The sequence below is a fragment of the Pleurodeles waltl genome, chromosome 3_1 (assembly GCF_031143425.1).
Source record: "Pleurodeles waltl isolate 20211129_DDA chromosome 3_1, aPleWal1.hap1.20221129, whole genome shotgun sequence".
In the NCBI taxonomy this organism is placed as follows: Eukaryota; Metazoa; Chordata; class Amphibia; order Caudata; family Salamandridae; genus Pleurodeles; species Pleurodeles waltl.
The window spans coordinates 755,699,153-755,771,241 of NC_090440.1; positions in this window are offsets into that span (position 1 = coordinate 755,699,153).

Genomic DNA, 72,089 nt, shown 5'->3' on the forward strand with positions numbered 1-72,089 from the left:
TTAGTGAATGAATGAATTATTAGTTAAATGAAATAAATAATGTAAACATTGTATTTAAATTAAATTAAATAAATGTAAAATAAATTAGTTAAATTAGTTCTATATTTACATTTAGATATTTAGTGATAAATACATTAAGCATAATTATTGATTGATTTAAATACCCACTTAATTTTAACACCAACAAATTGAAAGTATTATCTTAATATTTAAAATATACAAATATTTAGGCTAATTAAATATATAATTCTTTAACCAAGTTCACTAGAAATGAAATGAAAATACATTTTGGGTGACTCATATTGAAATAATTTTTCTTTAAATTATAAAAACAATATTTATGAAATGTATTCATATCAATTTCAATTCAATTCTCTTTATTCGGTCAAAATTTAGACCATTAGAGTGCAGTCAACCATACATCAATACATAAAAGAAAAAAGAAAATATAAAAATAAATGATAAAACTCTTAATAAATACTAAAAAGCAAGAACAACCATTGGCTTCTTTATAATCTGGAGAAAATAACAGAAGACCTTCTTGCCTGCTTAAAAAACGATCATCAATACATTTTGGCAAGCTCCTGCTATAGGCTATTGAATTTCCATTCACAACTATTTAAAATGGAATGTGCTTTTAACCATTAATATATATATAAATACATAATAGAGTCAGGGCTTCAATGTAAGAATAATTCCAGGACTGCTAGTCTAGGATTCAATATATCATTATCCTAAGGAAAGGCACATTTTATGGCCAGGACCACTCGTATTAAAATAGTTCTAGTACTAACAGTCTAAAATGCAATGTGCTGTCATACAGTAAGTAAATTTGTAAATAAATACCATATCTCAACCATGAATCATAAGAACTTTTCTGATACTAACAGTCTAAAGTGCAGTTACTGTTATATAGTAAATAGATTGATAAATAGATACTTTATCTCAACCATTGATCATAAAGGCTATACATAGAATAATAAAAGCAGATACTTTTGTTATCATAATATTATCAATGTAAATTATAATAAAATTTGGTATGAGAATATCATCTCTAAAACCATTGAATAAAAACAGGAAAAAGGGGAAGAGCCATTCAAAAGTCATAACCATCTAGCGTTCCCCACTGTTCCTACTATGTGGCTCAACATTAAAAATCTGCCACTAAGGTGCCCCTGTGAGGAATGGACCAAGCTGCTGTCAAAAATGTGGTGACCGCACTTGCAACCAGTGTAGACAAATCATATTTACAAATTCTATAGGCGTTAGCTCGATCATATAATAGCAAAGCTTTGCACAATGGGATAATCCATTTTTCCCCAGGACTCTTATATAGGGGACAAAAAAACAGAATATGTTCAATTGATTCCTCATATGTATTGCAGTTCAAGCACTTGTTGGCCTCAGAACTATTCTTCGACCATCGAGCAGTAAAACTAATAACTGGTAAGGTTCCATATCTAAACTGGAGGAATAAAACACGGGCATATGCAGGTATTGGGAGATCAAAAAATTGCTCAGGCCATGGTTCTTGTTTGGCAACCAGGAACTCAGATGTTATTCAGCCCACCCTGTTACTATGGAGGATCTCCTCATTGGCCTTCACCCAGTATCTTTGTTTAACTAGTGAGGTAGCATTGGTGGGGATCGACTCGGGTCTCCCAAAAGTGGGGGAAAGCCATTTCGTTCCAGGCCAATTTCATCTCCCTCAACCAGCTGACCTTTATCCAGCTACACTGGGTCTTTATAAGATCTTTAATAGCCTCTCGAAAGGGTTCCAGTTCTTCCACTTTCCATAGGCGGATCCAATATAAGAGAGGTCTCAGACCCACTACATCTTTGATGCTGTTTGTTCGGAGATCAAGTCTGAGAGGGATCATCAGTGTACCCTTCCCCAACCTAGTTATATACCTGAAAAAATGATTCTCTTTAATTTGGAGGACGTCCAACTGCCTTTGGGAACCCCATAACTCTGCCCCGTACAGTGCAGCACCTCAAATATGAACTTTGTATATTTCAAGGATAGGATTCAAAGGTAGACTAGCTCCAGTTCTCGCTTTGCGTCCTAGGGCCCCCCCCTCTTTGGCATATGATATGAGCCCCTTTTCTAATAGCTGCGACCCAGCAGCCTGAGTCCGTTAATCTGATCCCCAAGTAGTGGTACTCAGTGACCCTTTACAAAGGAATGGAATTGATTGAAATGGTCACTTTTGTTTTCTGTGAACTACATGTCATAAACTTGGTTTTCTTGACATTAACTTCCAAACCAAAGTCTCTACAGAACAAGCAGAATTGGTCAGCCAGATTTTGCAATCCCATGGGAGTTTTGGCTAAAAGGATGGTATCATCCGCATAAAGCAGACCTGAGATTTTCTTGCCTGCCAACTTGGGTGAATCATTATTGCAATTGGTTAGATATTTGGTACAGTTGTTTATGTATAAAAGAAAGAGGGTGGGTGCTTAGACACAGCCTGGCCTAGCTCCTCTTTCAATAGCAACTGGGTCAGATAATTCGCCATCCTTGCTGCTCCTAATTTGGGCAAAAGTACTTCCATGGAGTCGAACTATAAGGTTTAGAAGACCTTTGGGGACGCCCATGTTAGTTAGTGTCAACCAAAGTTTGTTCCTAGGTACCAGGTCAAAAGCCGCTCTAAGATCGACAAAGGCCACATATAGGTTCCCCCCTCCAACATCCACTGTCTTCCATTTAATTGCTAGGAACCTCAGGACCTGGTCTATTGTACTGACCGCGGGTCTGAGCCCTGCCTGTAGATCAGAGATGGCCCCATTCTCTGTGATCCACTCGTCTAAGTGGAACAAGATCTGCTTTGCAAAAAGTTTTTGGAGGTTATCGAGTAGGCATTTGGGCGATAGAGGGATTGCTAGGGTTGCCTTTTTTGAAAAGGGGAATTATTTCGGCTCCCCTTCATGTCCGGGGAATGGGTGCTCCTGCGGTGACTGCATTACAAACCAAATTCAGATAAGGGGCCCAGATTTCGGGGTTCGATCTGTAAAGATCACCAGGGGTTTTGTCGAGACCCGGGGCCTTTCCCCACTTCAAAGAGGTTATTGCTGCCTTAGTTTCTACTAGGTTGAATCTGATTGGGGGTACATCAGGTTTCCTAATTTTGACCATTTCCCTGAAGTTTGGTACACCTGCCCCTGTATAAAGAGACCCAAAATATTTTACCCATGTTACAGGGAGGATCGAGGTACCAGGCAGAGGCCGGGAGTCACCACTATCACTTGAAATCAGCTTCCAGAACTTGGAGGTGGCATTAGCTCTTGCGGAATCCAGAAGAGCAGCCCACCTTGCTTCCTCCCAGCTCCTACGGGCCTTGATGAGTTCCTGTTTATAACCCTCTCTTGATTGTCTTATAGGCTCTCTAACCACCCTTCTCAAGTCCCTCAATAGCTTGAGCTTAGCTTCCCTACACGAATGGTTGAACCACCTCTCACTGCACTTATTCCTTGTTTTGGCAGCCGTCTCTTTGATAAAGTGTTTTTTGAGGGATTTTAAGAATTCTAAGTGTGCTGCCAGAAGCCTATCCCCATCCTCAGGTAAACGGAGCATATGCTCCATTCATTCTGCTAAAAGGCTATATATCGATGTAAGGAAACCCAATGAGGAATTAACAGCGTTCCACTTAATATTACGTTTGTTATTTGTCATGACAAGCTGCTGTGCATAATCCTTAGAGTCAGAAGCTTCTAGTATAAGCAGCAGACCCCTGGTACATAAAACTAGTGGTTCATGGTTGCTTTCTTCGTGTTCCGTTACCACCATATCGACCATATGTCCCCACAAACAGATGTCCAGTAAAAGGTTGTCGATGTGGCTTCTATAAGTGCCTCGCCTAAAAGTGGGGCGGGGTTTGGGGTCTGAGCGGGAGCGGCCATTACAGGCATGAAGACCATATGCAAGTGTGATGTCAACAATTTGTTAGGCTGTTCTGCTCATTCTAAGACTTTTGTTCGATGTCAAATGCGGAATACCCCAGTAAATGTCCTGAATAGGGCTTGAAAGTTGCATTAAAATCCCCTGCAATTATAATATGGTGGGTGGTAGATTTACTGGATAAAACATTATCTAAAACAATCAAAGCATCAGACCCACAATTGCTGCCCACACTCCTGCTATATATGTTTACTAATAATAGGGGTTTTTCCTTATGGGTCGATAATATTAAACCTTGCAGATCAGCACTGCCCATGTCCATTTCTTCAACCCGGCACTTAAGGGAACAACTAACTCATAAAAGTAAACCACCCGAAGGTCTCCCAGAAGTCACCTTACAGGCTGGGACCCAATAGTTTTTGAAACCACATCTGTGCTTGGGCTCCAAAGCCCATGTCTCTTCAAATAAGCATATCTTGTGCTCATCTATGAAATGGCCCCAGTCAGAGATTCGCATTTTATGCTCAAGCCCGGCTATATTCCAGCAAAGGATTTTAGCTGAAGTATCATCCTGGACTTGTAGTGCATCAGTCAAAATTTGGGAAGTGATAAATGAGTTACTCATAGAGTTCATATTGCACATTAAAACTGTCGATGAACTACTCTCAATGAGTCCCCCAACTTCTTTGTCTCCAGTAATATCACTCACCCCAATAAGTTCAGGGTCGATCGTATTCTGTCTAATTACTGGGGTCCATATGTCGTTCTAGATTAACATTGTGGTTTGGATGGGGCCCCTAAAGTCCGCATTTAAGGTCGAAGTTCCGTCTGGGCTGCCTACTCTGTATCTTCCTTGCTCATTATCACTGATGATAATACGTTCACTGATAGTTAATCCGGAATCTCTGGGGTGCCCTGTGTAGTACTAGCTTTATGTCAATCCACATCTGTGATGGTGGATGATGGGTACCTACGTTCAGACTGGTAAGCATGTTGCATTTGGGGGTAAGAGGGGCATCTGGAGTCAGGTGCTGGTCCACTTGGGGCACATTTGGCTTCTGGGGGTAAAACCCTGCAAGTCTGCACAAGGAGGCACATCCTACTGAAGGGCCAGTTCTACATGAGTTTAGGGAAAGCTGTTGGACCAAGGGGAGTGAGTCAAAATTAACAATGATACAATCCCCCGTTCCAATCTTATTCAACGGGCCTCACCATTATTATAGAGGGTACCATGCAAAATACGAAGTTGGCATTAACATGCAACCAATGTGTAACCTTGTTTTTCAACTCAGTATAGATTTCCAGACTATTTAGTCGGAGCCTAGGAACATTAGAGATAACAAGGACATATGGGTAGGATTCCGGGGGCAGATATAAAACTCTTGGCTGATCCCCGTGATTGTCAAAATTGATTCTGCTGGGCTCCAAGTCCATCTCTATGGGGCCTTGTTGTTGGTGCTCACAAACATTGAGGGCTTTGGTGGATTTAGTTGCTGTATTAGTAATTGGGGCTGCTCCTCCAGTTCCCTTAGTAGTTGTGGCTGTTGCCTTAAGACAGTTGCCATCTGGGTTGATATGCGGCCTGCCATTCCGACCCATCTCTGGTTGACAAGAATAGTCGCAGCGGTCCTTAAATGACAGAGGGCCCTCAGCCAGATTTACGGGGTCCTATCATTAGTGCCGGAGAAGTGACCCGAAGTAAGGGAATGGTAGTGAGATTGTGTGTCAGCTTGCGGGGGAATATCAGGCGTATGAGGCTTAATAAGCCCTCCTAATTTCTCCTCAATAGCTTGAAGGCAGATTTCAATAGGATGCAGTCTTTTAATGAGCTCCTCCCTTATATGCTCCATTATACGTTCAAGCGCCAGTTGGCCAACTGCACTTTCTTGTAATATTGTAAACCTTTCATTCCCAGCTTCAAAACCCGGGTTGTTGGTACTCGTAGTACAGGCTCGTTTATTCCTCAGATTAGCCTCACCACACTTTCTTTTCCCTTTTGGGTTGGGCTCTGGGTCAAGTACAGATGCTCCAGCTGAGAGATCAGGAGCTGGGCAGGATATGCTATAATGGCCTTATCCAAAGTCGCAGAGGTAGTCTCTCGAGTATTTTTTTATATGGACAGCTGGAGGGGGAGTCAAAGCTGGGTGTGTGCCCTGGGGCTGCTGGAGGTACAGGGGCTGTGAGAGAGTTTGTAATAAAGGTGGGGATAGGGGGGTGGAGACTGGGGATGTTGAGATGGATAGGCGACGCTCAACCAACTCTATCTCTTTGTCCAAGGTGCCAACTGCCTTTTGTAAAAATCCATCTAAAGTTTTATTGGTTTTAAAATTGTCTGGTAGTGCCACCCCCTTCCACCTACCCATCTCTCGCCCTTGTATACTTTCTCTTCTCTTCTCACTTCTGTATACTTTCCTCACTGTATACTCTCCCCCTCCTCCACTTCCTTCTCTAAGGTACCTGCGAGGTGCCCACAGGGACACTTCAGACTCTCGCCACTCGTCTCACCTTCAGTGATCTCAGAACTTCAAGCTGCACTGCTTCGCTGTTTAACCCAAGTCGCTGGGGCCTCTGAACACGGATTAAAGGGGTAGTGGCCCAACCCACCCTCTTACGATAGCTGATGGGCGAAGGACAGGCCCGCCCTTGGCCTGGGCTTTGCCCAGGCACGTCCCGTACGGCGGGAAGAAGTTCAGCGCTTTGATGCGCTCTGAGGGGGGAGGGCTCCTCCCCCTTTCCTCCGCTCCACTCCCGACTGTTGCTGGGTGGAGTCACTTAGGTCAGTAGCCCACAATCAATGATCTTGCGATCAAGTAGCCAGGTGTCTGAAGATGAGTCACCCCACTAGAAAGAACCTTGCACTGTCTTCCCGACCAGGCAACCTTTCCTCCAATTTCATCCAATTGAAGTGAGCAACAATGACTCATTCCCTCCAAAACTCTCAGTTTCTCTGGTATGGTCAGAGGAACGTAGATTTGCTCTGGTGTGGTTCAGAGGGGTGGGGGAAGATGACCATGGCAATCCGGACGATCCCGATAATTCATAAGCAAAGTGCGGGGAGCAGCTGATCTGATGGCAGGTCACCACTGACCCCAGTAAGCTGCACCCACTACCTGCTTCTGTTAGAGAAGGGGGCCACCTGTGCCTGTCACTCGCAAAAGCTACCCCCTCACCCCTCCTTCACAACTCCTGCACACCAGCTTCTCCCTGGGCAGCATTTTGGGTGGGCTGGCAGGTGGTGTAGCGGGCGGTATAGCGGGCTGGAGCAAGCCACAGGGGAACACTGGAGGACGAAGGGCGAGGAGGGCTTCGGCGTCCCATTCAGTGCTTGGAGGCTGGTGCAGCAACTCAGTGCCAGGTGTTGCAGTGCGATACCGGAGAATGGGGCAGGCCGGTTGTTTGCCTCAGGATCACCACAGATCTTCTTCCCAACGTACGGCCATGTATTCATATACTTGAAGTGTACTTTTGAATACACATTTATTTTGAGAAGTACATTTGATCTAATATTTTCTTGTATTAGTTTCAGGTTATATTACATTAAAAGATATTTAAATATTTAAAAAAAACTTTATTCAATTTCCCTATACTTTCCTATATGGAGCGCCCCACCCTGGTTGGGGATATCTCCACCAAGAATTGGAAAGTTATTTGTATTAACTTTCTAAATGCTTCATAAATGCATTCATTTGAGGGTCTATGTAAATCTCCACTCCAAATTGGTGAATGAAAAAAATGGAGTGTTACACCTAGGTGTAGAAGTAGATCTACACAAGTATATATAGACATGTAAATTTACCCTTTCAACTCAGCTCCTCAGTGTAAGCACCTGGAGAAATTCAAAGAACAGATGGATCATAAAAAGGAAGATTAACAGTAAGAATGAATTTGATAGTTTAATGAGCTCTTAAAGTTCTTTCATTGGGTTCACTTCTTTTCATTAATTTATCAATTCTCAAATTGTTTTGTCATTATCAATTATCAGCTAATCTTCATAGACATACAAAGAAAAGGAAAACAATGAAATGTAAATACAATACTAAGGCCCTGATTATGACTTCAGCAGTCTTTGGACCGCTGTACTGTCTTTAGCAGTTCGACCACCCCCTCTTCAGTGGTCTGACTGCCCGATTATGACCTATGCAATCGGACCACCACAAAACTGCTGCCACCAGTGACATTAGAGCTACTGCAGTGGCGGTGGTGCAGACAGCGCCGGTCATTGGTGGTGGTGTCGGCATTGCTACTGCTATGTGTATTATGACCTGCCTTTCTGCTGATCTTTTCATGGTGTTGACACCACCATGAAAAGGCTGGTGAAAAGGCAGGTAAGGGGAAACCATAAAGGGCCTCAGGGTGAATAAGCCCATGTGGATTGTGGCCAGGGAGCATGTTGTTCCCCCCTATTCCTGCAATGTCGGTGTCCGCACTGTTTGCCATGCACAACATGGTGCATGGAAACAGTGCTCCTGACTTGCTGGAGGCATTGAAGTGTAGCCGGCATTTCCTTCAGGCTCCCTCCTAGAGCCGAAACATGCCCCCACCTTAACTTTGTTGCCAACACACCGTCAGCCCCATGGTAATGTTATGATGCAGTGCCGGCTTGGCTGCTGCGGGCTGGTGGTCCAACTGCCAAACTCACAATCTGGCCCTATGTTTTGCAAAATGCAACAGAGAATCTTTTCAAACATGCGAGTCAAAATATGGATATTGAATTTAAGACTACCTTTGAAAGGATTATAACTTGAAGGTTTGTTAACCTCTGGGTTTCCAGTATCTGTTGTGCTGTGAAAAGTAAGAGTTTTCAATTTATCTGCAGATTTACATTACAACACTAGTTAGTGGCGTTTCCATCAAAGAGCACTTCATAGCCTTACAGAATATCTACAATTTTTTCTGTGACACTGGATCAAATTAAATAGTACAATAGTTAATCAGATATGTAAATGTGTGTAATCATGACATGAACCTATTTCTGACATACTTGTCACAAATCACGCACAAAGAAGTGTTCATTTTAACTTATACATTTACCGTATTATGGATTTTGTGATTAAAGCTGCATACCGGAACATCATATCTTTGTGAGTTTCTTTCGAAAGTATTTTATTGAAAATTAGCCACCATTGTAATTTTATTTGGAATAAAAAAGTAGAATCAAAATGAGACACAAACATATTTTCCTGCAGACCAGAATAGAAAATGTTGTTACTGTGCTGTACTTTGCGTTTGAAATAGAAACAGCTTAAGATCTCCATTTAAATTTGTACATTTTATTAGAATGATACTATTAATTTTTGGCTTGTATTGAGTAGGCAGAAGTTAAATTAAAAATATTCCGGAGCAATTTGTGTAATTTTGTGTCACGCTAATCACTTGAGACTCCGAAAATTAGCCCATATTGCATAATTACACTGTGTTCACAGCAAAATCCTAGCATGGGAGCATGAACTACCAGAATGGGAGCAGTGTTTTTCATGCTATTCTATGTATAAAATGCATTTTCACTTCTAAAATGAACAGATGAATTTATTTTGAAAGACAGTATAGTATTACATTCTGTGTCAATATTTCTGGAATGATTTGCATCACTCTGGCACCAGGAAGCAAACCTCAAGTGAGATTTATGAAACCATACAAGGCCACCCTGCATGACCCTTCATGGCCTCATAAATCTTGAGAAATGTAACACAGCACAAATCGCTGTGTGCCATTACTCTGCACCAGGGAGGCATTTCCATGGATGTTGTGTGGGTGCTCCTACGCAACATCCATGGATTTTTATGCCATCCTGGATTACAAGAACTTGTAAAACTGTGAATGCACCAAAAAGATACACCTCCACAGAAGAGGTGAAATGAACAAAACTCTCAGGATTGCTTTTTGTGCAGGAGAGGATGTCCTGCTGCACAAAACAATCCTGCATGCAAAACAGGCACAGTTGCACCATGGTGTAAGAGTGTCTGTTCGACTCTAGGCTGCCAAAAGGACCCCAGAGCAGGGGAAAGGCCAGGGATGCACTGTATTGTATAAATATGGTGCATTACTGCCCTTTCCCTGTGACACAGGGCAGTGCAACAAGGTGACTTGCTGTGCTGCCCTGTGCCACAAAGCCCATAAATATGGGCATAAGTTTGAATTTCACATAATTACACTTAATTTTGCACACTCCTACTTTTAAGACACATGTTTCAGGCTTTATTCTCTGACGCAGGATCCATTCTGTTGTGTTTAAGTGGGAACACTCATTGACTTTAGCACACAATGTGCAACAGAACAGGGCCTTCCCCTTGGCCTCTCTGCCTATCTGAGTAAACTTAAAGGGGGGTGCATGATGACTTTAGGTACATTGTAAGACAGTAATCTGAATTACAAAAAGTATGAATGTCCCACCAGAGTCATGTGTCCACACATGTCCTCATTCAAATAAGTGTTCTGTGATGTGAATGATAGATCCATTTTATATTTCCAGCGGTGGCCCGTAGGGTAGATGTCTTACAATTCCAAAGGTTCAGGCAGTAAGAGTCAGTCAATCTTATCCTCTTCTAAGAGGATCTGGAGATATTAGGATACTCTACCTAAAATTCTGATCAAATCTCTATGGGCTACTCTATGAATATGCCTTTCAGATTGACTAAATACACAGGACTGCTTTGAAAGATTTGAGGATGGGCTTTGTCCTCTGTGTTTAACAGAAAAATAATTGTTCATAAAAAGGGGCTTCTATACTCCAAGCCTTCAAACTAAATTTATTGAAGATGCCAATAGACTGATCATTCTTCTTGCCTCGGGCCATCCAAATATCAAATGCTGTTGCCAGCCTGATCTCCATCGGAGGAATTATGTGTGGCTATCCTTTGAAAGTAAGGATGGGTAGTTTCAAAGACCAGGCAGGACCAGAGATTGCTGTGGAAGGCTAGCTAGTTCTCTCAAGAATGGACTACTTCAGAAACAATTGTCTGTGCCCAAATCTTTTCAAAGACAGTTCCTTTATCTAGCAAAAAAACAGAGGGAAAGTCACTTGGTAAACAACAACAAAAACACATGCCAATCATTGGAATTCCTTTACAACACATGAGCAACCACATTAAAGAACTCTCTACGCCTTCAAGACACGTGCATACATTTAGATAAGTCATGGTTGAATGTGCAACATACTTTTGGGATGCCTTCCACTGAGAAATATTACTGTACACCTTATGGTTAATGCTATAATTTAGATTGTTTCCAAGAAGGATTCCTCAAAGAACTATTAACCAAAATACCAAAGTAGCACATTTGTTTATAAGTTCATGAAGCAGGTGTGGCAGGAAGTATTAATCACTTAGTTGTGCACAACTGTTTATAAACCCCAAATGGATAGGTTAATGGAGTGATATAATGCTACTGTTAAGGCCTTCCTCAAGAAATTGATGGATTAAAAAGTATAGAAGAATTAAAGGATGGATGAAAAAGGAAACGTGGGATAAAATGTTACCCCTTGCTCTGTTTTCAATAAGAGTTAATAAACAAGCCTCTATGGAGTATTTTCATTTCAAATACTGTTTGAGAGAAAACGCAGAACTCTCTCAGATATGGAGAAGACATAATGAGAGGAAGTGAATATAATGTCAAATCCTTTGCTGGTTTATATTCTCCAGTTAAAAATCATAGGCCAAAGGTGAGAAAAATGGTTCAAAACAACATGAGCAAAGTTCAAGTGAGGTGACAACAGTACTATAATAAAGGGAGAAACTCAGGATTTTTCAGCTGGGACCTCAAGTACTATTGATGTTGCCCATCCCCCCACATGAGACTATATTAGTAACTAAATGAAAAGGATCCTATATACTTACTAATTGAGTGAATGATGTTACAAGAAAGATTCAACCTGATTATTTAACAGATTTGAATGTGTGTGATCATATAAGCCTGGATAAAAGATGGGAATTAAATCAAATAGTTGGCAAATTGCCTATGTTAATGAAAGAAGAACCAGGGCACACTACCTTGATTCATCATTAAAGCTGTGACTGTGCCAAACAAAATTGTTAGACAATATGAATAACAAAGTTCAAAAGGAATACTAAAAAGCACTGCAAGATAAAGTAGAAATGTGTTATTATTAATCAGAATTATAAAACAATCTTATAGTCAATGGAATTAGTCTGGGTTTCTGTTCTTAAAACTAATGGAAGCTTCAAATTCTGGATAGAAAAGTTAATCAAATAGCACAAGTTACTGTGTATCCCTTGCCCTCTATAGACGAGATGGCTGAGCAGTTGGGGACACCTAAGTATGCAAATACACCTGATCTCATTGAAGAGGACTGACAGATCCCTCTTAATCCTGAAGACAATGCAAACCCCCCACGGCCCTGTATAATTTCATTGAGGTTTTGCAGGATACATAAAACTTTGCAATGTATCACAAACCACCTGTAGCTATAGCTACAGTTGGCCAGAACATATTAAGTATGTACAATTTGTACAGCGGTAAACATAATAATACAAAACAAATGTGTTGGCTGTCACACATGTGAAATAATTGGGAAACATTCTAGGAGAAGAGTATAATAAACTCCAGGACACCAAGCAAGAGACAAAACAATAGTTTTCCAAGTAAAAAAAAAAAATTACAGTCCCAAATATCATTTACACAACTTTCACCCCATTGGAGATAATGTTTTATAAAATATATATGCAATAGGGAAATAGTTTTGTTAATAATATTCTCATATGATACCATGCACCCCGATTTTTATGCTGAACTAAAATTAGTGCAATATTACAAATTATGCAAAGCATAGCATCAGTTTAGGAATTTGTCAGGTTTTTGTCTTTACCAAACAATGTTTTATTTTCTCTTTTAATGTTAAGATTCAGTTGTGTATACCAATGCATAACTTTGTGAAAAAAAACCTTATGAAGCATGGATTAATCATTAATAAGAGGATATAGCTCTTTGTCAAGCACAGTAGGATCCAGCACTTATTAGGGGAGTTATTTTTCTCATGAGAGTGAAGCCAACATCCAGAACCACATGTACACCCTGCTGTAGTACATTGTTAAAAAGTGGCATCACAATGTCATGGGCCCAAGGCCTCCATCAGCTTAACTTTTGAGAACTATCAATTCATAAAAAATGATCAAAAGAACAATGAATACTTCCACGTACTTCTTTGTTTAACTGCACAATTTATACAAGCAATTGCAATGCAATAGGTCTCGCATTTTCTTGAGTTAGAGATATTTGCATTGTAAATTCATAACTGGACTTTTCTTGCCACATAAATTGGTCAACCCTGTCTTATAATTTCGTCTTTTCCTGCCATATAATTCCAGTGGCCCAGCATTTAACTAAAGCACTTCCATTTACTTTCTTCCTCTTTTTTAACACGTATACAATTGTTACATAAACCATTTTCAGAAATAAACTTTTGGCATTAGAGCGCAATGCTCAAAACAGCATAACAAAAATATAATTTTGGAAAGATTGGAGGGTGAAAGGAAAGAGGGCGACGACAAGTGGCATAGTAATGGTGTCATGGGCCCTTGAGTAGAAAAGGAAAAGGGTTGACTGCAATTTTGGTAGGAAAATACAGAAGTTATTAGAGTTGAGTGAGGTCCATAGGTCTCTGGGCCCCGTGCCACTACACCTGTTGCTCCATTGATAACTAGGTGTCAGGAGAGAAGGTGGATGGGGCAGAAAAAGAGAAGTGAAAGGAATACAACAGACAAAAAGGAAGAAAGAGAAGGGGTTGCAAATAAATTTTAAAAAAGGGAAAGAAAGAACGACAAAATGAAAAAAACTAAGAAGAAATAGAGCAAATATGTGAGAGAAAGGAAAAAAGGGAAGGAAGCTAGCGAACAAAAGAAGGATGAAAAAATGAAAGAAGTGTGAAAAGAAAGAGAAAAATGAACATTAGAGAAAAAAATACAGATGGTGAGAAACAAGCAGCGAAAGAACCAGGGCCTGTATGTAATGACACGTTTCCCACAGACACAGAATGGGGAAACCATTTTGACATTTCGAGTCCCGACAAGTAACTTGTGGCTTCCAGATACAGATGAGAAAAGAGGGATTTATAGTAAAATGTGAATTGATAGCTAAAGATAGGAAAACCACCAGAGAAAGGAAGGAAGAAAGATATAAAAAGAATAGTGAAATGACAATAGTGGAGGAGTAGGAAAACAGTTGAAAGAGTGCGAAACTGTTAGCGTGTGGATTTTAAGAGATGGAAAGAGAAAAGAGGGGTGGGAGAAAACATTGAGTAAACAGTGTAAAGGAACGAACAGAGTGAGATAAGTGAAACAGACCCTCTCAAATAAAGATGACAGCTAATAATAGATTTAAGTGGCTCCCCGCGTCCTCAAACAGAGCACTCAGCAGGGGGCACTGCAGAACAACAGGAGGTGAATTAGCAGAGTTGTATGTGAGCCCCAATGCAGCAATATTGGGGTTCTTCAGATCAGGATTGGGGGTATAGACAGAGCTGTGCCCCGGCCTAGTCCTCGAATAACAGAAAGGCAGCAGGTGAGGAATGGAGCGCTGTGTAATTCCTGGTATTGGAATAATGGGGTGCTGCAGGTTAGGGTTGAGGTGCACTGACAGTTGTATGTGGGCTGTAGTACTGGAATAGTAACAGGCACCCAAGGTCAGAAGTAAGGTATGTTAATGGAGCTATGTGTGGAACCTAAAAGTGGCATGCCAGTGTTGCCAAGTGTTAGCCTGGAGGTGCCCTGGTGAAGCTGCGAGTGGGGCCCAGTTTGGGAGTGGCATTGCCTCTGAACCACAGAAGCGAGAAGTCCTGAGGGGCGTGTGTGTTAGCCTTATTACAAAGAAGAAACGTGCACTGAATGTTAGAATTTATGGATTCCGATAGAGCTGTGGTGGTTCCTATCAACAGTGGTGTTGGATGTTAGACTTGAGGTATACTGGCTGAGCTGTATTTTGCTCTTCTAGGTCCAATATTGGCTTAGCAGTGGGACTGAATCTTAGAATTGAGCTGCTGTATCGGAACTGTGTGTGAGCGGGGTCCAGGTATAGGAAAGGAAGCGACCTTGCCAGGGTAGAATTGATGTGCACTGATGGAGCTGCGCCCGAGGTCCCAGTATTGGAGCAGCAGAGTGCATTGACTGCGAGAACCGAGGTGCTCTGGCAGACACCGTGTGTGGGGTTCCTGCCACTGGCACAGCAGAGGGCTTGGAGTATGTGAGCTGAAGTGCAGTGAAGGAGCTGAGCTAAAGGTCCCAGTACTGGAGCAGCAAAGTGTACTGGCTGCGAGAACTGAGGTGCTCTGGCAGATAGCATGTGTTGTGTTCTTGGCACTGACACGGCTGAGGGCTTCGAGTGTGTGAGCTGAGGTGCACTGATGGAGTTGCGCCCGAGTTCCTAGGACTGGAGCAGCAGAGTGTACTGGCTGTGAGAACTGAAGTGCTCTGGCAGATAGCATGTGTGGGGTTCCTGGCACTGGTACGGCTGAGGTTTTCGCGTGTGTGAGATGAGGTGCACTGAAGGAGTTGCGCCCGAGGTCCAAGTTTTGGACAGCAGAGTGTACTGAGGTGCTCTGGCAGACAGAGTGTGTGCGGTTCTTGGCACTGGCACAGCTGATGGCTTGGAGTATGTGAACTGAGGTGCACTGATAGAGCTCCGAGCATGATCCCAGTATTGAGCAGAAGTGGACACTGCCTCTAAGGAGTGCAGAGCCCTGGTAGAGCTGGGTGCCTAGGCTATAAGCAATTACAAGCGATCGTCTGAACTTGCTCTCAGCACACAGACAGGCACATTTGGTAAAGAAAACCCAAGCAAGGAAGGGCAGGAGTCAGGCAGGTGAGAGAGGGTGAAGAAAGTTCACAACAACCTAATGTGACCAAGATAACAGCCTGATTTGTAGCCTTGTTTACAGTTAAGCTCAGAAGACAAATGCTCTGCAAATGAAAAGGGAAGCTTCCCTGCACAGGAGCAGAAAACAAAGTACAAAAAAAGTCCCCAACAGGCCAGATAAACAGGACAAAGCGTAATTATACAGTAGTTGGTCCCTGCTCCTACACAGAAGAAGGAGGGACAAAGAGGCATGTTTGACCACTAGCAAGCAAGGATTTTTAAGTGACACTGAAACTAACAAATGAAATAGCTGGAAACCCACAGAAGTAGTATGCAAGAGATTGTACACGTGACCTAAAAAGGATTTAAAACTGTTGTAAATTTTTGATATCATGCCATGTTTGGTGTAACTTTGTTCAGCCATTTGGGCTTTAGATGTGAGCATAATTTCCTAAATTTAGACACATTTCTTTTTCCAACCACTTGCCTTAACTGTTTTTCATGGATGAATCTGCACAAAAACTTGGCATGCTGAAATAGCTGAGTAAGTAGGATTTCAGGGTTTTGTGCAAATCTGTTCATTGGTGTCAAAAGATATAGGCAAATCAAAAAACGCCTTTTAATGTAAAAACATTGTCTGAACCATGAATACCACTGTGTAACACACACACACACATATATTATGACATGTTTAAGGGAAGGGGGAAAACGATGGAGAGAAGTAAGTATAGACACAGAAAGGAATCCCAGGGAAGGCAGGATGAGAAGAATAAGTGGCTACGTAAAAAAAACTGAATTATGCATCTAAAATACCCAGAGAGCCAACTACAGCAGAAGATCAGACAGGATGGAGAAGCACAGAGCAGGAGAAAGTGATCGACTGTTGACAGGATTCAAGAGAGGTAAGAGAAAGAGATGGAAAAGCAGAGAGAATGGAGGATTTTAGATTAGGAGAGGTAGGGAAAAGATGGAATGGCAGAAGGCATGGAACAGATGTCAGAACAAAGCTGGCAAGGGAAGCCAACTGGAATGGAAAGTAAGTATGTGATCGAAGGAAGGGTCACAAGGAGGAGATCAAGAATTCCACTGTGCAAGTTGTTAGGGAAGTGGCGGAATTTCCAAGAGTGATGAGAATAAATGGTATTCAAGGGAAGAAGATGGACATATTGATCTAGATTAAAAATAATGACAACATAAGTTAAATCAGTAGAACCTAGTGTAATCACCATCCTTAACAGCAAACAACTACCAGTGTGTTCAAAACACTCTCAGGAAATGTATGATCCATCCCACAGTTTTCTGAAATCTATATGTGCCCCGGTGACCTGTAATGCTTAGCCGAAATGCTGCCCACTTCAATCTATGAAGTTGAAGAAAGTTCCATGTGCTCTCTCACACACACACACACACACACACACAGCAATAACACTTTAATGTTGCCATGAAAAAGGCAATTCATTTATACCGTTGGATAGCATACTCCAAAATGAATAGTCAGTTCTACATGTTAGAAGCACACGGGTGCAAATGGGAAACTCCAGTACAAACATGAACACTGACGCTCAAAGAAGCCCTGGTATACAACTATATTACTGCTGTAAGAAAATGGCATATAATTCTATATTCAGGAAATTATTCTTTTACATAGCGAGCACAACCCACCTACACAATGCGGTACTTGGAAAGTGTTGGCATACCAACCTAGAAGATGACTGCATGCCAGCTGGATATACCACAAAATATGATGGTGGTTTAGTAGAATCAGGAGCGCAGAGGAAATATTATTTCCAAACAACAAAACAAAATCACCCATTAATTATGCTTTGGGCTCAGAGTGTTTTTTATTTTTATTTTTTTTACAACCCATCTCTTTTCGCAAGATACAGACTAACACCTTTTCTTTTAAAGCACCTGGTATTTACTCATCCTTACAACAACCACAGCATTCACCAACGTTGAAGCATTTAATGGCAAATACTCAATCAAGGCCCTGAAGCCAGCTCTTCGACCTGCTGCTGTACCACCACAAACTGGGCGGCACAGCATTTCGTTCGCAACTAGGAAAGAAGAGTTCTTGATCTAATGAGCTATGTTAATTGCCTAAACAATATTTAACTAAATGCACAGGAAACAGATTGATTAAAGGCACAATAATAACGTTATCCCCTGGATGTGGCAGCCAATGCACACGTCTCTGTCCTACTTAATCAGCAATATGTAAATGTCTCAATTTCCATTATGAAATTGTTAAGACATTATTGGACCCTTTAAGGCCGGCAACGGGTACTCTTGTCAGAAGTGATTCTTCTAAGAAAGGTTAAACATATGGAGTGAATGACATAAAAAAGGTCAAGAAAAAATAAACAGAGGAACAAGTGTTGTAATTAACTAACTTCTCCTAACATCATCGTGAATAAACAGACCCGACAAACCCTAACTCAGTTACCTATTCCTATAAATGGCACAGTTCTTGATTTAGAAACAAGGTTGTCAGACAGGCATGTTAGGAATCCTGGTATGTTTCTCATAGTGTATGGATATGCTGGTTCAATAGATTTAAACAACCAAGAAGCTGTGCGGCGTAATATGAGAGAAATAGTCAGTGAAGATGTAACGCACTATCACGCAAAGTTTATGCAAAATGTGGCGAGGGGTGCACAGTTTTCACCATCCAAAAAATAAGTGCACTGCGCACCCCGTGGTTATGCAAATGCTTTTCCCTATCCCCCTCCTTCTGCACTCACAGACCGGTAGACCACTTCACCCCTAAACCCGCAGGTCCATGGTACAATCATGTAAAAACGGCGTGTCCATAGAGAAGCCCATGGGTGCTCTTTGCGAGTAACCTGCAGAGAGCGACCATAGCGTCATTTTTTGCAAGTTCTGTCTCGCTGTACGAAGTCTTGCCAACTCGATCTTTCAATGCTGAGAAGACTGGAATGGCACCCAATTCGGCATAGTCCCTGACAACCTTATCAACAACAGTCTGACTAGCAAACAGAAGACAAGAGCGGATATAGGAGTAGGGAGCGTCAATATGAGCCTTCAGAGGAAAGGGCAGAGATCAAGAAATGGAGCCAGCATTCGAAGATTCTTTTTTGTTAACCTGCACATTTGAAAGAAAAGTTTTGCAAAAAAAAAACTACAGGACGGAAAATGCGAAACCCGTAAGAGCTAGTTACATTTAAATGCCTTAAAACAACACCCTTAATTTCTTCACTCACACATATGCCCAAAAATGCCTTTGAAGTGGGGAAGACTTCAAAGAGTGGTTTTGAAGTGCACAAGATCCCCTTTCAGTGCAGGTCTGTCTGCCAGGGTCCCAGTAGGGGGTTAGGCAGTCCATTGTGTGAGGGTAGGCCACAAGCCTTTGAAATGTTATTGTCAGGCCCTCCACCCTTCCAGCCCAGGAAGACCCATTCAGTATGCAGATGAATGCAGATGTGTCTGAGTGTCCTGTGTTTATGGTTGTCTGGATGACATTCACAAGGGAGCCATCAACCAGCCCAGCCCAGATGTGGATTGAAGACAGGCTGTAAGGCACAGATACATTTTAAGTGCAGAGAAATGCTCAGTTTCTAAAAGTGGCATTTCTAAAATAGTAATATAAAATCCAACCTCACCAATAAGCAGGATTTTGTATTACCATTCTGGTCATTCTAAATATGACCTGGTTACTCCTTTCTGATTAGTATCTACCACTCAAACAGTATATCGAGGTAGCCCTAGAGCAGGCCTCACAGTAGTGGAAAACAATTTAGTTTGTTTTCCCCTCCAAGGACATATAAATCACACATGTGCATGTTCTGCCTTTTAACTATCCTATGCGTTACCTACGGCCTACCTTAGGGGTGACATAAGTAGAAAATGGGGAGTTTAGGACTTGGCAAGTACTTTTAAATGCCAAGTCAAAGTGGCAGTGAAACCACACACACTGGCTTTGCAGTGGCAGGCCTGAGACATGGTTAAGGGGCTACTTATGTGTGTGACGCAACCAGTGCTGCAGGCCCACTAGTAGCATTCAATTTACAGGCCCAGGTCATATGTAGTGCACTTTACTAAGGACTTACAAGTAAATGAAATATATTCTAATTGGGTATGAACCAATGTTACCATGTTTGTAGGGAGAGAGCCTATGCACTTTAGCACTGGTTAGCAGAGGTAAAGTGTGCAGAGTCCTAAAACCAGCAAAAACAGTGTCAGAAAAGTGGAGGGGAGGTAGGCAAAAAGTTGGGGGATGACCACCCTAAGGCTGTCAGGTCTAACACTTACATTGTTCATTCTGTGCCTCTGCCTGTCTCTGAATACACATCTGGGGTTGTTGACAGCTGGGCTTTAGACAGTCACACACAAAGGGACCTTGGTTATGACATTTGCATAATGATGGCCCATCACAAGGCTGATGGGTCTTCCTAGGCTAGATGGGAGGGAGGAGTTGACACTTACACCTGAATAGGGCCGTGCCTCTCTCTACACAAAGGGCTGCATAACCCCCTGCAGTGTTTCTGGAGCCAGGGATGGAAGGGCAGGCACCTTGTGAACTTCAAAGGAAGGCCTGGAGGTTTTTCCCACCTTCCAGAACCAGGGCACCAAAGTATACATATTGGACCCCAAACCCCAGCAAAACGGATCTCCACTGAAACCAAAGACTCTGCCAGAAAGAAGGTCTGCTGTGCTTCTGGGAGGTACTGCCACTCTACAACTGCATTGCTGTTTTGGCCTACTGCTTGCTGTGCTGTACAAGAGAATGCTACTTCGCTACTTGCTTTGATGTGTGGCCTGCTGCCTGCTGATTCTTGCCTGCAGTGAAAAGGACTGGACTTGTTCTCTAAATCCTTACACCCAAGAGTCTCCAAGAGCTTGCTGGATTGCCCTTTGTTCTTCTTATTCAGTCTCAGGAACATCAAAGACTGCTTGCAAGTCTTCTGGGGCTGCTGGACTCTGTAATTTTTTAATCCTACCCTTGCCTGAGGTGCCTCTGTTGGGGCTGCCCGAATGCTAATTTGAGAGTGTGCGGTTCCTTTAAATGGTGGAGCGCAAAGCCATTAAGGCTGCGCTCTGCACCACAGGAAGCCACTGACTGTTTGGCCTTCCTGTGTGGAAACTCACCTGACTTTCTGTTTCTCATCATCTTCGGATTCCTGAACTCTACCCGTTGTGCTTGTCCGCCTTGTCATCGGGTTGCATCGGTCTCCAGTGCTTCACAACATTTCTCATTAAGACCTTCTCATCAGCAATCTGTAAGTAAAAGGAGATAGAACATAGTAAGCTGGCAACCGTTATTGTGGGGTAATGCACTTAAAAGTGTAAAACGGTATACTTATCTGACATATTCTTTTGGATTTTCTTTTTGGAGGGTTTGTTTGTCTGAAACCTCAAAAGACAAAGGTTTACTTTGGTGTATACATTCTATTTCCTGAGTATAATGGTAACAGTTCTTTCTTTTGAAAATCAAGCCCTCACATGTTTGTTATTGTCAAAAGAGAATCATTTATTTATGTTCAAAAGCAATGCTTTGGGGGCATGAATAGAGTTAGATGGTATTTTCAGTCCAGTAGGCTATACAGAATGCCTTCTTACATAGTATTGGGGTACATATGTATGTATATATTTAGTTCCTGTGGATATCTGCAAGCTTCCTGGCGTTATTGTTGGAAGAAGTAGCAAAGGTAGGCTATTAATCATTCCACATAATATTCACATTAGCTTATTTTGGAATAGTCATAAGGATTTTGTCTTTTGTGGATTTAACAACTGTATGTCTTGAGTGACTGACTACACTAGGCATATGGAGAAGGGGACATAAGATATTTAATAGTATAATTCAACATTCTGAGGTAGCAGGTTCCTTCATAGTATTTCATTACTGATTTTTATTTTTTATTTTCTAGAAGGAGAAAGGTGCTAGAAATCAGATGACCAGATTAGTGACCCAGTGACGATACCAAACACCTTTGGTTCTCTCTTCCCGGGCAGTCAAATTTGACTTTCATTGTGTTGGGTGTTTTTGGCTTATGGGGAAATTGGGAACCTTTTTTGTGGTCCTTTTCACTTCTGCAAAAAGGTCTAGGTGAGAGTGTGACAGCCCCTCTCCAGTCCTGGGTCTGAGAAGTGAGTTTCGCAGCTAAAGTTTTCAAAAAGCAATGCACTGCCCCAAGTGTGACAGAAAAATCAGCATATCACGTCTCCAAATGGCAACGCAGCAGCTTCCCGACAACAGCAGAATCACAGACAGCAAGACCCAACAACGATGCTCTGTACAGCCCAACAACGACACATCTCATTCATTTCTACAGAGCCCGACAATGACGCATCCCGTCCTTGCCATCGTCCCATTGCTCAATCAAAGGTACAGTTCAGTGGATCCTGCATGGGTTCTGCAGCAGGTCTACCCTCGATCGTGGTTGTCCCTGGATTTTGGATTTGCACCGTTTCCCCACAAAGTCAACTAACCTTTTGACCACTATTGATTTTTAAGCACTGTTTTCACATTTAGGCCCTCATTACAACCCTGGTGGTCGGTGTTAAAGCGGCGGTAACACCGCCAACAGGCCGGTGGAAAACAAAATGGGATTACGACCACGGTGGAAACCGCCAACATAGACAGCCACCTTAACACTTCGACCGCCACGGCGGTAGCAACAAACACAGTGGCGGTCACCGCCAACAGACAGGCGGAAGGCAATGTACCACCCACCCTATCATGAGAGGCCAATCCGCCAGCTTTTCCGGGGTGGTGCCAACGACATCAAAAGCATGGAGGAAACAGTACATCGAAGGGGAGCCACTCACCTTCCGACACTCCACGAAGAACCAGGACGCCATGGAGCCCGAATTGCAGATCCTCCTCATGTTGGTGTATCTTCTCATACACCAGGAAGTAGAAAGAAGGCGGCGATGACGGTGAGTACTACACCTAGCACACATGGGAGGGGAGGAGGGAAAAGAGAGTGACACGCCACACGCAGAACCCCCACCCTCACCCACGCCCACACCATATACACTAACACAACCAACAACATTACTGATACACCCCGTCACCCTCTGGAAGAACTCAAGGACAAAAGGAAATTAGTTTTATCAGTCATATATTGGAACATTCAGATATAGCAATAGAATTTAAAATAATCAGTAAATACAAAATTTTACATTATGTACACAAGGTCGTACAGTGTCCCCTGTAAATGTCTATGGACCAGTGGTCCCAAAAAGCATGGGGGAAGCCCACACATCACACCTGCCTCAAAATGGAGAGAACACTGCAGGGGCATCAGGTAGAAAAAACACAGGCACCTCAGGGGGACGGGGAGGGGGCCACCTCAGTCGGAAGATGGTACGATGCCACTGCTCCTCGAGGGGGCTCCATGCCCACTGCCTGGTCCTGGGGAGTGCAAAGCCACAGTCTCTCAAGTGGGTGGGTTGCCCACTGCTTGGTCCTGGGGAGTGCAAAGCCACAGTCTCTCAAGTCTCTCAAGTGGGTGGTCTGCTCACTGCTTGGTCCTAGGGAGTGCAAAGCCACAGTCTCTTAAGTCTCTCAAGTGGGTGGTCTGCCCACTGCTTGGTCCTGGGGAGTGCAAAGCCACAGTCTCTCAAGTCTCTCAAGTGGGTGGTCTGCCCACTGCTTGGTCCTGGGCAGTGCAAAGCCACAGCCTATCAAGTGGGTGGGTTGCCCACTGCTTGGTACTGGGGAGTGCAAGGCCACAGTCTCTCACGTGGATGGCTTGTCCACTGGTTCTGGAGGGGGCATTGTGCCCAGAGTTCTTCATCCTGCCAAGGATAGGGTGAGTGGATGCATTTCTCCACTGGTTCTGGAGGGGGCATTGTGCCCAGTGATGCTGCACCTGGGGTGTGGCAGTTAACTTTCTCTCACCTGGGTGTCTGAGCCACGAGATGCACATGGAACAGGTAGCATGATACTCTATGGAGGCAGAGCCACACTCCATCCTGCGGCGACATAGGCTGTAAACTGCTGGAAATGCCAGTGCTGGTGGTAGTGCCTCATGTGGTGTGTCCAGGGTCCAGAACGTCACCTGCAGCCTCAGACGGCTGCCCACTGGGGATGCTGCTGACGTCTGATGTAAGTGGCACCGGCTGGGCACGTGGGGGTGCAGATGGTGGTGCAGGTGGCAGTGGCTGCGGTGGTGGCTGCAGCGGAGATGCTGCCGCTGCTGCCGATGGTGCAGGTGTCTGTAGTGGTGGAGGGAGACACCAGACTGTCTCCGGCAGCCTCGGATAGCTGATTGTTGGACTTTTTTTCCTATGCAGGGTCATCCCCAATCTTTTTGCCTCCTGTCTCCTATTTTGTCTGACCTGTTGCTGTTGTTTTTTTTTAACTCTGAGCACTTTACCAGTGCTAAGGTGCATATGCTTTCTGTGTAAATTGTATTGTTGATTGGTTTATCCATGATTGGCATATTTGATTTTCTAGTAAGTCCCTAGTAAAGTGCACTAGAGGTGCCAGGGCCTGTAAATCAAATGCTACTAGTGGGCCTGCAGCACTGGTTGTGCCACCCACATAAGTAGCTCTGTAATCATGTCTCAGCCCTGCCATTGCAGTGTCTGTGTGTGCAGTTTTAACTGTAAATTCGACGTGGCAAGTGTACCCACATGCCAGGCTTAAACCTTCCATTTTCTTACATGTCAGACACCCCTAAGGTAGGCCCTAGGTAGCCCCAAGGGCAGGGTGCAGTGTATGGTTAAGGTAGGACATATAAGCGGTCATTACAACCCTGGCGGTCGGTGTTAAAGCGTTGGTAAGACCGCCAACAGGCTGGCGGAAAAAAAAATGGAATTACGACCGTGGCGGAAACCGCCAACAAAGACAGCCACTTTAACACTCCGATCGCCACGTCGGTACAAACAAACAACATGGAGGTCACCGACAGGCGGGAGACAATGTACCGCCCACAGTATCACAACCTACCAATCCGCCACCTTTTCCGGGGCGGATTCACCACGAACAAAAACACGGTTTTCAAAGGGAAAACGCTCACCTCTACACACCCCACGAGGGACCAGGATGCCATGGAACCAGAGCCCCACATTTTACCAGCTTTTATCTTCTTGCTCCTCTACCAGGAGCACGAATGCCGGCGGCGAAGACCACGGTGAATACTGCACCTACGACACAGGGGCGGGGGGAGAGAAAAAACAGTGACACCCACACGCAACACGCAACATCCCACCCCCACCCTCACCCACGATAACACACACACTAATACATATTGATACATTACAGTTACACCCCCGGAAGAATGCAAAGACAAAAGGAAATGAGGTGAAGGATTGTAATATATTAAAATTCAGTAGTCAAATAATATACATACACTATTTACAAATATATAAACCAAGAATTTTAGTCCAAGGGATTCCACCCTTAAAGTCCGTGGACCACTGCTACCACACTGCATGGGTGAGGCCCACACAAGATAACCGAACATGACGGAGAGAACACTGTAGGGGCATCAGATAGAAATAAAACAGGCAGCTCAGGGGAAAGGGAAATGGTGGGCTCCTCAGCCGGTTGAGTGCACGATGCCAAATCCACGAGGGGGCCCCATGCCCACTGTTCAATCCTGGGGAGTGCAAAGCCACAGTCTCAAAAGTCTTTACAGTGGGTGGGTTGTCCACTGCTATATCCTGGGGAGTGCAAAGCCACAGTCTCACAAGTCTCTACAGTGGGTGGGTTGCCCACTGCTATATCCTGGGGAGTGCAAAGCCACAGTCTCTCAAGTCTCTACAGTGGGTGGTTTGCCCACCGCTATATCCTAGCGAGTGCAAAGCCACAGTCTCTCAAGTCTCTACAGTGGGCGGTTTGCCCACTGCTATATCCTGGGGAGTGCAAAGCCACAGTCTCTCAAGTGGATAACAGTCTCCACTGGTTCTGGAGAGGGCTTGGTGCCCAGAGTGCTTCATCTTGCCAAGGACAGAGGTAGTGGATGTAAATCTCCACTGGTTCTGGAGGGGGCTTTGTGCCCAGAGTGCTTCATCCTGCCAAGGACAGAGGTAGTGGATGCCTTTCTCCACTGGTTCTGGAGGGGGCTTGGTGCCCAGAGTGCTTCATCCTGCCAAGGACAGAGGTAGTGGATGCCTTTCTCCACTGGTTCTGGAGGGGGCTTGGTGCCCAGAGTGCTTCATCCTGCCAAGGACAGAGGTGGTGGATGTAAATCTCCACTAGTTCTGGAGGGGGCTTGGTGCCCAGAGTGCTTCATCCTGCCAAGGACAGAGGTAGTGGATGCCTTTCTCCACTGGTTCTGGAGGGGGCTTGGTGCCCAGAGTGCTTCATCCTGCCAAGGACAGAGGTAGTGGATGTAAATCTCCACTGGTCCTGGAGGGGGCTTTGTGCACAGAGTGCTTCATCCTGCTCGTGGCAGCCTCAGTAGTGTCAGTGCTTTTTGCACTTATGGGCCTGCGGTGCTTGTGGCGGCGGTGTCTTTGGCAGCGGTGCATGTGGCGGCGGTGTCTTTGGCAGCGGTGCTTGTGGCGGCGGTGTCTTTGGCAGTGGTGCTTGTGGCGGCAGTGCATGTGGCGGAGGTGTCTTTGGCAGCGGTGCTTGTGGTGGCGGTGTCTTGCAGCGGTGCTTGTGGCGGCGGTGTCCTTGGCAGCAGTGCTTGTGGCGGCGGTGTCTTTGGCAGCGGTGCTTGTGGCGGCAGTGTCTTTGGCAGCGGTGCTTGGGCGGCGGTGTCCTTGGCAGCGGTGCTTGTGGCAGCAGTGTCTTAGGCAGCGGTGCTTGTGGCGGCGGTGTCTTTGGCAGCGCTTCAGCTGCTGGCGGTCCTGTCTGGACCAGCGGGGCTGCTGCTGGTGGTCCTGTCTGGGCCAGCGGGGCTGCTGGCGGTCGCCTCCTGGGCAGCAGGGCTGATGCTGGCGGTCCTGTCTGGGCCAGCGGGGCTGCTGGCGGTTGCCTCCTGGGCAGCGGGGCTGCTGCTGGTGGTCCTGTCTGGGCCAGCAGCTGATCCTGGCGGTGTTGTCTGGGCCAGCGGGGCTGCTGGCGGTCGCCTCCTGGGCAGCGGGGCTGATGCTGGCGGTCCTGTCTGGGCCAGCGGGGCTGCTGGCGGTTGCCTCCTGGGCAGCGGGGCTGATTCTGGTGGTCCTGTCTGGGCCAGCAGCTGATGCTGGCCGGCTCCTGGGCAGCAGGGCTGATGGCGGTCTTCTCTGCCGTGCTGATCTTCCCAGACTTGCCAGGTTTCTTGTGCCCCTTCCCCACCTTGGAAGGTGTCCCAGCTGACTCCACACTCCCACCTGTACCCCTGGGAGCGGCTTTGGTGGCTGTTGTCTTCCCCCTCTCCCGCCGGGCACTAGCCAACTTTTGATGCTTGACAGGTGGGGGACTGTCCGTGCTGTGGGTCCTTGCCACACTGGCTGCCCTGCTGCCTGGTGCTCTCCAGAATCCGGTGACTACTGGCACCACTGGTCCCGCCGATGTTGTGGCTGAGGTGCTAGGTTGGGACCTGGAGAGTCGGGCCCTAGGAGACTGACGGGGTGGGGGAGGTGAAGGAAAGAGGTCAAGGGTGGACAGGAAAAGTTTCTTAGGAACACTGGGACGGGTAGCTGGAGGGGGCTTGGGAGTGGAGGAAGAGGTTGTGGTTGTAGGAGGTGTACGTTTGGTGACTTTGGGTGAAGGTGCATGCGCTGGAGGCTGTGGTGAGGTGGATGGCTGTTGGGTGGGTGTGTGCCTGCGTTTGTGTAGCTTGGGAGGTGGCATCACAGACACACTGGGAGAGGACACAGGGGATGTGTGAATGGTGGTGGGGGTGGTAACTGCACGTGAGCGGGGTGTGGTGGTGAGTGTGCTGGTGATGGAAGTAGTGCCTGTAGATGTAGTGCATGCAGGTGTGAGTGGAGATGAGACTGGGAGGGAGGAGGGAGACGAGGAGGAGGGGGACACAGTGGAGGCAGTGGATGTTGCTATGTCTGCATGTGTGTGATGCTTGCGTGAGTGCCTGTGGGATGTGTGGTGCTTATGTTTGCCTGAGCTTCCTTTGTGTGTTGAGGTGTGTGCATGCTGGTCTGATCGTGTGCTTGGGGTAGGCTGAGGTGCAGGGTAGTGGGTCTGGGTGGAGGAAGTTGGAGGGGGGAGGCTAGAGACACGGACAATGGCTGCCATCAGTGCTGAGGCCAGAGTCTGAAAAGCTCGCTGAAGGGCTGCCTGACCAGAATGAATGCCCTCCAGGAATGCATTGGTTTGTTGCAACTGCCTCCCTTCGAGGTCAATGGCCTCCTCACTCAGGGCAGCAGGGGTGACTGGGGCAGGGCCTGAGGTGCCTGGGGCGAAGGAGATGCCCACCTTCCTGGGTGAGCGGGAACAGGGCAAAGGCTGAGGGGCTGCTGGGAGGGCGGTGCTGGAGTGGGGGGTGGCAGCTGTACCTGTAGATGCGGGGGCACAGATGGGGCCGCCACCAAAAGGGAGCTCCCATCAGAGGACAAGTCCGTATCACTGGTGTCAGCTCCTGTCCCCACCGTGGAGCTCCCCTCCATCCCACTGATGAAATCAGACTCCGTAGTGTCGCCCTCCAGCGCCATGTGGGATGCAGCTCCCTCCTTCTCCGGTGCCACTGCTCCTCTGCCTGATGATTCTAATGCACACAAGAACAGGGAGACCACAAAAAGGGGGGGGGAGACAGAAGAAAGACATGTTGAGTGCATGCATTACCGCTACCGTTGGCGGACATGACAGACACAGAAGCCCCCTGCACTACGCCGTGCACTTGGGGTCCACTATTCAATCCCTGGGACATGGCTTACAAGTCTATGGCCGACATCTGCACACATGGATGTCACAGGACCCTGACTAGGTGTAGTTATCACTGTACCCAGGTTGGGTGGGGTGCCACAGGGTCTGCCTGAAAAAGGGGACCTAATTAGCACACTCGCCCTGGCCTAGGGAAACCCACAGCCCACCTCCCCCACCCAGACACCTCCACTGTGCGCTGCATCAGCAGAATGAGAGTGTACTCACCCCCTTGTTGCTGCTTTGATGCCCTCAAGCGCCCATACAACTTCGGGTACGCCACCGCCAGGATCCTGAACATCAGGGGGGTCATGGTGCGACCGGCACCCCTCCCACGTTGGGAGGCCATCCACAGCTGGGCCTCTGCCGTCTTCTTGCTCCAGCAGCGAATGTCCTCCCATCTTTTCCGGCAGTGGGTGCTCTGTCTGTGATAGACCCCCAGGGTCCAGACGTCCTTGGCGATGGCACGCCAGATGTCCTTCTTCTGGTGGGCGCTGACCTACATGAATTGTACAGGGGAAAAAGAGAAGTTATTACCAACTGCACGTCACAGTCATTGGCCCGCATCCCTATCCTTGCCATGTGGCACATGCAGTCATCATCGTTTCATGCACGCCTCATTCCCCCCCCTATCTTTCATCCACACCACTCCACGCAGGCATTGCCCATACAGCATGCTCCCAGTGTACTTACCTGTTTGTCTGGAGGACTGTAGAGTAGCGTGTACTGGGGGAGGACCCCATCCACGAGTTTCTCCAACTCCTCCGTGCTGAAGGCAGGGGCCCTTTCCCCAGATGCACAAGCCATTGTCTCTTCCAGACTGAGGTCACAGCAGCACTTGCAGTGTAGGCCCTCTCCTGTCGAAGATCAGGTATCGAGTGATTGAACATATAGAAAATGGCAGACACGTCCGCGGTGGTGCGTACCGTCACCGCCGGCGTACATCGTCATTGGCTCCGGGGACCCATAGGGTCCAATGTTAACCAATGCAGAATTGCGCCGCGGTCTCCGACCACCTACCGTGACGGTGTACAACGCCAGCGCAGTTACCTCACATCCCATTGTCCCACTTTACAGGTCAGGCAGCCGCCATTTCAGGGGCCCACATGGCTTTATTTTTAACTGTGTCACACATACCTAGGCCTTGCCTCAACACTCATACAGCCAAAATTTGGGTTATGAATGGTTTTCTGAGTAAGCTGTGTTTACGTACCTCTGAGTTGGTTGACTCTGTGCTCGCTGTTGTCCTTCATAGGCACCGTCCGCTGGGGCATGTGAGGAGGTGGCGGCATCCTCCGGTGTACAGACCTCTGGTGGACCTTTCGACAATGGAGGAAAGAGATGTAGTCATCACATACAGGCTTGATCGTGCAACAATCCAGGAACTGTGTGCCCAGTTGGAGCCAGACCTGATGTCAGCTATCCGCCATCCCACAGGAATCCCCCCTCAAGTGCAGGTGCTGTCAGTACTCCATTTCCTAGCAAGTGTGTCTTTTCAAACAACAGTGGCCGTAGCATCAGGGATCTCCCAGCCTATGTTTTCCAACGTGTTGTCCAGAGTGTTGTCTGCCCTGCTGAAACACATGCAGAGCTACATCGTTTTCCCTCGGTGGAGGATTTGCCTACAGTGAAAGGTGATTTCTATGCCCTGGGACATATCCCCAACATCATAGGTGCCATTGATGGGACACATGTGGCCTTGGTCCCTCCCACAGGAGTGAACAGGTGTACAGAAACCGGAAGAGTTACCATTCGATGAATGTGCAGTTGGTGTGTTTGGCAGACCAGTACATCTCCCATGTTAATGCAAAATTCCCTGGCTCAGTGCATGACGCTTACATCCTGCGGATTAGCAGCATCCCTTATGTGATGGGGCAACTCCAGAGGCACCATGTGTGGCTATTAGGTGAGTACATTAACCCTATACAGTGTGGATAGTTGTCTGGGTCTGGGGTTGTCCCTAAAGGTTAGTGTGTGTCTAACAGTTGTCCCTCGACATTTGCAGGTGACTCTGGCTACCCAACCTCTCATGGCTACTGACCCCAGTGAGGAATCCCAGGACAAGTGCAGAGGAACGCTCTAATGAGGCCCATGGGTGAACTAGGAGGATTATAGAGCGGACCTTCGGCCTCCTGAAGGCCAGGTTCCAGTGCCTCCATATGACAGGTGGTTCCCTATTCTACTCACCAAAGAAGGTGTGCCAGATCATCGTGGCCTGCTGTATGCTTCAAAACTTAGCTTTGCGACGACAGGTGCCTTTTCTGCAGGAAGATGGTCCAGATGGAGGTGTTGTGGCAGCTGTGGAGCCTGTGGACAGTGAAGACGAGGAAGCAGAAGAAGAGGACATCGACAACAGGAACTCTGTGATCCTGCAATACTTCCAGTGAGACACAGGTAAGAAGACAAACCTGCCTACTACATGTACTTTAACACTACTACTTCTCTACTGTCTGTCCTTTTCACCCAGTGTATGGTCACTGAGTTGTCACTTTCCCTTACGATTTCACAGATATGGGTCCCACTGTGTGACATCTGCTTTGTTTCCTCATGGACTAGAGCTGTGTGACATAGGTATGTTGACATTACAATTGAAAGAGCATTTTGTCACTGTAATTGCTAATACACTATTCCGAAATCACAGACTGACTCCAGATTGTTTTGTGCTTTAAGGGTGTTTATTTAAGTGCTCAATATTGGAGGGGGTTGTAAAATGGTGAGGGGTGATGGTGGAGGAATGTCCATGGCAGAGTCCAGTCTATTAGTCTCACAGGTGCATTGTCCAAAGGGGCATAGGAAGTGGAGCTGGGGCAGTTCGAGGATGGACAGGGTGACAAAGTGGGACAAAAGGATGACATTCAGGGCGGTCTCATTTCTTGGCGGGGTCTTGGCATTGTTCTCTGTCTTTGTTCTGGATCTCAGGGACCGCTTGCAGGGTGGTTTTCCCTCTGCAGGGGGTGGGGTGCTGGTGTGGTGGTCCTGTGGCGGTGCCTCCTGTCCATTAGCGCCGGCGGAGGTGGTGGGCAGTTCATCGTCCAGACTAGTGTCAGGGGCCCCTTGTTGTGCCACAGTGTCCCTCCTGGTGTTGAGGACTTCCTTCAGCACCCCTACGATGGTGCCCAGGGTGGAATTGATGGATCTGAGTTCCTCCCTGAAGCCCAAATACTGTTCACGCTCCCATGATGTTGGAGAGGGCCTCGTGGAGAGTGGGTTCCCTAGGCCTGTCCTCCCCCTGTCGCACAGCAGCCCTCCCAGTTCCCTTGTTTCCCTGGGCCTCTGACCCCTGAACAGTGTGCCCACTACCACTGGCCCCAGGTCCCTGTTGTTGTTGGCGTGGTGGGTTAGCCTGGGTTCCCTGTAGTGGTGGACACACTGCTGATTGATGTGTCCTGGGGACAGAGGTATGGGCCTGCTGGGTGGGTGCTGTGCTGGTGTTTCAAGAGGGGGCAAGCTCTGTAGTGGCCTGTGCCAGTGTGAGGGGAACTGTCTGTCCCGAGGTCCCAGATGGGCCAGGCTGGTCGTCTAGATCAAGTTGGACAGAGCTGCTGTCATCACTGTGGGCCTCTTCTGTTGGTGGTGTGGACATGTGTGGACCCTCCTGTGCGGTGACATTGGGTAGGGGTACTGCAGGGGTGTAAAGGCATGATTATTGCATCTGTATGTACCATGGTGTGCAATTGGTGGGTGACCGTGTACCCCAGTGCTTGCATTCCTGTGTGGGACCTTGTGTGATGATGGTTTAGGGGGGTGTATGGGTATGTGCAGTGGCCATGCATTGGTGATGGGTGTCCATGCTTTGTTGTTGCATGCAGGGCTTGGTGTTGGGATGTGTGGTTTGTGATATTGGGGCATGTGTGAGGAGGATGAGTGATGGGGTGAGGGTGAGGGTATGTGATGGCATGCAGGTAGGGTGGGGGATAAGGTAGTTAAGGTTTGACTTACCAGAGTCCATTCCTCCAGCTACTCCTTCGAGGCCCTCAGGATGCAGAATAGCCAAGACTTGCTCCTCCCATGTTGTTAGTTGTGGGGAGGAGGTGGGAGTCCGCCACCAGTCCTCTGAACCGCAAGGTGGTGTCTGGAGACCACGGAACGCACCTTCCCCCGTAGGTCTTTCCACCTCTTCCTGAGGTCATCCCTATTTCTTGGGTGCTGTCCCACTGCGTTGATCCTGTCCACTATTCTTCGCCATAGCTCAATCTTCCTAGCTATGGAGGTGTGCTACACCTGTTATCCGAATAGCTATGGCTCTACCCAAATGATTTCCTCCACCATGACCCTGAGCTCCTCCTCAGAGAACCTGGGGTGTCTTTGCCGTGCCATGGGGTGGTGTGGGTGATGTGTGGGGTGGTGTGTGTTATGATATGTGGGGTGATATTTAGTGGTGTGAGGTGTGTGGATGTTATGTGGGTGATGGTATTGTGTGCCTGTGGATGCTTGGTTGTAGATTGTAGTGTCTCTCTCTGGCCTTCCGTCGCAATTGTTGTCATAGGGGTTTGTGGGTGATGTTGGTGTGTGTTTTATATTGAATTTGGTGTGTGGGAGTGGTGTGTGTATGTGTATCAGGTGTGTGTATTTCGAATAGTCCAATGTGGTAGTGTTTTGTAAGTGTGTGTGTATTTTGAGCGCGGCGGTGTGTACCGCCAATAGAATACCGCGGTTGAAAGACCGCCACGTGGATTAGTGGGTCGTGATAGTGTGGGCGTATTCCTGTTGGCGTGACGGTGGAGGTTTTGTTATCGCTAGTTTATCACTGACCTTTGGTGTGGCGGACTTGTGTGGGTGTCTCAATTTTGGCGGATTCCGAGCTGTGGGTCATAATGACCGTGGCGGAATTCCGCGGCGTGTGTTGGCGGTCTTCTGCACGGCGGTAAGCGGCTTTTACCGCCAATGTTGTAATGACCCCCATAGTAATGTGTTTTATATGTCCTGACAACAAAATATTGCTAAATTCGTTTTTCACTGTTGCAAGGCCTGTCCCTCTCATAGGTTAACATAGGGGCTACCTTTAAATCTGATTAAAGTGTAGATTCCCTTTGGAAGCGGATGGACATGTGAAGTTTGGGGTCTCTGAGCTCAGAATTTAAAAATACATCTTTTAGTAAAGTTGATTTTGAGATTGTGTGTTTGAAAATGCCACTTTTAGAAAGTGAGCATGTTCTTGCTAATACCATTTCTGTGACTCTGCCTGTTTGTGGATTCCCTGTCTGGGTCAGTTTGATAGTTGGGCTGGTTGCACCTCACACTAGACAGTGACACAAAGGGAGCTGGGGTGTAGCCTGCACATCCTGATGAGCCATCTGTGCTAGAAGGAAGGGGAGGAGTGGTCACTCACACCTGAAAGGGCTGTGCCTGCCCTCACACAATGCAGTTTCCAACCCCCTGGTGAGTGTCTGGGGACCTGGCCTGGGCAAGACAGGATTTTACATTCAAAAGAGACTTTGCTTTGAAGTAGGCCTTCTACTCAAAGTTGTCTGCCCTGCTGAAACATATGCACAGCTACATCGTGTTCCCCCAGGTGGAGGATTTGGCCACAGTGAAAGGTGACTTCTATGCCATGGGACTTATCCACAACATCATTGGTGCCATTGATGGTACTCATGTAGCATTTGTCCCCCCCGGAGAAATGAACAAGTGTACAGAAATAGAAAAAGCTACCATTCGATGAATGTGCAAATGGTGTGTTTGATGGACCAGTACATCTCCCATGTGAATGCCAAGTATCCTGGCTCTGTGCATGACACCTATATCTTGCGAAATAGCAGCATCCTTTATGTGATGGGCCAACTCCAGAGGCACCGGGTGTGGCTAATAGATGAGCCCAAGGTCCCCACACAGCATGAGCAAGTGTCTGGGTATGGGGTTGTCCCTACGGGTTAGTGTGTGTCTCACAATTGTCCCTCGATATTTGCAGGTGACTCTGGTTACCCCAACCTGTCATGGCTACTGACCCCAGTAAGTAATTCCAGGACAAGGGCAGAGGAATGCTACAATGAGGCACATGGGCAAACTAGGTGGATTATTGAGAGGATATTCGACCTCCTGAAAGCCAGATTTTGGTGCCTCCATCTGACTGGTGGATCCCTGTTTTACTCACCCAAAAAGGTGTGCCAGATCATCGTGGCATGCTGTATGTTGCACAACCTGGCATTGAGACGCAAGGTGCCTTTTCTGCTGGAGGATGAGGCTGGTGATGGTCTTGTGGCAGTGGTGGAGCCTGTGGACAGTTCGGAAGAGGAGGAAGAGGCAGATGATGTTGACAACAGGACAAACATCATCCTGCAGTACTTCCAGTGACACACAGGTAAGAGACTGTAACTCCTCTTCACATATCAGTTTACTGTAGGACATTGTACATGGTAGCCTCTTAACCTCTCTCTATAGACACTGACTGTTCCATTTGGATTTCCTTTTTTCAGATCTGTGTCCCCCATTCTGGCTCCTGCTATGTGTACTGCTGCCCACCAACTGTCATACATTGGTATAATTCAATTAACATAGACGTTGCAATGCTTTGAGAATGTTGTAAGAATACATCTTTCCAATCATTACACTGACTCCAGTATGGGTTATGTTTAAATGGTGTTTATTTTTTGTGCTAAATAGGATGGGGGTACGGGCAAGGGGCTGGGGTGATGGTGGAGGAAGTTCCATGGTAGAGTCCAGTCTCTTGGTATCACAGGTGCATTGTCCAAGGGGGCATAGGAAGTGAAGCAATGTCAGTTCAAGGTGGACAGGGAAACAGAGTAGGACAGAGGGGTGACAATCAGGAGGGTCCTATTTCCTGGCGGGGGTCTTGGCAACGTTCTCTTTCTTCAACCTGGATCGCAGGGACCGTTTGCGGGGTGGTTCTCCTTCTACAGGGGGTGGGGTGCTGGTGGCCTGTTGGTCCTGTGGCGGTGCCTCCTGTCCACTAGCGACGGCGGAGGTGGAAGGCTGTTCCTTGTTTTGGCTAGTGTCATGGGCCCTTTGTTGAACCACTGCCTCCCTCATGGTCTTGCCCATATCAGCCAGCACCCCTGCTATGGTGACCAGGATGGTGTAGATTTTGGTGAGGTCATCCCTGATCCCCATGTACTGCTCCTCCTGCAGCTGCTGGGTCTCCTGAAACTTGGCCAGTACCGTGCCCATGGTCTCCTGGGAATGGTGATATTCTCCCATGATGTTGGATAGTGCCTCGTGGAGGGTCGGTTCCCTGGGCCTTTCCTCCCCCTGTCGCACAGCAGTCCTCCCAACTTCCCTGTTGTCCTGTGCCTCTGTCCCCTGAACCGTGTGCCCACTGCCACTGACCCCAGGTCCCTGATTGTCTTTGGTTTGTGGGGTTTCCTGGGGTCCCTGTAGTGGTGGACACACTGCTGATTGATGTGTCCTGGGGACAGCACCATGGGCCCGTTGGGTGGGTGTTGTGGTGTTGTTTCCTAAGGGGGAGACTCTGTGTTGGGTTGGGACTATGGCAGGGGAACCAACTGTCCAGAGGTCCCAGATGGGCTTGGCTGGTCATCATGATCCAGGCGTGCAGAGCTGCTGCCATCACTGTGGGCCTCTTCTGTAGGGGGACTGTATGTAGCTGGCACCTCCTGTCCGGTGACATTGGGTAGTGGTCCTGTTGGGATGCAAATGCATTGTTATTGTATCTGTGTGTGCCATCTTGTGCATTGAGTGTCTTTCCCTTATAGAATTGTGCTTTCCCTGTCTTCCGGCCTTGTGTGATTGCTGATTGTGTGGGGTGGGTGAGTCTCTCTAGTGTGCATGTTGTGATGATGGGTGTCCATGCAGGTCTGTGATGGGGGTCCATGCATTGGTGGAGCATCCAGGGCTTGGTATTGCAATGTGTGGGTTGTGATAGTGGGGTATATGTGAGGTAGTGGAATGATGGGGGTGAGGGTAGGGGTAGGAATTAGTGACGGCATGCAGGTAGGGTGGGAGTTACCAGAGTCCAGTCCTCCTGCTACTCCTGCGAGGCCCTCAGGATGCATGATCTCCAAGACTAGCTCCTCCCATGTTGTTAGTTGTGGGGGAGGAGGTGGGGGTCCACCGCCAGTCCTCTGTAAAGCAATCTGGTGTCTTGATACCACGTCACGCACCTTCCCCCGTAGGTCGTTCCACCTCTTCCTGATGTCATCCCAGGTTCTTGGATGCTGTCCCACGGCGTTGACCCTGTCGACGATTCTCTGCCATAGCTCCATCTTCCTTGCAATGGATGTCTGCTGCACCTGTGATCCGAATAGCTGTGGCTCTACCTGGATGATTTCCTCCACCATGACCCTTAGCTCCTCCTCAGAAAACCTGGAGTGTCTTTGAGGTGCCATGATGTGAGTGTTATGTGTGAGGTGATGTGTGGGGTGATGTGTTGTGATGTATTATGTTATGTGCGTGGATGGTGTATGAGTGATGGTGTTCTGTGCCTCTGATTGAAGGTGTGCTCTTTGCTTTTCTCTCTCTGCTTGTTCTAATTTGTTCGTTGAAAGGGTTGTGGGTGATGTGGGTGTGTGTTTTATAGTGGTATGAGTGTGAGGGTGTGGTGTGTGTATGTGTGTCAGGTGTGTGTATTTCGATTTGTCCAATGTGATGTGGTTTTATAAGTATGTGTGCATTTTGAGCGCAGCAGTGTGTACCGCCAATGGTTTAACGTGGTTGAAAGTCTGCCGCGTTGATTCGTGGGTCATGAGACTGTGGGCATGTTCCTGTTGGCGTGACGGTGTGGGTTTTGCTATCACTAGTTTATCACTGACCTTTGGTGAGGTGGACTTGTGTGGGTGTGGCGGTATTCTCTGTGTGGGTCATAATACCAGTGGTGGTATATGTTGGCACCCATCAGCATGGCGGTAGGCGGCATTTACTGCCAGGGTTGTAATGAGGGCCTTAATCTTTACAAATTTGTATCCCAATTTCTAGGGATTTGATTTCTGTTGTTTTGGCCTTGTTTTAACCCGTAAGGTGCCTTGGACGAGGTGATCTTGTCCAAGGCACTGGTTCCCGGGTGCCTTGGGCGACATCACCTCGTCCTGCACCCGGCCCACGGGGGGAGAGCTGGCGTTCCCCCCGTGGGCCCTCCACCCACACCCCCGGTCGTGGATGGAAGGGGAATCCCTTCCCCTTCCCCCCCCCTCAGCAATCTGATGACATCAGCGCGCTCACAGTGCGCTGACGTCATCAAGTATTGCCGAGGGACGCGCTGGAAGCCATTTGCTTCCAGTGCGTCAGCGAGAGAGGACTCTCAGGTGAGTCCTTCCCTCTTTGGGGATTTCGGGGGGGGGAACAGACACGGGGGGAAAGGAAAGGGTTTTTCCTTTCACCCGTGCCTGTTTTTAGTGGATTCCTGCTCCACGATCGCGGTGCAGGAATCCCCACTAGGCACCAGGGATTTCTTTTTATTGGTAGTTTTGGGAGCGACCCCTTGGGCAAGGGTCGCTCCCATTGGGGGCTATTATCTTCCTATTTCGGCCCCCCTGGGGGTAGATCGGCCAATTTTTTGGCCGATCAGCCCCCAGGGGGGGCCGAAAACCACTAGACACCAGGGAAATAATTTTGGGCAAGTTTTTTGGGAGCAACCCCTTGGGCAAGGGTCGCTCCCATTGGGGGCTACATTTTTTTCCTATTTCGGCCCCCCCCTGGGGGCAGATCGGCCGATCTGCCCCTGGGGGGGGGGGGCCGAAAACCACTAGACACCAGGGAAATTATTTTCTTTGCTTTTGGGCAGCGACCCCTTAGGTAAGGGTTGCTGCCCCGGGGGCAATAATTTTTGTTATATGTTTCGGCCATCCCTGGGGCTAGATTGGCCATGTGTTTGGCCTATCTGGCCCCAGGGGGGTCAAAACCCACTAGGCGCCAGGGATTGTGTGGTGTGTGTGTTTTGTGTGTTTGGGGGCACCCCTTGGGCAAGGGTAGCCCCCCCAAAGTGGGGAAATTTCCTATTGGCCATCTCTGCCCCCCTTGGGGCAGATGGGCCTATTTTTGTAGGCCCATCTGCCCCCAAGGAGGGCAGAAACCACCAATACAGCAGGGATTTTGTTTTTGTTCCCCTTTTTTTATTTAGTGCTGGGGGTGCTCCCTTTGGCAAGGGTCGCCCCCTAAAGGGGGCACAGAGCTGTTGGCCATTTCATCGGCCAATTGTTTTTACACCCATCTGCCCCTAAGGGGGGCAGAATCCACTTAGGCACCAGGGATCCTGTGTGTGTGTGTGTGTGTGTGTGTGTGTGTTTTTGTGTGGGGGGGCGGCACCTTTGGCAATGGTCGCCCCCCAAAGGGGGCATGTTAGTGATGGCCATTTCTGCCCACCTTGGAGGCAGATCAGCCTATTTTGTTTAGGCCCATCTGCCCCCAAGGAGTGCAGAAGGCACCAAGATGTCAGAGATTATTTGTTTTGGTTCCCTTTGTTTTTTTTGGTGCTGGGGGCACCCCGATTCGCCCCCTTTGGCAAGGGCCACCCCCCCCAAACAGGGTACAGAGCTGTTGGCCATTTCTGACCCATTTGGGGGCAGATCAGCCTATTTTATTTTAGGCCCATCTGCCTCCTAGTGGGGCAGAAGCCACTTAGGCACCAGGGACAATTTCTAAGTTCTTGGTGGAGGGGTGTTTGTCAACTGGCGAAGTATTTGTATTTGTGATTATAACAGTGTATTTCTTCTTTTTGTTCTAGTTCAAAGCTTTTGCTTCCTTTGCTGTGGATCCTTGCGGTTTTGGCAGTAGTTGTCCTGCGGTTTGCATACTTGCATTTGTTAGGCAAGTGAAAGCAATTTATTCCAAAGGAGTATTGTTTACATGCATGAATGACATGTTTGTAGGTGGTGTACTAAATGCAGTATTTTGTGTGAAATTGTCCTTAGATTTGAGCACAATGATATTTGTGTTGTCATATATCTAATTTGCTTTTTTTCTTTTTAGTGGGATATCATTGGTGACTGCTGTGTCTGTGCAGAGTAGTTGCTGGTGAGTAGCTTTTTCAGGCAAGTGAGTGGTATAGTTTTTTAGTACATAACTCTTTGTGATAAAGCTACACTTTGTTTATTACTTATTTTAGTGCCAGTTGTTGTTGGCAATCCATTTGTTGTTAGTGAGGATCATGGCTAGCCGCAGAGTGACCGCTCAGCAGGTTGTTGGCATGCTCTTTGAGTCATCTTCAGACAATGATTACAAGACTGACTCTGCATCTAAGGCAGAGGAGGAAGTGAGAGATTCTGGCAGTGAGTTTTCTGTCCGAGAGTATTCTCCTGATGAGGAAGCTACTCTCACTGCAGATGAAGGGCCTGGTTTTAGAGGAGGACATTGATGTGCCAAGAGTGCAGCAGCCTGGGGCTGAAGGGTTTCCCATTAGAAAACCTGACACCTGGATTGCCCCAAACATGGAGCAGCCACAGTTACCTGCATTTACTGGCCTCCCAGGGTGTAGAGTCAATATGGAAAACTTTTTGCCTGTCCATTTCTTTCACTTGCTTATGGACGATGTATTTTTGGAAGGGATTGTGGAGCAGACTAATTTGTATGCAGAGCAATATTTGAGGGACAACGCTGCCAGACTTAGGCCTCAGTATAGAGCTACTCAGTGGGTTCCCACATATCTGGAAGAGATGAAAAAGTTTTTAGGTTTGACTTTTTTGGTGGGGTTGATCAGGAAGCCGTCACTGGCTTCTTATTGGTCTACTAGTCCCTTGATGGCAACTGCTATATTTCCTGCAACTATGACACTTAGGGGGTGATTCCGCCCGCCAGACTTCCCCCACCAAAATACCGCTCCGCGGTCAAAAGACCGCTGAGGGTATTTTGGGATTTGCCCTGGGCTGGCGGGCGACCGCCAAAAGGCCGCCCGCCAGCCCAGGGCAAATCAACCTTCCCACGAGGACGCCGGCTCAGAATTGAGCCGGCGTAGTGGGAAGGTGCGACGGGTGCAGTGGCACCCGTCGCGTATTTCAGTGTCTGCAAAGCAGACACTGAAATACAAAGTGGGGCCCTCTTACGGGGGCCCCTGCAGTGCCCATGCGATTGGCATGGGCACTGCAGGGGCCCCCAGGGGCCCCACGGCACCTCCTACCGCCATCCTGTTCCTGGCGGGAGACCCGGCAGGAACAGGATGGCGGTAGGGGGTGTCACAACCGGCGGGAGACAGCCGGTTTTCCTAGTCTGACCGCGGCCGAACCGCCGCGGTCAGAATGCCCTGTGGGGCACCGCCGGTCTGTCGGCGGTGCTCCCGCCGACCCTGGCCCCGGCGGTCTGATACCGCCGGGGTCAGAATGACCCCCTTAATCGCTATTTGCTTCTTCATCGTATGCTGCATTTTGTAGATAATGCTTTAGCCTTGCCACGAGATCACCCTGATTGTGACCATCTTTTTAAGATTAGGCCTGTCCTTGATCATTTTGTAGATCGGTTTTCAGAGGTCTATGTTCCAGGAAAAGAGATAAGTGTGGACGAGTCTTTAGTCCTTTTCAAGGGGCGTTTAGTTTTTAAGCAGTATATTCATAGTAAGAGGGCATGGTATGGGATTAAATTGTATATGCTGTCAGAAAGCAGTACAGGATCCGTGTATAATTTCCGGGTCTACACTTGTAGGGATTCCAGTATTGACCCTCCTGGTTGTCCGGCCACTTTTGGAGTTAGCGAAAAAATTGTGTGGGAACTTGGTAGACGACTGTTTAACAAAGGTCACCATTTGTACGTAGATAATTTCTACACAGTTGTTCAAGGAGTTGTTTAGAGTGGACACTGTTGCTTGTGGCACAATCCGTTCTAACCGGAAAGGCTATCCAAGGGAGCTTGTCTGTAAAAAACTTGAGAGGGGACAGTGCAGTGCCTTGTGGAATAATGAGCTGCAGGCTCTGAAATTTTCAGACAGGAGGGATGTGTACATGCTATCTTCCATCCATGATGAGAGTAATTCCCCTGTGACTGTTTGTGGTCAGTATGCGGAAGTGCGCAAACCTGCGTGCATTTTGGACTACAATAGGCACATGGGTGGTGTTGATAGAGTAGATCAGAGGTTGGAACCTTACACTGCTCTTCGTAAGTCTTACGTGTGGTATAAAAAGTTGGCCCTACATTTATTTTATTTGGTAACTTTTAATGCTTTTATTGTGTTCAAGGATTGTTCACCTGAGTCAAGAATGACATTTGTTAAATTTCAGGAGTCAGTGATAGAGAACCTTATTGTGGTGGAACGGGCAAGAGTTCCTAGAGTAGAAATGGTGGAGGATGTGGCTAGATTGAAAGATCGCCACTTTTTAGATCACATTCCTCCCACTCCCAAAAAAGACTTGCCCACAAAGAAATGTAGAGTATGTGCCCGGAGAGCAATCCGGAGGGAGAACCGGATGTACTGCCCCTATTGTCCTTCAAAGCCTAGGCTGTGTGTGCCCGGCTGTTTTAGAAGTTACCACACCAGGAAAATGTTTGGGGAAATACTGTGAGAGTAAACTGCCTATTTTATATTTTCATATGTTCAGTTTCACGGTTGGCATTACTGTCATGTATTTAGTTAGAGCTTTTGTGTTTGTAGTTTTGTACTTATTTTATAATTAGTTAGTGGTTTCTTTGTTGTTTATAAACAAAACAAAGTGATGGCGGTGTGCGTGGGGTGGCGCTTGGTTGGCGGTGTGCTTGTGGTGGCGCTTGGGTGGCGGTGTGCGTGGGGTGGCGCTTGGCTGGCGGTATGGGTAGGGTGGCGCTTGGCTGGCGGTGTGTATGGGGTGGCGCTTGGCTGGCGGTATGGGTGGTGTGGCGCTTGGCTGCGGTGTGCTTGGGGTGGCGCTTGGCTGTCGGTGTGTGTGGGGTGGCGCTTGGCTGGCGGTATGGGTACGGTGGCGCTTGGCTGGCGGTGTGTTTGGGGTGGCGCTTGGCTGGCGGTATTGGTGGTGTGGCGCTTGGCTGGCGGTGTGCTTGGGGTGGCGCTTGGCTGTCGGTGTGTGTGGGGTGGCGCTTGGCTGGCGGTATGGGTGGGGTGGCACTTGGCTGGCGGTGTGGGTGGGGTGGCGCTTGGCTAGCGGTGCCAGCCAAACGCCAGTCCACACACTCATCAGCTGGTGTGATTGCTGTATCAGGCATGTGGGTATATGAAAGTGATGGGCCCTTGACTGGCGCTGTCTGTCGACGCGAGTGTTGTAATGTGCTGGGCCCGTGGCTGGCGACGTGAATCGTCTTGTGCATGTCAAGTATGAAAGGAGTGTGAATGGACTGTAAGCGGTTGGTGCCTTGCCACGGCTTTACAGCTCACGAGCTGTGAGTCATTGGTTCAGTTTTTTGGCCTGTCAGTTATTACCAGTGCATTTCACTTTTGTGAAATCTCTTGTTAATAAAATTTGATCTACTAAACCATCACTCATCCTCGTGCCAATTCCAACCAGTATGTGTGGTATAAATTAAAAAACCTGCTCCGCTGTAATCAGGCGTCGCAGCACACTTGTGACACGCTAGGTGTCTCAGGTAGGACCCCGATGATGAAGCATGCCACCAACTTGATTGGTGGGTGAGGGGTCTTTTTCACATAACCTAAGTGCGTTTCTGTTCACAATTTTAGTGTTTGGCACATCACAGGCGTATGTAGACACATCAAAATGATATATTACAAAACTACCTGTGTTTGGGGGGGAGGGGGCCCCTATGTTTTTGGTCCTGGGTGCGGCCTTCATCTAGGGAAACCTACCAAACCCAGACATTTTTTTAAACTAGACACCCCAAGGAGTGCAGGGAGGTGTGGCTTGCGTGGATCCCCAAAAAATGTCTTACCCAGACTACTCTGCAAACCTCAAAATTTGCTTAAAAAGCATATTTTCCTGACTTTCCTTTGTACGATCACCGCTCCAGCACAAAATTCCTACTCCCCAGTGGTTCCCCTCAGTCTCCCAAGTAAAATGACACCTCACTTGTGTGGGTCCCCAAAGCAGAGTCAGACTAAAGATGTATAAAAGAAGAATATGTGCTTATCAATTCGCTGTGCTATCCCCATAATCTCTACAAGTTTGTGGCCTTTTTCTGTTGCAGGCACCTGGCCCACCCACACAAGTAAGGTATCACTTTTATCGGGAGACTTGGGGGAACGCTGGGTGGAAGGAAATTTGTGGCTCCTCTCAGATTCCAGAACTTTCTGTCACCGATATGTGAGGAAACGTGTTTTTTTTGCCAAATTTTGGGGTTTGAAAAGGATTCTGGGTAACAGAACCTGGTGAGAGCCCCACAAGTCACCCCATCTTGGATTCCCCTAGGTCTCTAGTTTTCAAAAATGCACAGGTCGGGTAGGGTTCCCTAGGTGCCGGCTGAGCTAGAGGCCAAAATCTACAGGTAGGCACGTTGCAAAAAACACCTCTGTTTTCTGTAGAAAAATGGGATGTGTCCACGTTGTGTTTTGGGGCATTTCCTGTCACGGGCGCTAGGCCTACCCAAACAAGTGAGGTATCATTTTTATCGGAAGACGTGGGGGAACGCTGGGTGGAAGGAAATTTGTGGCTCTTCTCAGATTCCAGAACTTTCTGTCACCGAAATGTGAGGAAACATGTTTTTTTAGCCAAATTTTGGGGTTTGCAAAGGATTCTGGGTAACAGAACCTGGTGAGAGCCCCACAAGTCACCCCATCTTGGATTCCCCTAGGTCTCTAGTTTTCAAAAATGAACAGGTCTGGTAGGGTTCCCTAGGTGCTGGCTGAGCTAGAGGCCAAAATATACAGGTAGGCACTTTGCAAAAAACTCCTCTGTTTTCTGTAGAAAAATGGGATGTGTCCACCTTGTGTTTTGGGGCATTTCCTGTCACGGGCGCTAGGCCTACCCACACAAGTGAGGTATCATTTTTATCGGGAGACTTGGGGGAACGCTGGGTGGAAGGAAATTTGTGCCTCCTCTCAGATTCCAGAACTTGCTGTCACCGAAATGTGAGGAAAACTTGTTTTTTTAGCCATATTTTGAGGTTTGCAAAGTATTCTGGGTAACAGAACCTGGTCAGAGCCCCACAAGTCACCCCATTTTAGATTCCCCTAGGTCTCTAGTTTTCAAAAATGCACAGGTTTGGTAGATTTCACTAGGTGCCGGCTAAGCTAGAGGCCAAAATCTACGGGTAGGCACTTTGCAAAAAACACCTCTGCTTTCTGTAGAAAAAGGGGATGTGTCCATGTTGTGTTTTGGGGCATTTCCTGTCGCGGGCGCTAGGCCTACCCACACAAGTGAGGTACCATTTTTATCGGGAGACATAGGGGAACATGAAATATCAAAACAAGTGTTATTGCCCCTTGTCTTTCTCTACATTTTTTCCTTCCAAATATAAGAGAGTGTGTAAAAAATATATCTATTTGAGAAATGCCCTATAATTCACATGCTAGTATGGGCACCCTGGAATTCAGAGATGTGCAAATAACCACTGCTCCTCAACACCTTATCTTGTACCCATTTTGGAAATACAAAGGTTTTCTTGATAGCTATTGATAGCTATTTTTCACTCTTTATATTTCAGCAAATTAATTGCTGTATACCTGGTATAGAATGAAACCCGCACGGGTGAGTAGCGCGCTTTATAAATATTTATGATTTGATTTGATTTGATTTGAAAACCCACCGCAGGGTGCAGCTCATTTATTTGTTAGTTCAGTTGTTATTTTCTGTAGGAAACCCTTGTAGGATCTACACAAAGTACCCCTTGCTGAATTCAGAATGTTGTCTACTTTTTAGAAATGTTGAGGTTTCTGGGATCCAGCATTGGTTTCACGCCCATTTCTGTCACTTACTGGAAGGAGGCTGAAAGCACAAAAAATCTTAAAAATGGGGTATGTCCCAGTAAAATGCCAAAATTGTGTTGAAAAATTGGGTTTTCTGATTCAAGTCTGCCTGTTCCTGAAAGCTGGGAAGCTGGTGATTTTAGCACCACAAACCCTTTGTTGATGCCATATTCAGGGGAAAAACCACAAGCCTACTTCTGCTGCCCCTTTTTCCAATTTTTTTGAAAAAAACTCATTTTTCACTGTATTATGGCTAATTTCTTGGCCTCCTTCAGGGGGAACCCACAAAGTCTGGGTACCTCTGGAATCTCTAGGATGTTGGAAAAAAAGGACGCAAATTTGGCGTGGGTAGCTTATGTGGACAAAACGTTATGAGGGCCTAAGCGAGAACTATTCCAAATAGGCAAAAAAAGGCCTGGCACAGGAGGGGGAAAAGGCCTGGCAGCGAAGGGGTTAATCAGATACATATTGTTGTTTATTTTTTCAACTGATGGTGAGTCTTTTTGGTGGTGTTTCTTACTGTGTTACTGTACTGAAGTGTTGTACAACTACTTGACACTTTGCCTCTTAAGTTAAAGCCTGAGTGCTGTGTGCCAAACTACGAGCGGGTGAGCACATATTAATTTAGGGTGTGTATCTGACTTACCCTGACTAGGATTGTGGTCCCTTTTTGGGCAGGGCACTTACCTCTGTCAATTAGAGACCCAATTTCTAACAACCCCTACTAAAATGTGAGGTTATTCTGGTGCACAATGCCAGCCATGTTTTTATAGACTATGACAACAGGCATGGTACACTATATCTCAGGCACTAGAAAAGATGCCTTAAGATATTTACTCAGGAGAAGAATATACACTTTTTTTTGTTTGGGTAATCTGTACTCTGGATAGGATGAATGAGTGTATGCACCTTCCAATCAAGTTTGTACTCCTCAGTCAGCTTTTGTTTTTTACCTCATCCATTCTAGCAATTCCATCTATGGTGGGTCAAACTATGTATACCTTTGTCCCAGTTATATTATGGAATTTTCCAGCATATAGTCTATATGCATTTTTACTAAGTGCCTTCATCTCCAGTGATCTGACAGGCATTCTAAGGCACTGAGTGAAAGTAATGCTGGTGCTCATGTTGATTAAACCATGCATGGTTCTCTCCTCTGAAATAAGTATTGGTGTGTCACCCTCTTATCCATTTCAAGGCTTTGCCTCATTTTCCTCAACCATTTTTTCACTACCAACCTCCAGTCAAAATGTTTACTGTTTGTGTGCTATTGGCTGTATTACAATGCAAGAGATCACAGAAGACATTAGATAGGTGATTGGCCACAAGGTTCCAACCAGTGACGTAACAAAACTTGAGGGGGCCCCCTGCAAGGGGTATGGAGGCTCAGTCAGGATCTCTCTGTCCAGGACACTGTTCTGCGGTGGCCTCCTGGAGCCTGGGCCCCTCCCACATTGCGGGGGCTGCGAAGGCCTATGTTATGCCACAGGTTCCAACTGCTTCTGTTATACCGAGTTGACAGTAATTTTATAAATAACAGTACTATAAATTGCCTCCCTGTTTGCTTACATTCCTTTTTTGTATGGTATGAAATAAAAAACAATATGCGTTATGTATTGAGGGGTAAAGTGCAAAGAGTCCATGTTTAGGACCTCTTCCATCCATTTAGTAGAGTAAGATGGGCACTGCTTGAGATAGAAAGCTATTTTATGTGCCCACTGGATAATATCTTAAAATATTTAATTTTTCTCAGTGCCTGTGTTCTATGTATCAGTGCTAACCTGAGACAGATGCAATAGCATTCTATGTTCCAGTAATAGCATACTGTAGAGCGACTTCATAGTGTAAGTTATTGGAGTATTATTTAGAGTGGGCAGCTCCCCACCTCAAGGACTAATCACAACTCTTGTCCGGGTGAACTCTCTAAGTCACTAAATTATCTTGACCTCAAATCTCTGATAGCTGTAGCACAGGGCAGACAGGCTAAAACGGAGGCAATGTGTTAAGTAGTTAAGCTGTACCAAAAAAGTAATAACGTCAAAACACCAAACTATTAAAATCCCAAACCACACTAGAAAAATGGAGTAAAATGTAACAGACATAATGACACCACATCAACCAAAATAAGAGAAACAGGAGGTATGAATGTTTGAAGTTCTAAGTTGAAATAGTGCTGAAAAGCACATGCTGCCAATGGTAGCCAATAGTCACAATAGACAGAAACATAGGCACGATCTGAGGCTCAACACTATGGAGCACAAGTCAAAAACACCTACCAGGTTTGGTAACGTTATAGGTTTTATCTATTTTTCTGGAAGTCAAAAACCTTAAGTGTGGCAAGACATCAGTCTTCACAGCATCTGGCATTGAACGAGGTACTGCTGAAGCCATTGGTTTTGGTGGGAAAAGCTCTAAGCAGGAGAAATTCAAATTGTGAACCTGGTGAAGTCCACACACTTTCCCTTTTGGTGTTATCACTGTTCAAGATTGTTACTTTTAGGCTTAGGGCCTTCCTCCTCCAGGTTATTCTAGTAGCCCGGTGGAGGCTATATCAGATAAAGTTAGAAATGTCTGTCAGGCCGATGGATATTTATATTATTCACGGGAACCAGCATTAAGGCGGTTGCTGCAAATGTGTTGTAACACTGACACATGACTCTGTCAAACATGACATACATAGATACATACAGGGGTCCCTGGACCTCAGGAACCACACCTGGGGATCAAGATTCACACCAGCAGAGGAATTCAGTAGGGTCCAGATCAGGTCCACTTGGTACTGACCAGCTGGGAACTTTAGGAAGAGGCCTTTTACATCTTATGGTGTCCATGTAGCCAGACAGGAAGTCAGCAAAATGACCCTTAGGGTCCTTTCTTGTCCTAGGTAAAAGGGAGCTGCTTAAGTCCCTCAGAACTCCTCTCAGGTAACAGACAGCAGGTCCAGGTCTTCTGTTCTTCTGCAGGTCCAGAAGGTGTTCTGAAGTGTGTTCCTTGGAGTGCCACGTTTATGCCTGACACTAGCCTCTAATGGGGTGTCTCCTGCCCCCATCATATCCAATGGGCTAAATGTTTCCTGGGGTAACACTTCCCACTTTTGTAGCAGTTCCTGTTCGCACTACTGCAAAACATCCCACAGTGGCGTGCTGCACAATCCAAGATGGTGAAATCCTTTATTTCTTCAGAGCCTTTGTGCCAACCCAGAGGATGGCCAGGGTAACGAGAAGTCCTTCCCTCTTTGGTCATGCCAAACAGTTCTGGGGGCAGCTGTACCGTAACTGAGTTTGGTGTCTGACTGACAGGAAGGATAAAGTCTGGGACCTTTTTTAGATGTTACCTAAAATTTGCTTGTGAAACAGGAGGCACCTTTAGAAGAGACTAAATACCCTGGCACACTCCAATTGGTCTTCCTGCCAGGGAAACAGAAAATACCTTCCCTCATTCAAGCCATTGACTCTGTTCTAGGAGCTGTTTCCATACCTCTTCTGGGCCAACTACCCACTGGGCTACTGCTAAAGAGCTAATGCAAATAAGAGTCCAAGAGTTTCAGTAGGAGAAGGTAGCTTTCTAAAAGGTAATTTTCCTTATTAGTCATTATCAATCCAACTTCAACATTAAGATGTTTTTTACTAGATATTAAGAAGAGTGGTTTAATTATGTGTCCATCTGATTCCAATCCAGAGATAGCAGAAATGACATGTAATTTTGCTCAATTTTAATTCCTATGGGCCAGCCATTGCTCTCTTATGTAAAAATAGCTTTTGGGTGCTAGTCACTATAAGGACATGTTAACCTTACATTTCTACATGTCCTACCTTTAAATACTGTGGCCCGCAATTATACTTTTTTAGCGCTGCACTTGTGTCATTTTTTGATGCAAAAGCGGCGCAAACTTGCAAAATACAGTCATATTTTGTAAGTTTGCGATGCTTTTGCATCAAAAAGCGTCGCAAATGCGGCGCTAAAAAAGTATAAATATGGGCCTGTATACCCTTCCTTGTGGGCTGCAAGACCTCCGTGGGGAGAATAATTAAAATTTCAAAGGACGATTTCCGCCTGTCAAAAACACTTTAATGGAAACATCACCAGAATCTTCCCAAGACTGTTGTGACTGCTTTTTGACATCCCTAAACTTCATGCAATAGTTATCTGGACTGAGTGCAAACTGTGATTACAGGAGTCCTTCATGGGATTGTGCTAAAATATATTATTATTTACATTCACAAGAGGTCTTGTGGAAAGCAAGGACTTCACCGCACAGGTAAACGGATCATTGTAGGATGTAAGCGTTTCAGCATTAAGATCAAACCAAGATGACCCATCAGTTTGGTTAAAAAAAAATTCAGTACCTTTTTCTTTAGTCATCACAATTTTTTGAGCTTGCTCATTAGACTCCTTCACAAGACACCTCCTAATCCACCACCCTTAATCTTTTAAATGAATTGCTTCCTTAGACACTTTTACAATTCTCGAAGGATAGGTAAACTTAGATTCACCTTTCTTAGATCTGTATGGTTTCTTAACTATTGCCCAATCTCCAACTTCAAAATCTACACATTTAACTTTATGCTTTTTGTTAAAATAATCCTCCATTTTCTTTTGCTTTTGTGCAACAATGTCTCTCATATTCTTCCCATCTTCAAATGTCGCAAGCTCTTTTATCCAATCAGGATACAAATTACATCTTGAAATACGTTTGTGCAACAAATTAAATGATGACAACCTCTGTAGTATTATGAGGTGTTACTAACTAATTCCAAGTTTTCTTCCTTAAAAATTCAGCAACATTGTTTCCAGAATAAAGTGCAGTCTGAATACCTTCTTTCAAGAATTTATTGATGCGTTCAACTTGACCATTGTATGGATGAGAGTACAAGGCTACTTGAGGATGTCTAATATTAAAGCTTTCAATGAAGGATTTCTTCTGAACAGACTTTAAATGAGTCCCATTATCCGTAACAATTTCTTTAGGTGGACCCTCTACTTCAAAAATGCTGGGAAGAAACGCAATAGCAGTTTTGGTATCAGCTAGAGACACAAAATCATAATAATTCTACATTGAAAAATAATCAATCAATACAATCAATATCTCATCCCATTTGGTAAGAAATCAAAAGGTCCTGAAAAATCCAAAGAAACCTTCTCCCAAGAACCATCAGGTAAAGGTACAGCATGCAGACTGGATTCAACAGATTTCCAATTCTTAGCTGACATTATACACATATCACACCCATCAATCCATCTCTTTAAATGAGCATCTAAACCAGGTCACCAATAGAATTGAGTAATGTTGCTTACAGAGGCTGAAATACCTAGGTGGCCTTAATGTGAAAATTAAAAAAAAATTGTTTTCTAAGTTCTATAGGTGGTACCAACAGATCATGGGGGTCATTCCGACCCGCCGGGGACCACGGAAGCACCACCAACAGGCTGGCGGTGCTTCCCAGCCCATTCTGACCGCGGCGGTAAAGCTGCGGTCAGAAAAGGGGATCCGGCGGTTTCCCGCCGGATTTCCCCTGCATGGGCTGAATCTCCATGGCGGCGCTGCAAGCAGCGCCGCCATGGAGATTCCGACCCCCTTCCCGCCATCCTGTTTCTGGCGGTTTTTACCGCCAGGAACAGGATGGCAGGAACGGGTGTCGTGGGGCCCCCTAACAGGGCCCCATAAAGATTTTCACTGTCTGCTTAGCAGACAGTGAAAATCGCGACGGGTGCAACTGCACCCGTCGCACCCCTGCAATTCCGCCGGCTCCATTCGGAGCCGGCTTCCTTGTTGCAGGGCCTTTTCCGCTGGGCCGGCGGGCGCTCTTTTGGCGGTCGCCCGCCGCCCGCCAGGGTCAGAATGACCCTCCATATCTGGTTACAAATATGTGAATTATGGAAAATTAATCAGCCATCTAGGCATATTGCTTCATCTGTGAATCCAAATTCCTATCATCTGGCCAACCTTCCCTCACAAATTTCACAACTCCTTTCAATAGAACATCTCTCTCCAAAGCCTCCAACCATTCCTTTCTAGTTATGCCAACATGATGTCCTCACAACCATCACCAACAAGTGCCACTACACACTCCATGTCATCAGAGAGAATACTGCAACTGTCAACCTCTCTTGAAGGCATTCTTGATAAACAATCTGCTCTAGAATTTTTCCCCCTAGCAGATGTTTCACACTACAAAATATATTCATGGAACTTTGACAATACTCTCACCAATCAAGCAGAAGCTTTACTGGTACCATTTACACTAAGCATGTAAACCAAAGGCTTGTAATCAGTAAAGATGTCAAAACGCGCTCCCCATAGAAAAGTGTTAAACTTCTCCACAGCCCATACAGAGGCCAATGCTTCGCTCTCTATTGTGCTGTAATTTCTTTCTGTGGAATTAATAGATCATGAAGCAAAAACAATGGTGCACTCTTTATGATTGACCATTTAGAAAGTACAGCACCTAGACCCAACAGACTGGCATCAACACACAAAGTACATCACTCTCCCTAAGTAAAAGGCGACAAAATCCATTTAGAAGAAATCAATAATCTTATCTCCTCAAATGCTCTTTGTGCTTCCTCAGACATAATAATTGTTTTCCCTTTTTTCAAAACTATTCTCAGTGGCTGCACAATAATCGCCTACCCATCAATAAAACATGAATAATACTCACAAAGCCCTGAGAATGAGCGTAGGGTATCTTTGTTATTAGGAAGAGTTGCGTCATGTATAGCCAGCACTAAAAATAATTTGGGTTTAATGCCTTCCTCAGATACATTATGTCCCAAATAGTCTAAACAAGTCACCTGAAATGTACATTTATCCTTTCTTAAAGTAGTCCCAACATTTTCAAATTTCATCAAAACTTGAACCAGTACATCATCCTGGAAAGCTTGCACACCAGGAATACCTGCAATAATAGTGCCCATAAACTTTTGAAACACACTCGCAGCAGAGGCCAATCCAAAGGGCATTCTTAGAAACTTAAAAGCTCCAAACGGAGTAATTAAAGTGGTTAAATCTTGACTCTCTGCTGCAAAAGGGATCTGATGGTATGCTGATCTGAGATCGGGTAAAGAAAAGACTTTGGACCTTCCTAAATTAGCTAGTAACTCCTGTACCTTGGGTAAAGGATAGCAATCAACTTTAATATGATTGTTTAAATACGCAAATCAATGCACAAACTGTTTTTTTTCTTAACAATAACCACAGGACTAACACATTCTGAAGAATCAGAAGCCCTTATAACTTCTTCTGAACGAAGTTTCTCTAATAATTTCTTCAAATCCATTCTAACACTTAAAGAAACAGGTCCTACTTTGCGTACAATGGGAATAGCATTGCTCTTCAATTTTATACAATGTTCAAATTTACTGATGTTACCAATTTTCTCAGAAAATATTTTGGGAAAAGCAAAAATTACATTATCTACAGAAAATCATCTTGATCCTCAATAGAGCAAACTTTAGAATCAGAAAGTATATTTGGATTTTCTGAACCAGGCACCAATATGATCCCAAGACTTGCCTGATCCTTCCATCCAATAATATCCCTTCCCTTCTCTGCAACATATATTTTTGTGTAAGTAGACCTTCCTAAGCAAGAAAGTGTGTCACAGAAAACCCTAACATGTTAATGTCATATTCTCCAAATGCCTTCGGATTATCATCAGAATGCATTAAAGAGATCTTACTCCAAATCTTTTTGAACAAGAAATCTGAAATGATACTTATTGGAGCCTGTGAATCAACCATCATGGTTAATTGATATTCCCCAATTTTAGCTTGGCACAATGGACCTTTGATTTTATATGTATTTATTTCAGACAATACTATCAACACCACCTTTGAGAAATCATTTATGCCTAGTTCAGAATCCAGCTCAATACTATTAACTTTAGATTGAACCCTATAATTCCTGCAAACTGTATGGAAAAGACCAACTTTACTACATTTATTACACTTCTTATTAATCGCTGGACAAGCATGATTATTGGCAAAATGATTTTTTGAACCACAGCGATTACGTGTATTCGAACTCTTATTAACTTTCCGTTTCCCAAATGTATTTTTTTGATGTACATTAATAACTAACTATTTATTATGAGAAATGTCAATAGTGGATACACTGGACCATTTTGATTCACAGGATATCAACTTGCTAGAAATATTACTACGTTCTATGCCTCTTGCAATGTTAATAACTTCTTCAAGTGCAGGATCCCTGCAACTCAGCAAACGTACCTGGATCTTCTTGGACGCACACTTAAAAACAAATTGATCTCTTATGTAAGTATCCAGAGCAAAACCAAAATTGCATGAAGCAGCTAACTTCCTGAGTGCCAATAAGAACTCTTCAATTGATTCATCCTCTTCTTGTTTGCGCTTAAAGAAACTGAAACACACTAATAAAACACTTAGGGGGTCATTACAACATTGGCGGTAAAAGCCGTTTACCGCCGTGCAGAAGACCGCCAACACACTGCCGCGGCTGCGGAATTCCGCCACAGCTATTATGACCCACATCTCGACACCCACACAAGTCCGCTACACCAAAGGTCAGTGATAAACTGGCTAAATCAAAACCTCCACTGTCACGCCAACAGAAATACGCCCACACTATCACGACACACGAATCCACACGGCGGTCTTTCAACCGCGGTATTCCATTGGCGGTACACACCGCTGTGCTCAAAATACACACACATTTACAAAACACAACCACATTGGACAATTCGAAATACACACACCTGAGAGACATACAAACACCACTCCCACACACCCAATACAATATAAAACACACACCCACATCACCCACAAACCCCTATGACAAAAATTGAGAACGAAGCACAGAGAGAGACACCACCAGCAAGTACAACAGCATCCACAGACACATAACACCATCACCCACACAACTTCCACGCAACTCACACAACACACCACTACATATCACCACACTTATCACCACACACACCACCCCACACATCACCTACACCACCCCATGGCACGGCAAAGACACCCCAGGTTCTCGGAGGAGGAGCTCAGGGTCATGGTGGAGGAAGTTGTCCGGGCAGAGCCACAGCTATTTGGATCACAGGTGCAGCACACCTCAATTGCAAGGAAGATGGAGCTATGGCGAAGAATAGTGGACAGGGTCAACGCAGTGGGACAGCACCCAAGAAATCGGGAGGACATCAGGAAAAGGTGGAACGACCTACAGGGAAGGTGCCTTCCGTGGTCTCAAGACACCACCTGGCGGATCAGCGGACTGGCGGCGGACCCCCACCTCCTCCCCCACAACTAACAACATGGGAGGAGCAGGTTTTGGCGATTCTGCATCCTGAGGGCCTCGCAGGAGTAGGTGGAGGAATGGACTCTGGTAAGTCAAATCTTAACTATTACATCCCCCACCCTACCTGCATGCTATCACATACCCCCTCCTTCACCCCTATCACTCCAACTCCTCACTAATGTACCAATATCACAAACCAGCCATCCCAACAACAAGCCCTGCATGCAACAACAAAGCAAGGACACCCATCACCAAAGCATGCACACTGCACATAGCCATACACCCCCCTAAACCATCATCACACAAGGTCCCACACAGGAATGCCAGCACTGGGGTACACGGTCACCCACCCATTGCACACCATGCCACACACAGATGCAATAATCATGCCTTTCCACCCCTGCAGGACCTCTACCCAACGTCACCAGACAGGAGGGTCCAGACATGTCCACTCCACCCACAGAAGAGGCCCACAGTGATGACAGCACCTCTGTCCAACTGGATCTAGATGACCAGCCCGGCCCATCGGGGGCCTCGGGACAGTCGGTTCCCCTCACACAGGTACAGGCCACCACAGGCCTTCCCCCCTCTGGAAACACCAGCACAGCACCCACCCAGCGGGCCCATACCTCTGTCCCCAGGACACGTCAATCAGCTGTGTGTCCACCACTACAGGGAACCCAGGATAACCCACCACCCCAACAACAACAGGGACCTGGCAGCAGTGGCAGTGGGCACACAGTCCAGGGGATGGAGGCCCAGGAACACAGGGGAACTGGGAGGGCTGCTGTGCGACAGGGGGCGGACAGGCCAAGGGAACCCACTCTCCACGAGGCCCTCTCCTCCATCATGGGAGCATACCACCACTCCCAGGAGACGATGGCAACGGTACTGGCCAAGTTTCAGGAGACCCAGTGCATGCAGGAGGAACAGTATATGGGCTTCAGGGAGGAACTCAGAACCATCAGCTCCACCCTGGGCACCATCGTAGGGGTGCTGAAGGAAGTACTCAACACCAGGAGGGACACTGTGGCACTCCAAGGGGCCCCTGACACTAGCATGGACAATGAACTGCCCACCACCTCCGCCGGCGCTAGTGGACAGGACGCCCCGCCACAGGACCACCACACCAGCACCCCACCCCCTGCAGAGGGAGAACCACCCCACAAACGGTCCCTGAGATCCAGGAACAAGACAGACCACAATGCCAAGACCCCCACCAAGAAATGAGACCACCCTGATTGTCATCCCACTGTCCCACTTTGTCACCCTGTCCATAATTAAACTGCCCCAGCTCCACTTCCTATGCCCATATGGGCAATGCACCTGTGAGACTAATAGACTGGACTCCGCCATGGGCACTCCTCCGCCATCACCCCTCACCATTTAACTTCCCCCTCCAATAATTTGCATTTAAATAAACACACCTAAAGCACAAAATTATCTGGAGTCTGTGATTTTGAAATAGTGTATTTGCAATTACAGTGACAAAATGTTCTTGAAATAGTAATGTCAACATACCTATGTCACACAGCTCTAGTCCATGAGGAATGTAAGCAGATGACACGTTGGGACCCACATCTGTGAAACCATAAGGGAAAGTGTGAACTCAGTGACCATACACTGGGTGAAAATGACAGACAGGATAGAGGTAGTAGTGTAAAAGTACATGTAGTAGGCAGGAATGTATTCTAACCTGTGTTTCACAGGAAATATTGCTGGATCACTGAGTCCCTGTTCTGCATGACTTCTTCCTCTGCTTCATCCTCATCACTGTCCACAGGCTCCACAGCTGCCACAACACCGCCATTTGGACCATCCTCCTGCAGAAAAGGCACCTGTCGTCGCAAAGCCAAGTTGTGAAGCATACAGCAGGCCACGATGATCTGGCACACCTTCTTTGGTGAGTAGAATAGGGATCCACCTGTCATATGCAGGCACCCGAACCTGGCCTTCAGGAGACCGAAGGTCCGCTCGATCACCCTTCTAGTTCGCCTATGGGCCTCATTGTAGCGTTCCTCTGCCCTGGTCCTGGGATTCCTCACTGGGGTCAGTAGCCATGACAGGTTGGGGTACCCAGAGTCACCTGCAAATGGTGAGGGACAACTGTTAGACACACACTAACCTGTAGGAATAACCCCAGACAACCATTCCCACTGTCTTGCTTCCAGGGGCTCACCTAATAGCCACACACAGTGCCTCTGGAGTTGACCCATCACATAAGGGATGCTGCTATTCCGCAGGATGTAGACGTCATGCACTGAGCCAGGGAACATGGCATTCTCATGGGGGATGTACTGGTCTGCCAAGCATACCATCTGTACATTCATAGAATGATAACTCTTCCGGTTTCTGTACACCTGTGGGGGAGACCAAAGCCACATGGGTCCCATCAATGGCACCTATGATGTTGGGGATATGTCCCAGGGCATAGAAATCCCCTTTCACTGTAGGCAAATCCTCCACCTGAGGGAAAACGATGTAGCTCTGCATGTGTTTCAGAAGGGCAGACAACACTCTGGACAATACGTTGGAAAACATAGGCTGGGACATCCCTGATGCCATGGCCACAGTTGTTTGAAAAGACCCACTTGCAAGGAAATGGAGCACTGACAGCACCTGCACTTGAGGGTGGATTCCTGTGGGATGGCGGATTACTGACATCAGGTCTGGCTCCATCTGGGTACACAGTTCCTGGATTGTGGCACGGTCAACCCTGTAGGTGATTATCAAATGTCGCTCCTCCATTGTCGACAGGTCCACCAACGGTCGGTACACCGGAGGATGCCGCCATCTCCTCACATGTCCCAGCAGACGGTGCCTATGAAGGACAACAGAGACCACAGAGTCAAACAACTCAGAGGTACGTACCCACAGTTTACACAGAACACCAATCATACACAAAAGGTGGCCTGTATGTGTGTTGAGACTAGGCCTAGGTATGTGTGATGCAGTATAAAATGAGGCCATGTGGGCCCCTGGAATGGCGGCTGCCTGACCTCTAAAGTGGGACAATGGGATGTGAGGTAACTGCGCTGGCGTTGTACACCGTCGCGGTAGGCGGACGGAGACCGCAGCGCAATGCTGCATTGGTTAATATTGGACCCTATGGGTCCCAGGAGCCAATGACGATGTACGCCGGCGGTGATGGTATGCACCGCCGCGGACTAGACCTCCGCGGACGTGACCGCCATTTTCTATCTGTTCAATCACTCGATACCTGATCTTCGACAGGAAAGGACCTACACTGCAAGTGCTGCTGTGACCTCAGTCTGGAAGAGACAATGGCTCGTGCGTCTGGGGAAAGGGCCCCTGCCTTCCCATCGGAGGAGTTGGAGAAGCTCGTTGATGGGGTCCTCCCCCAGTACACGCTACTCTACGGTCCTAGACAAACAGGTAAGTACATAGGGAGCATGTTGTATGGGCTGTGCCTGTGTGGAGAGGGCTGGATGTAAGAAGGAAGGGGGCAGAGTGCTGCGTGCATGAAAGACGGTGGATGCATGTGCCACATGGCAAGGGTAGGGATGGGGGCCACTCACTTTGACGGTGCAGTTGGTAATGACTTCTCTTCTTCCCCTGTACATTTCATGTAGGTCAGCACCCACCAGAAGAAAGATATTTGGCGTGCCATCGCCAAGGACGTCCGGACCCTGGGGGTCTACCACAGATGGAGCACCCACTGCCGGAAAAGATGGTAGGACATTCGCCGCTGGAGCAAGAAGACGGCGGAGGCTCAGCTGGGGATGGTCGAACCATGACCCCCCTGATGTTCAGGATCCTGGCGGTGGCCTACCCGGAGATGGATGGGTGCTTGAGGGCATCACAGCAGACACAAGGGGGTGAGTGCACTCTCATTCAGCTGACTTTGCAGGCAGTGGAGTTGTCTGGGTGTGGGAGGAGGGCTGTGGGTTTCCCTAGGCCAGGGCGAGTTCCGTAGGCTAGGCCCCTCCGTAAGGCATGGCCCTGTGGCCCCCCACCCCACCTCTGTAGAGTGCCAAGTACGGCTATTCATGCCCCTGTGTCATCTATGTGTGCAGATGTCATCCATAGCCTTGTAGGCCATTTCCCAGGAATTGCACTGTAGAGCCCAAGAGTGCGGTGTAGTGCAGGGGGCTTCTGTGTCTGTCTTGTCCGCCAACGGTAGCGGTAATCCATGCACTCAACATGTCTTTATTCTGTCTCCCCCCCCTTTTTTGTGGTCTACCTGTTCTTGTGTGCATTAGCATCATCAGGCGGAGGAGCAGTGGCACCGGAGCAGGAGGGAGCTGTATCCCACATGGCCATGGAGGGCCACACTACGGACTCTGAATTCACCGGTGGGACGGAGGGCGAGGGGAGCTCCACGGCGGAGACAGGAGCTGCGACAAGCGACACGGACTTGTCTTCTGATGGGAGCTCCCTTGTGGTGGCGGCAACATCTGTGCCCCCCGCATCTACAGGTACAGCCGCCACCCCCCCCCTACCAGCACCGCCCTCCCAGCAGCCCCTCAGCCTTCGCCCCGTGCCCGCTCACCCAGGAGGGTGTCATCACCTTCGCCCCAGGCACCTCAGGCCCTGCCCCAGTTACCCCTGCTGCCCTCAGTGAGCAGGCCATTGACCTCCTCAGGTCACTCACTGTTGGGCAGTCTACCATTTTGAATGCCATCCAGGGTGTAGAAAGGCAGTTGCAACAAACTAATGCATTCCTGGAGGGCATTCATTCTGGTCAGGCGGCCCTTCACCGAGCTTTTCAAACTCTGGCCTCAGCACTGATGGCAGCCATTGTCCCTGTGTCTAGCCTCCCCCCTCCAACCTCCTCCACCCAGACCCAATCCCCTGTACCTCTGCCTATCCCAAACACACCATCAGACCAGCCTGCACGCACCTCACCACACAAGGGAAGCTCAGGCAAACATAAGCACCACACATCCCACAGGCACTCACACAAGCATCACACACATGCAGACACACCAACATCCACTGCCTCCACTGTGTCCCCCTCCTCGTCTCCCTCCTCCCTCCCAGTCTCATCTACACACACCTGCATGCACTACCTCTACAGCCACTACATCCCTCACCAGCACACCCACCACCACACCCCGCTCACGTGCAGTCACCACCCCCACTAAAATTCACACGTCCCCTATGTCCTCTCCCAGTGTGTATGTGACGCCCCCTCCGAAGATACACAAACGCAGGCACACACCCACCCAACAGCCATCCACATCACGACAGCCTCCAGCGCATGCACCTGCACCCAAAGTCACCAAACGTACACCTCCTACTACCACCACCTCTTCCTCCACTCCCAAACCCCCTCCAGCTACCCGTCCCAGTGTGTCCAAAATAATTTTCCTGTCCAGCCTTGACCTTTTTCCCACACCTCCCCCACCCCGCCCATCTCATAGGTCCTGAAGTAGCACCTCAGCCACAACATCTCCGGGACCAGTGGTGCCTGTAGTCACAGGTATGTGGAGTGCACCTGCCACCAGGACAGCCAGTGTGGCACGGAGCCACAGCACAGCCAGTCCCCCCCCCTGTGAAGCATCAGAAGTTGGCCAGTGCCCGGCGGGAGAGGGGGAAGACTCCAGCCACCAAAGCCGCTCCCAGGGGTGTGCAGTCAGCTGTTACACCTCCCAAGGTGGGGAAGGGCCACAAGAAACCCGGCAAGTCTGGGAAGAGAAGCACGGCGGAGAAGACCGCCATCATCCCCGCTGCCCAGGAGGCCCCCGCCAGCCCCATCCCAGCTGCCCAGGAGGGCCCCGCCAGCCCCAGCCCAGCTGCCCAGCTGCCCAGGAGGGCCCCGCCAGCCCCAGCACAGCTGCCCTGGAGGGCACCGCCAGCACAAGCCCAGCTGCCCAGGAGGGCCCCGTCAGCACAAGCCCAGCTGCCCAGGAGGCCACCGCCAGCACAAGCCCCGCTGGGCCATGAAGGACCGCCAGCACAAGCCCCGCTGAACAGGGCACCGCCAACTCAAGCACCGCTGAACAGGGCACCGCCAACTCAAGAACCGATGAACAGAGCACCGCCAAATCAAGCACCGCTGAACAGGGCACCACCAACTCAAGCCACGCTGGGCCATGAAGGACTGCTAGCACAAGCCCCGCTGGGCCATGAAGGACCGCCAGCACAAGCACAGCTGAACAGGGCACCGCCAAATCAAGCAACGATGAACAGGGCACCGCCAACTCAAGCACCGCTGAACAGGGCACCATCAAATCAAGCACCGCTGAACAGGGCACCGCCAACTCAAGCACCGCTGAACAGGGCACCACCAAATCAAGCACCGCTGAACAGGGCACCGCCAACTCAAGCACCGCTGAACAGGGCACCGCCAAATCAAGCACCGCTGAACAGGGCACCGCCAACTCAAGCCCCGCTGGGCCATGAAGGACTGCCAGCACAAGCCCTGCTGGGCCATGAAGGACAGCCAGCACAAGCTCCGCTGAACAGGGCACCGCCACCTCAAGCCCCGCTGGGCCATGAAGGACCGCCAGCACAAGCCCCGCTGGGCCATGAAGGACCGCCAGCACAAGCACCACTGAACAGGGCACCGCCAAATCAAGCACCGCTGAACAGGGCACCGCCAACTCAAGCACCGCTGAACAGGGCACCGCCAAATCAAGCACCGCTGAACAGGGCACCGCCAACTCAAGCACCGCTGAACAGGGCACCGCCAAATCAAGCACCGCTGAACAGGGCACCGCCAACTCAAGCACCGCTGAACAGGGCACCGCCAAATCAAGCACCGCTGAACAGGGCACCGCCAACTTAAGCACCGCTGAACAGTGCACCGCCAAATCAAGCACCGCTGAGCAGGGTACCGCCAACTGAAGCACCGCTGAACAGGGCACCGCCAAATCAAGCACAGCTGAACAGGGCACCGCCAACTCAAGCACCGCTAGCCCATGAGTGGCAGGGGCACCCTCGCAACTGGGTCCGTCACGGGGTGAGTGATGCACTCTGGGGACCAGTCCCCCTCCAGAACCAGTGGAGAGATCCATCCACTACCTCTGTCCTTCACAGGATGAAGCACTCTGGGCACCAGTCCCCCTCCAGAACCAGTGGAGAGATCCATCCACTACCTCTGTCCTTCACAGGATGAAGCACTCTGGGCACCAGTCCCCCTCCAGAACCAGTCGAGACTGTTATCCACTTGAGAGACTGTGGCTTTGCATTCCCCAGGATTGAACAGTGGGCAAACCACCCACTGTAGAGACTTGAGAGACTGTGGCTTTGCACTCCCCAGGATTGAACAGTGGGCAAACCACTCACTGTAGAGACTTGAGAGACTGTGGCTTTGCACTCCCCAGGATTGAACAGTGGGCATTGAGCCCCCTCGTGGATCTGGCGTCGTGCACTCATCCGGCTGAGGTGCCCCCCGTTCCCTTCCCCCTGAGGTGCCTGTTGTATTTCTATCTGATGCCCCTGCAGTGTTCTCTGTGTTTTGATCTGGTATCGAGTGTGGGCCTCGCCCATGCATTTTGGGCCCAGTGGTCCACGGACTATAAATGGTGCAATACCTGGACTTGTGTTATTGGTGTATAGATTTTTTTATAGTGTATATATATTTTGGAGTACTGTATTTTAATAGATTACAATGATTACAATTATTTCCTTTTGTCTTTGCATTCTTCCGGGGAGCTTGGGGGGTGTAACTGTTATGTATCAACATGTATTAGTGTGTGTGTTGTAGTGGGTGAGGGTGGGGGTGTTGCGTGTGTGTGTCCCTGTTTATTCCCTCCCCCCTCCCCTGTGTCGTAGGTGCAGTACTCACCGTGGTCTTTGCCGCCGGCGTTCGTGCTCTTGGTACAGGAGCAGGAAGACTATCGCAGGTAGAATTAGGAGTTCCGGGTCCATGGTGTCCTTCGAAATTCCTGTTTCCGCCGTGTTTTTATCCGCGGTGAATCCGCCCCGGAAAAGGTGGCGGATTGGCCTGTCATTATAGTGTGGGCGGTACATTGTCTCCCGCCTGTCTGTTGGCAGTGACCGCCGCGCTGTTTGTTTGTACCGCCGAGGCGGTCTGAGTGTTAAAGTGGCTGTCTTTGTTGGCGGTTTCCGCCACGGTCGTAATTGCAAATTTTTTACCGCCGGCCTGTTGGCGGTCTTACCGCTGATTTAACACCGTCCGCCAGGGTTGTAGTGAGGGCCTTAGTTTTTGTGAAAACTTGTTTGTGAGTCTCATAACTCCTTCTGTATATTAATTCCATGTGTCAAAGGAATACAATGGTGCTTCTATTTCAGTAAGATTGTTAACAATCAGTTGACTTTTTTGACCCAAATTGCTAAATAAAATTGCCATTTTCCATTTCGGAACAGACTTGGTGGCATCAATAACAATTGAATAATTATCAAAACTTCTGAAGCAATGTTTCCACTAAATAGTTGGTTTTCCTGGATTCTGTAAAAATGGTGTTAATTGTGACAGTTGTGCTATATTTGCAGAAGCCATAGTTTTTATTTTCTGCAAAATTGTTTATGATTTATATATATATATATATATATATATATATATATATATATATATATATATATAAAATCAATAGTAAAGCACCAATATCTTGAACAATGCCAAAGAAAATAATATTATTATATTGTTTTCTTTCCTCCTTTAAAAGCAAAAGAATTGCAAAAAGTGGACAAATGAGCTCTGTTAGTTGAAATACGTGCTCCGATTAACTTCCCTGTTGAACTTTTAAGTAGATCTGCATTATTTACACTGATATCCTAGCAGCGAAACAAAACCACAGAGCAAATGGTAATTCACGCAACAAATGCGCATGACGTAAATCAGGATGAGGCGTGCTTAACGTACAACAGTATCCAAACAGCAGCGTGCTTCACACAATAAACGTGTTAGAAGGAATCCAGACAGCAGCGTTCACCATGCAACTGAATGCGTATGGTACAAGCCCTCCAATAGTCCAACTATAATAATAAATAATAGTTAATAAAAGTGATGAAGCATATGACAAGACTGTCAAATGATGCACAGTTTCTTAGGAAGGCATATTTGTTGAAAGACAAACATGGGACTACGACGGGAATGATCTATCCGAAACACACAACCTGTTCCCATGGGCTGCGACAATCCTGAGCATAGGTTCAGCTCGTCGCCAATATATAGAAAGCAAGGACTTCACAGCACAGGTAAACGGATCGTCATAGGTTGTTTATTTTTAGCATAAGTAAAATGGAGCCCACGGCCAGGTCAGGAATACATCCACTGCCAACAATGTCCCTCTGTGAATATAAAACCGCCTGGAAAGCTGGCCCACAATTAAAACATAACTGGTGACACAACCGGCTCGTGTTCTGGTAAAAACAACAGGAGCGCGAGCCAACATCACATATAGAACACATCAAGTAAATAACAAAATTACAGGTCCCCAAGGGGCCACCAGTTTCAAAACTTGTGGTAAAGTATTACCGTTTTGCGACCGGAATTCGGTCGCAAAACAGTAATACATTGTTAGAAATTGGGTCTTTGGTTGGCTGTCAGGTTACCCCCTGTCCAAGCAAGGACCCTCACTCTAGTCAGGCTAAAGGAGAATCACCCTCAGCTAATCCCTGCTCACCCCCTTGGTAGCTTGGCACGAACAGTCAGGCTTAACTTCAGAGTGCTAGGTGTAAAGTATTTGTACCAACACACACAGTAACTCAATGAAACCACTATAAAATGTTGCAACACAGGTTTAGAATAGAAAATATTTATCTAAATGAAACAAGACCAAAATGACAAAAATCCAACATACACAGTCAAGTTATTAATTAAAAAGCAAAAAGAGACTCAGGGCCAGATGTAGGAAGCCTTTTGCGCCTCGCAAACTGCGAAAAACGCAGTTTGCGAGGCGCAAAAGGCCAAACGCGATGCACAACCGCAAATTGCGAGTCGGTACCGACTCGCAATTTGAGGCTGCGACTCGCAAATAGGAAGGGGTGTTCCCTTCCTACTTGCGACCGCATCGCCATGCTGAGTTGCTTTGGGACCGCAAACCAACTCGCGGTTATCATCCACTTGAAGTGGATGGTAACTCATTCGCAAAAGGGAAGGGGTCCCCATGGGACCCCTTCCCCTTTGTGAATGTCAATAAAAATAGTTTTTCAGAGCAGGCAGTGGTCCTATGGAAGTGGTCTCCTTTAAGGAAAACGGGCTGCAAAAAGAAAAAAAAAACTGCTTCATTCAAAAAGCAGTCACGGACATGGTGGTCTGCTGTCTCCAGCAGGCCACCATCCCTGTGAGTGCATGGACTCGCTATGGAGTCACAAACTGCGACCCACCTCATTAAAATTCATGAGGTGGGTCTTTGCGTCCCCATAGCGAGTCGCAGAAGGTGTCTGAGACACCATTCTGCATTACATTTTGCGAGTTGCAAATTGCGAGTCGCTATTACTCGCAATTTGCAACTAGCAAAATGTTTTTTTGCTACATCTGGCCCTTAAATCCTTGAGAAAAAAGGTAAAACACTGTTAGCATTGAAAAGTACCTGGGTGGTGTCAAAATAACACGCACAGGCGAGTGTGCGTCGAAAAAGGTAAGCGGTTCGTCGATTTCTCACCTGCAAGCGAGACCGTGCATCATTTCTCCTTCTCTGGTCGGGTCGGCGTGTGGCGGTTTTCCTCCCCACAGGGGAGCGATGTGTCGATCCGAGCAGCACTCGGGTCCGGGCAGGTGTTGTGTCATTTTTCCGTGCCCAGCAAGGTCTAAGTCGAAAATCCTGCCACACGGTATAAGCAAAACCGCGCAATGTGGGTTGCAACATTATCAGCCTCCATCAGCGGGTGTTGTGCGTCATTCTTCCAGCTACCTGCATCGATTTTCAAGCCGCGATGCCGGTGAAGCGTTGATTCCTGCCACGAAGCCGGCAGCGCATCGTTTTTCAGACGCGTCTCGGAAGGCGCATCAATATTTTCCCCACCCAGCGGTCTGTGCTGGGATTTTCTGTCTTGGTCTGCCAGCTTCACCTTCCAAGGCCCCAGGAACTGGATAGGGCACCACTTGGCAGGACAGGAGTCTCAGCAGAGAGTCCAGGTGCTGGCAGGAGAAGTCTTTGATGGCCCTGAGAGTTCAAGAACAGGAGGCAAGCTCTGGACAAGCCCTTGACAAGCAGGAAGGCACACAAAGTGCTGTCGTTGTCCCCTGGCACAGGCAGAAGCAGCAACTGCAGGATAGCTCCACAAAGCACAATCCCAGGCAGGGCAGTACTTCTCCTCAGCTCTTCAGCTCTTCTCTAGACAGAGGTTCCTCTTGATGCCCAGAAGGAATCTAAAGTCTGTGGTTCTGGGTGCCCTTCTTATACACATTTTGGCCTTTGAAGTAGGCTTACTTCAAAAGAAAGACTCTCTTGTTTGTGAAGTCCTGCCTTGCCTAGGCCAAGCCCCAGACACACACCAGGGGGTTGGAGACTGCATTGTGTGAGGACAGGCACAGCCCTTTCAGGTGGGAGCGACCACTCATCCCCTCCCTCCTAGCACAGATGGTTCATCAGGAAATGCAGGCTACAACCCAGCTCCCTTTGTGTCACTGTCTAGAGAGAGGTGCAACCAGCCCAACTGTCAAACTGGCCCTGACAGGGAATCCACAAACAGGCAGAGTCACAGAATGATTTAAGCAAGAAAATGCACACTTTCTAAAAGTGGCATTTTCAAACACAATCTTAAAAGCAACTTTACTAAAAGATGTATTTTTAAATTGTGAGCTCAGAGACCCCAAACTCCACGTCTATCTGCTCTCAAAGGGAATCTATACTTTAATCAGATTTAAAGGCAGCCCCCATGTTAACCTATGAGAGGGTTAGGCCTTGCCACAGTGAAAAACTATTTTAGCAGTATAAAACACATTAGTATATGTCCTACCTTAAACATACACTGCACCTTGCACATGTGGCTACCTAAGACTACCCAGGGCCTACCTTAGGCGTGTATTACATATATGAAAAGGGAAGGTTTAGGCCTGGCAAGTGGGTACACTTGCCAAGTCGAATTGGCAGTTTAAACTGCACACTCAGACACTGCAGTGGCAGGTCTGAGCCATGTTTATAGGGCTACTAATGTGGGTGGCACAACCAGTGCTGCAGGCCCACTAGTAGCATTTGATTTACAGGCCCTGGGCACCTCTAGTGCACTGTGCTTGGGAGTTACCAGTAAATCAAATATGCCAATCACGGAAATCCAATCAACAATACAATGTACACAGAGAGCATTTGCACTTGAGCACTGGTTAGCAGTGATAAAGTGCTCAAAGTTCCAAAGCCAACAATAACAGGTCAGAAAAAAAATGAGTCAGGAAGCAAAAAGTTTGGGGATGACCCTGCATAAGGAAAAAAGCCCAACATACATACCATACAAATGTGGTATTTGAAAGGGATGCCCAAAACACGCCCCTTCCAAATTACCAAATCGCAAAATTTACATGTGATTCGGTAACAAGTTACCAAATTGCATTTTGCCTTTTGTGCATTGGAAAAAACACATTTTTCCAGTCCAAACGCCCTGATAGCCCATTTGCAACTGGAAACATGTTTTGTACATCTGGCCCTTACTATCCGAATATGTAAGTTCCTGAGTAATTGTTTCGTCTGTCCATCGTTAATTTTGCATCCTTCATCCCAATCTATTAATTACTCTCCTACCTTCATAGAAGAGGACACATGTCTTTTGTCTAACCAACCTCAAACATAGAGATAAAAAGAGCTCCAGCAATGTGCCCCCTTGTGGGTCAATTAAGTACTGCAGTGCTCACCCAACAAGGAGCACAACCTGCTACTGAAGGTCTGAAAATATGTTGTAAAAATAATATGCAATGAATAGTACTGGTTAAAGGTTGGACAATGCCTCAGTAAACAAGAATAGAACTAAACTTTTTCAAATGCCAAGGCATTACCAAAAATCACTGCTTTAATTTATTTCAGATTAGTGCAAAACTTAGGGCCTCATTACGATTTTGGTGGTCCCACCACAGGACTGCCAAAGCCACGGGGAGGATGTCACTGTCATGCCGGCGGCATCACCCCCATTGTTTTACAATGTTCCCGCAAGCCTGCCCAGCGGGAACATTTTATTACAATGTTTCTGCTGGTCTGACCAGTGGGAACAGTGCTACAGTATTGATCTCAACTCCCTTAAGGGAGCCAAGGCTAATGGTGTAGTGCACCAGCACAGCAGCCAGTGTGCATTCCGAGGGTGCTGGTCAGTGGCCCCCCTGTTGCCCCTTGCACTGTTTCTGCCAGCCTTTCCATGGTAAGGTACCCACCATGGAAAGGCTGGCAGAAAGAGGAGTCGTGATCAGCACGGCCGCCATGGCTGACCACAACTCCAACCACCGTGTCAGGATCCATGTTCCCGGCGGTGAAAGCTGTCAGACTGCCAGGGTGATCATGTGGCGGTCAGACCACCTTGAGTGTGGCAGTTCGCCCGTCACCACAAGTCTGTCGGTCCTTGGACCGCCAGACTCGTAATGAGGGCATAAGACTTTAAGGAACTTTAAGGAGAGCATCAACAGAATGCAAAATGAGGAATATGCCTAAATGCACAGCCCCTTTACACATTTAAAGCTTGTGCTTAAAGGCAAACAGTATGGGGAAAGAAAGCCTTGTGATGCCCCAGTAAGTTTCTAAATGAATGAATCAGTCAGTTGCATTGATTGCTTCGTGAGACTGTGCACCAAGCAAACAGCGAAAGATAATTACACTGTAGCAGAGAAAAAAGGTGAGAACAGCGCAGGCACCATTTATAAATAAAGGAAATGCGTGAACATTAAATAGGTTCATCTGGAAGAAATATCACACTGAGAATTCTGTGTTGCTTCATTAAAGTTAAATTCGTGTGTGAGATGGGGATAAAAATGCATCTCAAAAGAGAATGACTGTACTTCTGTTAAATACGTATGGCTAATTTGTTCATCCCTTGTTTTCACCAAGGTTACCAGCAACATGGCTCTGTGGTATTTCATTTTTTGGTAACCAAATGTTTCTCACGTGCGGAAATGTTTCTGCCCATAGCATGCCACTGTAGCACTTACTAGACATCAGTCAAAACCCTTCAAACGGGGAGGGACTGTGGAAAGCATAGATAACCTCATCAAAGTGCAAACATCGCAAATCTCATCCCTTTATGCACTTGTCCAAATTCTAATTGCGTTTACATCTAATATTCAGGGATAGTTACCTGTGTTAATAATACGGTTAAACAGCAGCCGCTCACTCAAATTACTGCAACTAATCTCTGTGACACCCTCCCGTTTCGTATATGTGAGGTCCTGTTTTGATCTAAGAGAAACTTTTTTTATGGATGTTGCAGGAAAGTTAAATATATTTCTATTGAAAATGTCTGTAATAGACTTTCACACGCCACCCACATTAAAAATATATAAAAGAAAAACAATATTTAAATCAATATGTTTAAGAATTATTCAAACTCATCAGGGCATGGTCCACAGAACAGAATTGGCTCCATAAGGGGGCCCTCAGAAAGGCTTTCTGGGTCTAAGGAAGAAAAACAAGTGCTGATGTATCTATTCAATTATTTAAGACACCAGTTGGTCCAAACCTGTAGCAGAGGCCATTTCTTAAATTAGCCCTCCATGGTCTACTTTAGATGATAAAGTCCTAAGAGTGTATGATTGGGGGCAGCCACGCAGCCACATGTGAAGGCAAACATAAAGGCGCAGTCATGGTAAATGACCAGCAGGCTGAGAACCATGGGACGTGACCACACAAGTGGGAGAGCATATGACATAAAAGACAATGTAATGCCTAAAAAATCCTACCACTGCTTCAAGCATATGATTGCATCGACCTGGAGAAAACACGGTCATTGGTAGACTGAGGAACTCAAATGTCCTTTGCACAGGAATTCACAAACATCCCGGTAGAACACATGTATGTATGTGTATGCACATGGATATAGAACTGAGAAGCATGGCTGTCTGTGAACTAGAATACAATTAAACACAACAAACTAGCTCTCAGCTTTTTACTGGTTCCTGGACAAAACAGTACTATGAACTGGAGTCCTGACACTAATCAGTGGGCTCCCGCACCTTATTCAATTTATAGATGTTGAAAATGCTGATTGAATAGAGCCGACGCTTGCCAGAGTACAGTTACTGGCAGCAGTTCATCTACCAATGCCTCCTGTGCTTCGGGCGAGCTGTTCTATTTTAGGTTGGTCCTTCTGGTACTTTGTGTGTCCTCCATTTTTGGGGTTTGATTATGAAAAATAAAAACGCTCATGGTAACATATTGCCCCACCTGGCAATTATTCCTCACAAAAGTACTTTCCTCGAAAATGAACCACTTGAATAACTCTTCTTTCTCAGTAGGGCAAGTAGTGTGCTGCAGGTGGAGGTGGGATCTTTGCCACCTTAGTGGCATCAGTGGGCAGACCACTAGGGTTTATGTGATAACCTAAGAGTTGTGAATTATGTATTGCATTGCAGTTCATGGGTAGGAAAAATGAGTGACAGTTATTGATATACCTGACAGCATTAGGGTGGTCTTCCCCCAAACGTTTTGTCTTCTTGCCTCATTTTTTGCTGATTTCTTTTTGATGACCTTAGGACTCTAAGCACTTTACCACTGCTGACCAGAGCCAAAGCGCTTGTGCTCTCTCCCTAAAATATGGTTTGATTGATATATACATAATTGGCATATTTAATTTACTTATAATTTCTGAGTGAAGCGAACTACATTTGCCCTGGGCCTGTGAAATAAATGCTACTATTGGGATTATGGCACTGCTTGTGCCACCCACTTAAGTAGCCCTTTAAACATGTCCCAGGTCTGCCATTGCAGCCTGAATGCAATGTTACACTGCCATGTCAACTTGGCGTTTTAAACCCCTAGCCAAACCTTAAACTCCTCTTTTACCCCTAAGGTAGGACCTTAGTTGCCCATAAAGCAGAGTTCTATGTAATTAAAAGGTAGGACATATAGGTCCTCATTACAACCCTGGCGGTAAATGCCGCTTACCGCCGTGCAGAAGACGGCCAACACACCGCTGCGGCCGCGCAATTCCGCTACAGCTATTACGATCCACAGCTCGGAATCCGCCACAATACAGACACCCACACAAGTCCACCACACCAAAGGTCAGTGATAAACTGGCGATAACAAAACCGACACCGCCACACCAACAGGAATACGCCCACACTATCACGACCTATGAATCAACGTGGCGGTCTTTCAACCGCGGTAATCCATTGGTGGTACACACCGCCGCACTCAAAATATACACACATATACAAAACACAAACGCATTGGACAATTCGGAATACACACACCTGATACACATACACACACCCCTCCCACACACTCACAACACTATAAAACACACACCCACATTACCCACAAACCCTTACTACCAGAAATTTGAAAGCAGGCCAGAGAGAGACACTACCTAAAACAACACCAGCACCCACAGACAATACAACACCATCACTTACACAACATCCATGCACCTCAAACCACACACACCAACATATCCCCTCACACATCACAACACACACCACCTCACACATCACCCACACCAAATCATGGAACCTCAACGACACCCCAGGTTCTCTGAGGAGGAGCTCAGGGTCATGTTGGAGGAAATCGTCCGGGTAGAGCCACAGCTATTCGGATCATAGGTGCAGCACACCTACATTGCAAGGAAGATAGAGCTATGGTGCAGAATTGTCGACAGGGTCAACGCAGTGGGACAGCATCCAAGAACTAGGGATGACATCAGGAAGAGGTGGAACGACCTATGGGGAAAGGTGCGTTCTGTGGTCTCCAGACACCAGATTGCTGAACAGAGGACTGGCGGTGGACCCCTACCTCCTCCCCCCCCACAACTAACAACATGGAAGGAGCAAGTCTTGGCAATACTGCAACCTGAGGGCCTCGCAGGAGTAGCAGGAGGACTGGACTCTGCTAAGACATATCTTTATTACCATATCCCCCAGCCCACCTGCATGCCATCACATACCCCCACCCTCACCCCCATCACTCCAACACCTCACATATTCCCCACGATCACAACCCAGCCGTCCCAATACATCCCCTGCATGCAACACCAAAGCATGGACACCCATCACCAAAGCATGTCCACTACAGATACCCACACAGACCCCAAACCAACTATCACACAAGGACCAATCCAAGAATGCAAGCACCGGAGTACAGGGTCACTCACCCATTGCACACAATGGCACACACAGATGCAATAATCATGCCTTTACACCCCTACAGGACCCCTACCCAACATCACCGGACAGGAGGTGCCGGACATAGCCAGTCCCCCCACAAAAGAGACCCACAGTGATAACAGCAGCTCTGCACAACTGGATCAAGATGACCAGCCCGGCCCATCAGGGACCTCGGGACAGTCGGTTCCCCTGACACAGTCCCAAATCACCACTGAACCTCCCCGCAGGAAACAGCAGCACAGCACCCACCCAGCAGGCCCATCCCTCTGTCCCCAGGACACGTCAATCAGCAGTGTGTCCACCACAACAGGGAACCCAGGCAAACTCACTAACACAGGATGATCAGGGACCTGGGGGCAGTGTTAGTGGGCACACGTTCAGGGGACAGAGGCACAGGAAAACAGGGAAGCTGGGAGGACTGTGGTGCGACAGGGGGAGGACAGGCCCAGGGAACCCACTCTCCACGAGGCACTCTCCAACATCATGGGAGCTTACCATCATTCCCAGGAGATGATGTCAACGGGACTGGCCAAG